Source organism: Opisthocomus hoazin, chromosome 1 (assembly GCF_030867145.1).
Source record: "Opisthocomus hoazin isolate bOpiHoa1 chromosome 1, bOpiHoa1.hap1, whole genome shotgun sequence".
NCBI classification, from domain to species: Eukaryota; Metazoa; Chordata; class Aves; order Opisthocomiformes; family Opisthocomidae; genus Opisthocomus; species Opisthocomus hoazin.
In genome coordinates, this window is record NC_134414.1 from 54,652,428 (window position 1) to 54,724,516 (window position 72,089).

Genomic DNA, 72,089 nt, shown 5'->3' on the forward strand with positions numbered 1-72,089 from the left:
ACTGGACAACACGTATACAGTACAGCCTCATGATATGACTTCTGGATGCACTTAGAAAAAAAAATAGATCTTTAGTAACTGTAGAACTCAGTATATAAATGTTAAAGATACAGATATATTTGTGGACACATTAAGCTAAGAAGAAAAAATGCTGAGGAAAGTTTTATACAAAGATAATAACAAGAAGAGATGACCTGTTTTTCCTCTTAATACATTGTGTTAAAATGTTCTGTTTATCATACCCTAATACCAAAATTCTTTATTTTTAGTTTCATAATAAAGAGCTGCTTTGTTGGATAGCCATTTGAAAGCCAGAATGAATATCCTTCTCCAGACAGATATACTAAGTTTCACTGTAAAAAGAGATTCATGGCTCCAAACAGGGTCTGAAGTTAAAAATTCTCTTGCAGCTCTCTGTACATCTTGGCTGTACTGAAAAAGAACTCGCCAAAATTAGAGGAAGTTGCATGGCTATGCAGCAGACACAAGAAAATGAAAAATGGTCTTGGTTCTTTCTTTCTAAGTGTTTACTTCCTGTTACACAAAGCTTCGTTATCTTTTTCAATTTGAAAGTTCTTTTACTAGAATGGGAAAAAGGCTAATATCTAGGCATGTACACTTACCCATCACTATTCCAATATTATTCAGTACTCAGTTAATACCATATTCATCAGCAATTTTTTGGACTATAAGGGTCTGACACTAGACAGTAAGGAGATCAAAATTTCTGCAGTCAGCCTATTTTACATGGTGTACCCTGCAGAATTTCATTTTTCCACTTTATTATTTCTCCTGGTTAGAAATGTATTTTTTTCAACCTTAATAACGATATAAAACAATCTGAAAACTACCAAGTACAGAGCCCAGGGCTGAGCCAATCAGTAACATTGGTAGTGTCTGTGGTGAAGACCTTGGTGACACAGGCTGGCCCCAGCAGTCCATGGAGGACCACACTGAAGCAGATATATCCATCTGCAGCCCATAGAAGACCCTATGCTGGAGCAGGTGAATATACTCTGAAAGAAGTTACAGCATGTGGAGAGCCCATGTAGGAGCAGGTTTTCTGGCAGGAACTGTGGCCTTTGGGGAACCCATGCTGGACCAGTCTGTTCCTAAAGGACTGTATCCTGTGGAAAGGACCCATGCTGGAGCAGATCTTGAAGAACTGTAGCCTATGGGAAAGATCCGCATTGCGTTTTGTGAAGGATTGTATCTTGTGGGAGGGACCTCACGCTGAGGCATTGCTAAGAAATAATAAAAATAAATGGAAAAAGCATATAACAAATGTATAAACAAGCATATGCTGAACAAGGTTTTGCAAAACATTTTTTGACAACCTGAACTGAAAATAGTAAGTTTATTATTTTCAACTGAATCTTACTGAGCAAGGTCAATAACCGTATTACCTCATTGATCAAACTACCAATTCCTACACGAAGAAGTTCATTATACTAGATGTACATTCATAAAACTGTAAGGTTAAGATAAAATAAAACCCTGTGATAATAGTGAGGAAAAGTTAAAGTTTAATAAAGTCATCTCAGCAGATTCACTTTGACACTTTCCTGTTATGTTTGTCTTTTTACCCAACATGAGTTGCTGGAGTAGAAGTAGTTGTTACTGTTTTCTTCAGCTGCACCTTTTCATCAGGTTTCCACTGGGGAATGTGTTCCTTATAGCAGCTTCTTTTTCATGTCCTAGGTCTCAGAGCCTCACTTTCATCAGACTCAGAGAAAATCACGATTCCATCTCCTACAGGTATTTGGAGATTTTTATTTCCTTTTACAATAAGTTTCACAATGCTGCAAGAGAGTGAGGTGAGGTGAATAGTTCCCAGTAAGTCTGTTCTAGAATGATTTTGTTATTTTGCCCAGTTTGCAAGATGTTTCTAGAGCTGGCTTTTTTGGTAGTATATTTTCAGCAAAAACTCTGAAGAGTCATCTGTTTCCTGGAGTTGGCTTAGCAAAGCTTTAAAAAAAAAAGAGCAGGGTACAAGGGCTTTATTTAATCAATTTCTAGTTTCACCGACCAAGAGTTCATCCTTCTCAGGAATAGCCGAATGAACAAAATTTGATTCAGCATTTCTGTGTTGGCTAGCTCCTGCAATTTGAGAAAACAGTTCAATAGACCTAATATTAAAATATTTCCCTAATTGTTTCCTTGCAGTCTAGAGACATTTCATATTTGCCATTCTTTACGCTGACATATCATTGTTTCTTTTACTAATTTTGCAAGATTTTAGCTATATTAAGAAGTATCTTGTCTGAAGGAGAGTTTTACTGCATGTATTGACTAATGTGATGATGAAGAATATGTCAAAACATGCTTTAACATGTTTAGAATTAAGATGAAATTTTTTTTCTAGCTGTTAAATTGCACCAAAAACAGACTACATAAATTGTAAAGACTAATATGAAAAATAACAAGTTTTCTAACATATTAATTCTGGTTTTTGATCTTTATCCTTTTAATAATAACTCTAACTTGAAAACTGCTGAAATGCACAAATTTATTTTAAAATATTTTCAATTCAAGTGTTGTCAATATTTTTTAAAGTGTAATAGTCGAATACTGTAATACTGAGAATAAACGCATTTAAATGGTTGAATAATATGATATATGGATTGAGCATAAGTAAAAAAGAAATGCAAGAAACCTTGATGTTACTGAACTCAAGTGAAGATTGCCATTTATTTCTGAAGGAAAAAGTTATCACCAAAGATGCCCACCATGGGCAGCTTTCAAAATAAGCAGTAGTATATCAACAACCACACGCAACGCTACAGGCTTGGGGAAGAGTGGCTGAAAAGCTGTCCAGTGGAAAAGGACCTGAAGGTATTTGTTGACAGTTGGCTGAACATGAGCCAGCAGTGTGCCCAGGCGGTCAAGAAGGCCAAAGGCATTGTGGCTTGTATCAGGAATAGTGTGGCCCACAGGAGTAGAGAGGTGATCCTGCCCCTGTACTCGGCACTGGTGAGGCTGCACCTGGAGTACTGTATTTATTTTTGGGCCTCTCACTACAAGAAAGATATTGAGGTACTTAAGCATGTCCAGAGAAGGGTAATGAGGCTGCTAAGGGGTCTAGAGAACAAGTCTTACGAGGAGCAGCTGAGGGAGCTGGGGCTGTTTATTCTGGAGAAGCGGAGGCTGAGGGGGGACCTTGCTGCTCTCTACAACTACCTAAAAGCAGACTGTAGTGAGGTGGATGTTGGTCTCTTCTCCCTACTAACTAACGGTGGAATGAGAGGCAATGGCCTGAAGTTTCATCGGGGGAGGTTTAGATTGAATATTAGGACAAATTTCTTTACTGATGGAGTGGTCAGACATTGGAATAGGTTGCCCAGTGAAGTGGTGGAGTCCCCATCCCTGGAGGTGTTTAAAAAACATGTAGATGTGGCACTTCAGGACATGGTTTAGTAGGCAAGGTAGTGTTAGGTTGATGGTTGGACTTGATGATCTTAGAGGTCTTTTCCAACCTATGTTTCTATGATTCTATGATAATAGTACACAATGAAACACTGATGTTTTGTACTTGCTAGTAGATAATTATTAGAGCAATGTTTCAAGGGCATTGGGAACTTATTTGAGGCAGTAAATTGCCTGAAAACCTCACTGGGAGGCTCAAAAACTGGAAAAAAGCCCACTTCAAAAGAGTAGCCCAGCAGACTAAGATAAAGATAAGTGCCTTAAACACTCAAGTAAGCAGTCCTGATGGTGTTCAGTGAAGCTGAAAGACATAATCTGTTTTGGATTCAGGCCATTAAGTGAAAGAAAAATGTATCTACGCTGATGATAGGAAGGGGGCAGTGATTTGGTGGTGCCTGCTGTATGGCTGGGAATGTTAATATTGTTAGCCAATATTAACAACGTCTGCAGGAAGAGCTGGATCCCTTCTCACCTCGTAAGTCGTTCCAGATCTGTTTATGTGCATACCAGTATCTCAGCCAGAAGTGCTCTCCCCTCTCATCTATTACAAAAATAGTGTAACAATCCAGCTACAGATAGCAATGAAATTGAAGGCTGAAGGCATTTTAACTAGAAAAAGGAATTTAAGTTCTCATGTTAAAACGGAAACAATGCATAAGGGAAGAAAAGTCATTGCTATGAGGAAATTAAGAAAGTATATAGATGACTATCTAGACCAGCTGTTACAGTGCAGAATAGAAACCTGTATTCTAGCCTTGTCTTACAAATTTGCTTATATATTTTATAATCAACATTCAATAGAAAAAATAGTACTTTTTAGTGGCCTAATGGATATTACTTACTTTAAATGATACATTTACTGATGGACTTGAAGAGACTGTTTTGCTGTTAATGCCTGTTTGGCTCTTCTCTGGAAGTAACCAGTAGTGGAAGAACTGCACATAATGGGCTGTGAGAGATGAACAGCAAGAAAGAAGTTCAGAACAGCTTGCAGTCATAAACTCATTCGTTCCACTTCCCACTTCTACTCCACAACCCTTACTGAAGTTTAGTCTTTGTTACTTGGTTTATTTACTTTATTTCTCTAGGTCTAGGAAGTCACAGAAAATTTCCTTCAAAGCTGATACCAGCATTGAGGAATCATCAACCTGTCACTGGTTTACTGAAAGAGCATATTTTTTTCCCTAAGAAGTGAAGAACTGTCTGCCAAAATTCAGTGACAGCTAAAGGATTTCTAGGCTTATGTATCTGGCCAGACTGATGCATTATGCTTTAAAAGCATGGACACCTGAGGTTATGCACAGCCTTCTTTTTTTCTTTGGAACAGAACATTAAGCAATTCAGTTCAAATACTGTGTCATTTTAATTGGTGCAGGAGAGTAATTAACTTTCAGTGGCAAAATGTCAAGTGCTTCCTTTGCCTCATCAAAGCAAATTTGTCAGGAAAAGACTATCATCACATATAAATAACAATCAGTGCAATTAATTTGTATGTTTCAATTAGTTCATGATCTAATTAACCCATGGTCTAAGGATAAAAGCTAAGGACTTCAAAGAGAAAGAAATATTTCTCTTATCTGCATTGGTGTTCTCGATATTGTTGACTCAGAATAAATCCTCTGTGATAGTTTGTTGAACTTTACAGCCTCATTTAACGCCAACTTTTGACTTAGTTATACTGCAAACATTAAACATCAGTGCTACTAAACTGCCAGAAAAATTCAAGCTACCTCAAGTGGTAGAACAAAGACAGATGTTCCATAAAGTGATGATTATATTTAAATTATTAATGCATTGAGACTAAATCCCAGAGACCTCCTAGCACATTAAGAGAAGTAAATAAAAACTGAAATGAGGCAGAGTGGAATAGAGCCAAGAGAAGACTTCTGTGTCTGCAACGTAGTTGCTGCTGTTTTGAGGTATGAGAATCCCAACTTTAGTATAACAGCATGTTATTTGGAACAGGAGGAGTTTCACATTTGTTTCAAGTTTGATGTGATTTCAGACTCTGCCTGGATGAGCTGTTTTGGTATTTTACCTATGGAGGGAATACTTTAACCGTTTCGGAGATGAGAACGGGATCTCTGGCTCCTTCACTTTTCAAACAGTTTCAAATAATTACTAGAACAATCCTACAGATCTCTTCTTCAAATTATTTTTACACAATAAAGCTGAAACACATTTCTCTCGCAGCCAATAACCTGATGGTGTTTTCAAAAGGTGTCTTGCTTTTAACCTTTCACTAATTCGTAAAATAAATCTTCAACAAAAATGGATGGCTACATTGTAATGAAGAACAGAATCTATTAATTTTGGTTTAAAAAGTGAAATGTGATCTTACAAGCAAAAGCATCTTTATTGCTAAAGACAGTATTAAATTCAGTATGCCAGGATTCTTAATAGAATTAGAATTAATATTAATCAAAACAAATATTATAATTTCATTATAAAATTAAAGTATGTCTTCAGCCTCATAAAGTTTTGTACCTTTTTTTCCTTTCTTTTTTATTCTTTTTTACCTCTTCTTTTTATACCTTAGGAAAAGAGCAAAGGTTTTTGGGACATGAGTAAAAGAAAAACTGTCAGAATTCTTCCCTGACAACTTTCTTAGTTAATTGGTAAAAGTGAGTCTTTCTTCCTCTGTGGCAAATGCTAGCCTTCCTCAAGATGAGAAGTAGGATAAGCCATCCTGGTTGGTATGGTACAGAAGTTTTCCTATTAAACATCTTTTTTTGTGAACTACTGTAACTGCTGTCTCTCCCAGAAGTGGGGCAGAATTTTGTGCGGGGTGTACATAGAGTTCATAGTTGTCTCTGTTTATCCCTAGGCTGACTCTCAGGGAAAGGAGTGAAAAAAAGAATAAAAGTACTTCTGTTTCGCATTTATGTCATGCTGTCTGTGTCTCTGAAAGTAGTGACGTTCAAATGCACATTTTTGATACTAAGGCTTTAGGCAGACTGACTTTACTAAAACATGAAAGTAGAGGAATTTCATCCAACAGCAGTAACTCATTATTTGGTTCTGATAATGATAGTTGTTAGATAAAATATAGAAATTCCACTCAAACATACACCAAGCATAGCACTCTCCCAAATTAACACTGTTTTTACTGGGTGAGATTGTTCACAATCCTTCTTGCATCTCCTCTGATATCCAGCTAATTGCTATTATTCAGTGTAATTTATTTTGTTAATGTAGACAGCATCAACAGGAAAAGAGATGCTATTGTTTATGGCAGAACAGCATATAGCTGTGGTTTCTTTCTTCAGAGTGTAGAATTAAAAATGCTTTGTGAAAAAACTGGAACAAGAATCTCTTACATATTGCACGTTAAAGCTTTTTTCCAAAAGAAGACGAAAGTCTTATGAAAGAAAGAAGTAAATATCCTTTGCTGCAATTTTACAAACTCCCTAAACGAGGAAAAGCCCATAGGCTGCAAATTCTGTGCTGAAATAACTTTCCCTGCAGCCCAGGTCTTTGCGTGTCTGTGCAGAGCTGATCTGGAGACACAGCTCTCTTTACAAAGTCTTCTACTGGCTGCTTCAGGCGATTGTAGGCCAATTGCTATAATTTCTGCCATTCTGAGTCATTTAATTCTTTGGTGCGTTAGACCAGGAGCTCAGGCACTCCATGCTAGCCAAATTTTGCTTTGGGACTCATACATGTAAAAGCTACATTGTGTGATGCTTAGGACAACAAAGCCTTAATTGTCTGTTGCATCTAGTCCCAAGTAATCAGTAGCCTTTGCTATTTTTTCTGATTACACGAATCACTTGGCCACTTCCTGATCGTCCAACCTGATCTTGAAAGTTTCCAAGGATAGCGCATCTACCACCTCTGTGGGCAAATTGTTCCAGTGTTTCACCACCCTCTTTGTAAGAAATGTCTTCCTTGTATCTAGTCTGAATCTAACTTCTTTTTTGTTTAAAACCATGAACCCTTTTCCTATTGCAACAGGCCCTGCTAAAAAGGTTCACCCCATCTTTCTTTAAGTACTGGAAGGCCACAATAAGGTGTCCCTGAAGTCTGCTCTTCTCCAAGTTCAACAATTTCAGCTCTTTCACTCTTTCCTCACAGGAGAGGTGCTCCAGCCCTTGGATCATTTTTATGACCCTCCTGTGCAACCCGCTCCAACAGGTCCATGTCTTTCCTGTGCTGAGGGCTCCAGAGCTTGATGCAGGACTCCAGGTGGGCTCTCACCAGAGTGAAGCAGAGGGACAGAATCACCTCCCTCAACCTGCTGGCCATGCTCCTTTTTAAGCAGCCTAGGATATGGTTGGCTTTCTGGGCTGTGAGCGCATATTGCCCAATAGTCTAAATGCCTTCTTTTTAAAAGTGGACAGAAATATCCCCCTCAGTCCTCCTTCTATTAGATTAGACTAACATTTCATTGTCTCTTCCTGAAAGACAGGAGTCCATTTTCTGTATACATTCTCTTTTTAGAATGTAGGTGACCTGAAATGTCCATAATAATTTAAGGACTATCCCACCACATGAGATATATTGAAGCAAAGGTAAACATTTATATTACTGTCTCTGCCAGAAATATCTCACCTCTTATATTCTAAAATTAAATTTTCTTTTTTCATGGCTGAATCGCATTAATGGGTTATGGTCATTCTGTGCTTGAGTACATCAGGATTGCTATATCTCTCTATTTCAAGCTGAAGAGGAATGCCCCTTTAATTTGGCCAATTTTTACTATGCTGAATTTTTATGTAGTTAGTCCATGATTCTGTTTTAATCATACTATTCTATTATCTACCAAACACATGAAGTCATCTCTATTTCAAGATAGGGTTGCAAGTGTATGTGAAATCAAAACAATATGTGGAATGTAACGGTACATGGTCACCTGTATGCTAAGGACCTCTGGTTTGTGAGAATAGTTAATGATTCAATATGACCATGGGCATTGGATGGGTTTAGAGCCTTTGTTAATATTTGAGGGATTCACGAATGTGGTGTGGTTGTGCGTTTACACAGTATGCATTTGTGTGTTTCTGTGTATGTTTTGGTTATGGCATGCCAATCCTGATCAACCAGGGAGGAGGAACATATCTGGGCAGTCCAAATTCATGTTTACATATGTGCTGTTGGTGTTTGCATGACAGCGTGTAAAGCTCTGCTTGTGCTGATGTGTGTGTTTTACTGTGTTCATGTGTATGTGTATCTGCATCCCTGGAACACCCGCTGGAGTGACAAGCAGTAGCAGCAGCAAGTGAACAGAAAGAAGAAATATCCTAGGTCTTAAGTTCACCTGACACAGCTTCTCTCAAAAATGATGTCATGCAATCCAAGAAGCAGATCATTCCCAAGACAGCCTCATTATGATTCCTAGGACACAAAGTATTTTTCTTAAATATTTACGTCTTCCTTCCCTTTGCTCTTTGCAAGCAGTAATTTCTTATGGAAAGACAATTTTTGTATAATTGTACTTAGTTACTTAATATGCTGTGATAAGCAGTCTGTGATGCCAACATGACGCTTCTCAAAGATCACCGCAATTCCCTTGTGATTTGCACAGAATTTATACGTATTAAAACTACTTTATATAAATGTTAGATATAGTACATGCAAATGCCCACTGGATGTAAACATACACTTTATGTTCACAATTTTAGCTTAAAACTGTCACAAATTGTGAAATACTCTTGTTTTTCTTAAAAAGTAGACACTAAAGTCTTTTCTTTGGAAATACACACCACAAGCCATTAAATGAGGATTTCCAGACATTCCGACTGACCAATGTTTTACTATTATTATATCATGAAACTAAATGAAAATACTCCCAGAACTGACAAACAAAAGAACAGCCACTGTTCTTCGTGTTACTAAGTACCAATGTGCCCAAATTTCACACAGTGAAAACTGAAGCAATACTGAATTAATTTTTGTCCTTAAGAGGAAGAAAAAATTGCAACTATTCAGCAAGCTGCATAATGAAGAGAAGAAATTCAACATCAATTGGATGTCAAATGCAGCCACCTTGTTTTCTGACGATGTGAGGGACAATTTTAAATCCAAATATCGAAGGCCAACACCTGGATACTTACAGAAAAATCAAAAGACATCACATTTTCTTTTGAGGTAAATGATTAATAAATTTGAGAAAATAATGAATACTGACTGGAAAGAAAATATAGGAAATACAGGTACTTCTGAACATCCGTGAGATAAATATTTTTATTTGTATAAAATATGCCTTAGGATTCAGAAACACATGCAAGAAACTAAACTGAATATATAAGACATGCCAAAGCTTTTCCGGTAATAGGAAATTGTGTCCAAGGCTAGATAATGTTAATGCTCAGCAATATCTAAACAATGAAATATCCGACTGATATTTCATCCATATTTCACACATAGTATGCATATCAGAGAAAATGAGGACTTCTCACAAAATTAAATTTCATCATATCAATGCCCTTTATGTGCAATAGACATTCATTTAAAGTTATTTTTAAAAAAACCTTCAGAAATTGAAATAATTTGTATCTAATTCTGGGGAGTTTTTTTAATTTATATTTGCAAATACAATTGTATTTTCTATCGTTAATTAATTTTTAATAAGCAAAATCTAGCTTAAGAAACAGGAAAGCTCTAAGCCTTCAGTGATGTCTGAAATTTGTTGCATTGAGAATGTAAAAAAAAAATCCAGTCAGCTATTTAACTCTTTGGTGCTCTTTGGTATATAAATCTCTGTGGCATATAATAACCTTTGCTTTTATGTCACTAAGGCATAATACCAAATGTCTCAGTGACATTTGGTTTTATGCCAGAAACATGGTACATGGCACTTTCAAAAGCATCGTTTTTTTCACCACTTATATCCACTGTGTCAGCTATGCTAAGGTTTCCCATTAATATCCACTTTAAATCCGTGGACCACTTCAACAAACATAGACTAGTCAGTGGTAAAACAGATTTACTCTGTCTGGATGTTGCCAGAATATTTAGAAGTGAAGTGTCTTAATAATAAGTGAGCTCATGAGATGGTGTCTCCCTTTTATTGAGTGTAGGAAACTCATTACTCACTGTAATTAAAATGCTTAAGGTTACACTGATGATGCAGAAAATCCAAGGAGTTTGCGATGCAAAATTAGATGGGGAAAACATCTCGGAACAACAGTATGAGACCAAATTACAACACAAATCTTCTCATATTTTTCTCCTATTAAGACAGAAAAAGTAAAACAGGAGTTTGTTTGCATTATGCAGCGCAAAGATTTTAATAAAAAATGTCTGTATAAAAATGGCTACTTCTTAGTTAGCAAAGCCAGCTTTTAGATTCTGTGGCATAGCCCTTTATTTCAGGTATACCAAGTATCCCTATTGCTTTATCACTTTAGCTCATCTCTGCTTATCACTGTATCTCTATCATCAACCACAGTGATAATGAAGGCAAGAGAGTATCTTTTTGCCTTTGTCCCTTTTTGGTTACAAGACAGTTATTATTCCATTTCAAGTTCTCCAGAACATTGTCTACAACTCTGTTCTTTTTTTGGCCAGTGAAGTTCAGACTTTCAAATTCTTTTTTCATTTTAAGGAAATATTCAACCACTGTTTATGCAAGTAGAAATTTACAATAAATATAGACAGCAAACATATATACACAAAATACAATTCCCATGCTTTTCATACCTCTGTCCCCTGCAATCAAAACATAAATGTGGGACATAAAACTGGGTTAATTTATGACTTGTAGCTCCACAGTGCAATGGAGATATGTCACGTTAAAGGGGGGGGTAAGGGGATTCTGATATTCAACTTGCCTGCCAGAGCCCTTCCAAGGACTTTTGTTGGCGTGGGTTACAGAAACGTTGTAACGATGTGACCCAAATATGAGTATGATCGTTCACCTTTATTAGTCAGCAAAAACAAGGTTTATATAGCAAAGCAATTACAGCATCTAATTAGTCAAACCCCCAATCCATATATAGGCAAAACTACGGCAACTCATTGTGATTGGTGCAGAGCTGCATCTCGATGTGAAAACAGTGCTGTGGCAGGAAACAACAGCGTGGCAGGAAGGAAGTGACAGTGTGGCAGGAAACGGCGACGTGACGGTCCCCCTGCTCCAGTGCCCCGAGCTCGTCGCTCTACCTTCCCAACAGGGTTCCGTGTCAGCCGCTCCCAAGGCTCACCTCCGGATCGGAACCTGGGTTGCTCAACGCACCAAGCTATGTCCCCTCTCGTCCAGCCAGGACTCCACAATTCCCCCTTCTTGTTTTTGAGCAAGCCAGGTATGCTTCGTCATCTTGGAGAGAGCCCTTTTAAGACAGCTAAAACAAATACATATTATAATTCCAACAGCAAGTAACACGATACATATACGCATAATTTCTATGATTAAACTGTTAAGCCAAGCGGGCAGATTACCAAAGAGCGAGGTGAGCAATCCATCAAAAAACCCCTGGTTTTGTTGTATTTGATTGGCATGCTGTTCGAGCCATTGTGGATGGACTTACTATGGTCGGACAAGTTCATACAACACATGCCTTCGAAATCCTCACAACCATGTCCCTGGGACAGCAGTAAAAAATCAATTGCGGCTCTATTTTGCAATACCGCATGTCGTAGACTACTCTGATCTTCTAGCAGGGATTGCAAGACTTTTGTGGTAACACTAGCTTCTTTCTCTGCCCAGCACGTCAATTTCCCTAGCTGATTTAACGCTGCGCCGCCGCCGGCACCGGGCACTAATAATGCCATAAATACTCGCTCGGTCGTATTTGGGAGAGTGATTCGATCATCGCAGTTTAGGAGGAAGACCCATAACACCTCGCTTGGGACGAGTTGTTACGTTCTTCCACCACTGTCGATCTGGCGCTAGCAATGTCAGCTGACCTAAGTAACACGGACCGCCATAGATGTTGTGAGGAATTCCTTGCCATGCCCTGTTGCCACAGATTAAAAACACATCAGGAGGCAAGGCTTTAGGCGTAGCATTATTCCACAAGGGAGAACCACCTTCCATCCCATAGGCGCCCAGATTTTGGGGGCTTCTTTTGTTCGTATCATTGGTACCACAGAAGGTGACAGCTCTAGAGTGGCCCTGATAGTCATAATAAGGAGCAATTGGAGTGACATTGGCCCACCCAGACTGGTTGAAGAAATGGCGATGGTTAGGCCTAGCAATAGCAGGCCCTGCAAATACAAAACAAGTTTGAGTCCAGTTTTTGGGCCTGTTACCAATCCTCATCGATCCTAGCAAGTTCAACTCTTGTGGATGCCAGGGCAATGTACGATTCAGACCTTGTATGAGCTTGGCACTGCAACTACTCACTTGAATCTCCTTTGTACATCTGCCTGCACTATAATTAGCAAAATGAGTAACATTGTAACTAGGCACCCCTATTAGACAGGTGCGAAAAGGTTCTGTTGCGGAAGCAAGAGACAAACAAAATGCTGATTGGCCCGTTTTGTTCGCTCAGGTAACCCATAGGTTTTGTCGGAGCTCAATGCGGTAAAGGGTTTCTTCACCTACTATAATCTGACAACATGTAAAGAGTGCGGCTAACAGGTTAACCGCTCATTTTCCTGCCATTCCCTTCAAAGCTGATGTAAGCATCGCACTCTCGTCTTTCCCACTCCGCTTTGGGGAAGGCCCAAACAGCAGGTATTAGCCTACTTTGGCTATACTAAAAAAAACTACTTACCCATACAGTTTTAGCTCTCCGGTTTGCTAACCTTACTCACTGCGAGCGACTACAGAGATAAGCATCGCTTCCTTCTGTCTTGAGCCTTGTAACAATTAACACGCGAGCTACGCTGAGCCCTGTTAAAGGCACTGATTACACCGATGCTTCGCGAGCGATATTCGATGCCGCCGCTATTGTTCGCAAGTGTAACAGCTACGTAAAACCCGAGGCTTACAGATCTTACAAAACATCACAGTTGGTATCGGTGGCAAGTACCTCCTGGTAACCACTCATATACTCTTCCCTCTATTCAGGTTATTTCTACTTGATTGCTCTGTTCGTGAGAGTCTGCTTGTTGCTCCTCGGCTAACTTGTCTTGCTGATTCAAAGCAGGCTTCACGGCTCGGCTAGGCACCCAGACTGGACCGCGATCTGTGGAAACACACATATAACCTCGACCGTTAAATATGACTGGTACGGGTTCAGCCCATTCTCCAGTAGTCGGGTCTCTATAGATCACTTTAAACCATGGTAAAGTCTTTGCACTATTGAATTTTAAGTTCTGGTGATGCACCACAACAGGCGGTGCCTCCTGATCACCCATAAGGCACAAATAGTTTAAAGTAAAAAGAACTCGATGCAACCTTGATTGCGCTTCTGTTTCAACCCCTCGCTGTTTATCTAAGTAGTCTTTCAGCACACAATGAGTGCGCTCTATGACGCCTTGCCCTGTAGGAGAATGCGCAATTCCCGTGGTGTGCTTAATTCCCCACGTCAACAAAAATGATCTCAGCTTTTGACTGACATAGGCAGGTCCATTATCCATCTTAATTTCTTCAGGGACCCCCAGTACTGCGAAACACAAAAGCAGATGTTTACAAACATGTTGCGCTTTCTCCCCAGGTAAAGCAGTGGCCCATATCATTTTTGAAAAGGTGTCTATTGTGACATGCACGTACTTCAATCGCCCAAATTCGGAGAAGTGCGTGATGTCTATCTGCCACAGCGCAAGTGCCTGCAGCCCTTTTGGATTTACCCCTTGGCCTATACCTGGTCCTTGGTTTCCACACTTAGGACAGGCCTGTACAATATAACGAGCCTTATTCTCTGTCAGTCCAAATTACCTTCACAGACCTCTTGCATTTTAGTGAAAATTCTCATGACTCTGTCTGGCCTGCTGAAACTTGTCTACTGGAGGCATGGGGCATGGGGGACTGACTAAATTGTTAGCAATCTGATTGCCGTGCCCTAGTCCCAGATCCCATAGGTGGCTATGTACATGAATGACACAACAAGGTACGGCCTGTTGAGACAGTACGGTCCGCAACTGGATAAGTAGCTTGCCTAATCTAGGATTGACTGCCTCCCTAAGCAAGGCATCCGGTATTCGAGGCACTATCCTGGCTACATAAAGGGAGTCAGTTACAACATTTAAAGGCTCATTTAACCAATTAGTTAAAGCCCAGACCACGGCAGTCAGCTCTAAAATTTGTAGCGAATCTCCATCCTGTCCTTGTATCATATGATGACCCCACTGGCCCCCTTCTTGCCAAACACAAACTGCCTTACGCAGCCTCCTGCCTGCATCTGTATACACTGTGATTCCTTCGGCCAGCGGCTTCTCCTGAACTCTGGACTTCTCAAGCCATAGATTACACTTCAAGAACTGCCACAATCTCCCTTTCGGCTGTCGGGAATGTATCCTCCCATCATAGCCTAACAGAGCTTCCTGTATGGGTAGAGCATGCCTCAACCACCATTCCAAATCTGCTGCTTTGACCGATATACTGATGTCCTGCGGCTCTTCCCCTGATATTTCCACTATCCTCGTCCTACCTTTTCTGATTAGCTCTCCCACAGCTTCTGATAGTGTCTGTGTACTAGTCTTTGGCTGCACACTTAAAAACACCCACTCTAGTATGTAAAATGGATCATCGCCCCTAATAGGCTTGTCAGTGGCAAAATCAGGACTATTCAACGATGCTGTACAGGAATGAGTCTCCCCCTTCTTGTTTTGCCACTGACAAACAAGGGCATATGGTGACTCTGTAGGGTTACAAATAAGCAAGGAAACAGGTAGGGTTAGCAATCGCCTAACAGTCCAAGCTGTTTGAAGCTTCTGTACGATGTGTTGCAAAGCTGCTTGCTGCGTCTGTGATAGGGTGACTGCTGTGCTGGGATGTGAGACACGTAGTAGTAATGTCAATGGTGCAACGTCAGCATTGGAAATACCAGCACAGTTGCACACCCACTGGATGTCCCCAAGCAAAGTCTGTACATTAGTCAATGTGCGCAAATTTGTCGCTAACTCCACCTTCTGTGGTTGGATCTTAGCATCAGAGATGCGCCGCCCCAAATACTTCCATGGTGCAGATCGCTGAACCTTTTCCGGGGCAACAACAAGGCCCTTGCTGGCTAAAACAGTACTCAGCTGCGTCAAGGAATCGTCATTGAACGCTTCCTGTTGACAGCAGAGGATGTCATCCATATAATGATAAATAATTGTATTTGGCCATTGCTCCCTGAGTGGAGCTAAGGCCCAAGCCACATAAAGTTGACACAGCGTGGGTGAGTTTCTCATGCCCTGCGGCAAGACAACCCACTCATATCGCTCTGAAGGTGCTGCTTTGTTGGTTACCGGTATCGAAAAGGCAAACCGTTGAGTGTCTCGGGGATGTCAAGGTATAGTGAAAAAGCAGTCTTTTAGGTCAACAATGATCACATGCCAACCCGACAGAAGCATAGCAGGTGATGGCATTCCAGGTTGTACAGCTCCCATGGGTTGCATTTGCTCATTAATCTTACGTAGGTCATGTAAGAGGCGCCATTTGCCGCTCTTTTTCGGAATGACGAAAATGGGGGTATTCCATGGGCTGACTGAAGGCTTGATGTGGCCTGCAGCGAGTTGTTCTGCTACCAATTGCCTTGTTATTTGCAGTCGCTCTTCTGCCATGGGCCACTGGTCAACCCACACGGGTTCGTTGGAAAGCCAGGTTAGCAGTGGGTTGGGTGACTGCTCGCCAGTGCCCATAGCTAAAAAGGGGTAGTAGTTAGTACAACTCCAATTTGACTCAAAACGTCGCTGCCAATTAGAGCTGCAAGAGTTTCAGGCAACTGCATGACATAGACCTTTAAACTGACCTCCTGCCCTTCAGGAAAGGTTATTCGCACAGGGTATTGGCTCATCATGGGAGCGGAGTGTCCCCCCACACCTGAGATAGCCGTTGTGGGAACACTTAGTGGCCACTCCTCCAGCCAAACACCCGTACTTACAATTGTGATGTCAGCTCCGGTGTCTAGCATGGCATAGATTTGTACTGATGCATTTTTCTGACTCAACACAACGCACGTATTAGGGCGATGGTCCATCTTTGTAGTGAAACAAACTGCAGGGTCTGTGGAATCAAGACTTCGGTTTTCACGGGAAGTCTTTGCTAAAGAATGGTCGATTGAGCTGCCTGTCACTAGAACCTGCACTATCTTACTGCCTTTTGGAACAAACAAAGGAGGACAAAGAGTATGGACCATAATATGAATCTGGTCCGCATAGTCCGCATCAATAACCTTAGGAACAATTAGTAGTACCTTAACGCCGGCAGAAGAACGTCCCACTAAAAGTCCTTTCATTCTGCCGTTTGAATTAATCCTTGGCCCGATCGCATTGCTAGGGATCTCATGTACGGTCGTGTCGTTAAGTACAACGTCTATTGTGGTTTCCAAGTCGATTCCCAAGCTGCCTCTGGTTGCGGCTTGAGGCTGTTGTGAAAAACTCTTGCTTTGCTCGGAGGATTCATTTGTTTCCACACGCGGCCTCTGTCCGCGTTCCTCCTCTCGTTTCCCGAACGTACTTTCATGGCGTGGGTATCCTTTTGACATTTCTCACACTAGACGGCGCCACGGCAGCAACGTCTGACATGCCCCTTTGACCCACATCGGTAGCAAATACGGTGGTCTGAGGATTGCACCTGCAGAGGACTGTTTTGTTGCACTGCAGCTGCAAGAGGTTGGACAACTTCTCTGACCGCACCTTGCACGGCAGCAGCCACTGTCGCCTGTTGCTTTTGTGCTCCAGCCCTCTCGACCCTGGACAGCATGTCTTCAACTCCCGCCCCTCTCGGCAGACCTGCCAGAAGCTGTTTTGTAGTCTTATTGACGTTGTCAAAGGCTAACACACAAAACATTTGCTGCTTGCTTTCTTCATTTAAATCTGTATGATTCATTAGCGCATCATACAGCCGGTCGATGAAGTTGTTGTAAGTTTCAGTGGCTCCTTGCTCTACAGTTCCGAAAGGTGAAGCGGATGAACCAGGCAGTGCAAAGAAAGCTTCCAGGGCAAGACGTGCTGACAATTGAAGCACATGGGCGGGGAAGGTCAATTGCCGTTCCAGGTTAACATAAACTCCTTGTCCGGTAAGTACATCCACTGTTACTCCATGATAAGGATCTTGCTGGTCCTGATGTCGCACCGCCTCATCCATAGCCCATTGTGCCCATGTTGCTCCCCACAACAGGAACTGAGTAGGGGTGAGTAACAATCACATTAAACTTTGACAGTCATGTGGACACATCAGGTCAGAGGAGTAAATCCGGGTAACACTTTGTCGAGTGGCCTCAGACTTCACCCCATATTGCGTTATGGTGCTACAGGCCTGTTGCAAAATCTTACAGTCATGTGGTTCCCATTTGCTTTGTCCATTAACCTGTACCACAGGACAGGTTAAGGCTTGTGTACCTCCCATACATGTGGCAACGTTCCACTGTCCATCTAGGATGGCATCTCTTATAACACCGCTCCAGCAGGCAGGTGTGATCGGTGCTGGAGGCCCAGCTAAACATTTCGAAGAGGAAGCCTCTTTGTCCCGGTGGGGGGGTTTGGCAATGATTCACATATGCTGGAACTGCAAGCTCATGCCTTGAAGACACTGCAAAACTGACTGCAAAAGATCGCACGCTGTTTTTCCTGGCCGCCATCAGAGGGCGTCGGGAGTGGAGACGCCTCGCTGGAGGGTGGCAAAGGTGGATAGAGAGGAGGGGCCGATGTTACAGGCTGCTCCCCAGGAGAGGCTGATGTCGTAAGCAGCGCCCCTTCTCCCTCCCCCTCTGGGGGTGGTACACTCCTCCCCTCTTCCGGAAGACAGTCGCCCTTCCGCGCCCGACTCCTCCCCTCTCCCTGGGGGCAGTCGTACTACCGCGTCCGGCTCGCATTTCGAGTTGATCTCTCTAGCGGCAACTTCCAGTGGGCCACCCCCCTCTGTGCCCAGACCGGAATCACGCTCCGCACTTGCCTGAATCTCGGCAATTGTGTTACAGGTGATCCCAGTCATCCCTCTAACGGCAGGTAGCCCGAAAACCCGTGCTAATGTCCCAGGCTTAGGCGTGTGATCTTTCCCAGGCTTCAGAGCTAGCATCTGAGCTGCAGCACATGCCACCTTTCAGTCAGCTTTCATGGCTTTTAAGGTGTGTAATACTGTTCGCCAGACCTCGCGGTCGGCTTTTATCTCCTTTTCTTCCTTTTCCTCCCCGGTTATTGTCCTTTCCCACATTGTCTCTCCTAACTCTTGCCATTCCGAGACGGAAAACAGTAGCGGGGTATCCGCAAAGTGACCCCATCGCTGCCCCAGTTTAATCAACTTCATGAGTTGCTTTGCCGTTGCGTCTATTCCTCTCTTAGAGAGAATACCGACTAGCAACATTGCCGCAGCGTCCATCTCCATGCCTGCGAACACGGCCTCCACGTTCAATTTTAGCTGCGTCAGGCAGCCCCAGTGTGGCTCGATAATTCCTGGGAGGCGGCCGTCCATGTCTGCCCTGCGCCTCTACGCACAGGCAGGACCCTCCCAACAGTAGTTCCCACCCCCCCTCTCTAGTTGCTCACCGCAGTCTTAGGGACTCCTTCAGGGGAAACCATCCATCCTCTGCTACCAAATGTAGGCGTGGGTTACTGAAACATTGTAACGATGTGACCCCAATATGAGTATGATCGTTCATCTTTATTAGTCAGCAAAAACAAGGTTTATATAGCAAAGCAATTACAGCATCTAATTAGTCAAACCCCCAATCCATATATAGGCAAAACTACGGCAACTCATTGTGATTGGTGCAGAGCTGCATCTCGATGTGAAAACAGTGCTGTGGCAGGAAACAACAGCGTGGCAGGAAGGAAGTGACAGTGTGGCAGGAAACGACGACGTGACGGTCCCCCTGCTCCAGTGTCCCGAGCTTGTCGCTCTACCTTCCCAACAGGGTTCCGTGTCAGCCGCTCCCAAGGCTCACCTCTGGATCAGAACCTGGGTTGCTCAACGCACCAAGCTATGTCCCCTCTCGTCCAGCCAGGACTCCACAGACTTTCACTGAAACAGTTTCGCAAAGTTGAAACAATAGGTAATTTATTCAAACGACAGGCATCACAAATTCAGAATTGCCGTTGATAAATTCACTGTCTACAAAAGTTGAGCTCATAGTAATAGTTTAGCACTTTAGTTGACAATGTGTTCCTGGGGATACACATTGTTAAATAAATCCTGGGCTGGAGCACCTCTGCTATGAGGACAGGCTGAGAGAGTTGGGCTTGTTCAGCCTGGATAAGAGAAGGCTGTGAGGAGACCTGATTGCAGCATTTCAGAACTTAAAGGGAGCCTATAGGAAAGACGGGAACAATCTTTTTGGTAGAGACAGCAGTGACAGGACGAGGGGTAATGGTTTTAAACTAAAACAGGGTAGGTTTAGGCTGGATATAAGGAAGAAATTCTTTACAATGAGGGTGGTAAAACACTGGAACGGGTTGCCCAGAGAGGTAGTGGAGGCCCCATCCCTGGAAACATTCAAGACCAGGTTGGACAGGGCTCTGAGCAACCTGATCTAGTTAGTGGTGTCCTTGCTCACTGCGGGGGGGTTAGACTAGATGACCTCTAGGGGTCCCTTCCAACCCAAAACTGTCTATGATTCTATGATTCTATGATACGTCTGACAACAGCAGAGGCGCAACTCTTACCAAAAAGGCGTCCCTTCTTCTGGGGGGAAGAGAGGTTCAGACCCGTCCATCAGGTGAAGTTCTCGCTTGGCTCCTCCTCCCAAAGAGAGTTTTCAAGTACCAATTTTTATGTGTTTGGAAATCTTTCTGCGAGGTGAGACTAAGTCAATTATTGTGTATCGATTGGCTCTTGGCATGGAATGTCGTGTCGTCAGAAGGGGGACTCAGCAGTGTGACACGCCTTCGGAGCAGGCATCTTGGTATGTGTATTCGGGGGCCATCTGTTCTTTATCCAAAGCAATCTCTGAAGCAATCTCTGGCTGCGCAGCCTCCACGGCACTCCACAGATCACTGAGTTTACAGTGATGGGCTATCCCCCCTTACTTTTGTCTGATAAGATAAGCACTAGTTATTTACTTCCTTTGTTAGCTCTTCGGCTCTTGATGCCTCAGTCCGTTTGTCTTGCATTTGGGCCATGGATTACAAGACAACAAACACATCTAATCAGAACGTTTTCAAAAAAAACAACCTTCTTTGAGAAATGTCTTAGCCAAGTAGCAATTTGGTTTTACTGAAACCTAAATTCTATTCAATTAGATAACTAGCTTTAGCACTTTAAGATCCACTACCTTTTCTCCCATATCTTTTCTCAGCTTTCATTAGTGTCTCTCTGCTAGAAGCTTCTACCTTTATGACAGAATGGGAGAAAAGGAGGTGAGCTACTTCAGAGAAAATTTTAGGGTTCTTTTTTAAAAATAGCTGGCAATGATGGGTTGTAGTATAAGCTGATGGACTTTGCACTGAATCAACTGCGATGAAGACACATTTGCCAGGACAGAGTGAGGGATGGAGATCACCAGCAGTTAGCTAGAAAAACAGAAGGGCAAAGTAACATGCTCATTTGTAAACAGATGGATTTGTAAAAATGTCTCTGTCGAAGCCTTAACGAAAACGAGAATAATAGCCAACAAGTTCAAAATTAGAAGGCTGTCTTGTTGAATGAAGGGTCAGAGTTATCTCATCCAGCTAAAGTTATTTAAGATAATTAAATATGAACTAGTAACCCTAGATTCCTTTTACAGCTAACGAAGAGGATTAGATGTGCATATTTTATGCTGAGGAGATTTTCCTTTGGGGATTTTCCTGTTTATTAAATTGTTTGATGGAATACCTTAAGGTTAAAAGCTTAGATTTAAATAGTTACTTTTTAGGCCCTGAATTGGAGCAAAATATCACCTAAAATGGTCTATATTTGAAAGAAAGCAAAATTTCTCTTCGAAAGATTTAGCTTTACAAGTTCATTATGAATGAAGCTTGGAATTCTAAGCAAAAAAGTCTTTCTGTGTCTTGAGGTTCTTCTACTAAAGTAGGAATCTTGCAGTCACTCCAATACACTGAAATAAACTAAGTAATTTAGTGTGGCGTGAATCTGTAATTTATAGTGAGAATTTTCTCCTGCTGAAGTCTGTTGGAAGAAAAGTATAAGAAATATGTATCAATGGGAACTATACCTCTAAATATATTAGAATTGTTAAAAAAACAAACAACCCCCCAAAAAACACTAAGCCCCCCAAAATCCCAGACATATCTTTATTCCCTTCTTATGAAGTGTAATGTTCGCAAAAAGGAACTCCAGTCCTGACCTGAGTGAAAACTGTGGGCTTCACAATCTTGTGTCCACTGTTTCTCTGTTAAGAAGTAAATAGAGGTAGTGTGTGGGGGGAATCTTTGCTCACATTTTTATTTTAAAGAGTCTTAGAATCACAGAATCATTTAGGTTGGAAACGATCCTGAAGATCATCGAGTTGTTAGACTGTATTTGTTTTTGTCCTTTTACCACCTGTAGTTTTCAAGCCTATGAAGTCAGTCCCTCTTTTAAAAAAGCAGTCTCAAAAGTCTCCATTAGCATGCAACAGCTTCTACAACCAGTAAGAACTCAAGGCACCATGGGAAAATCTGATAAAAACCTGAGAAATTTCAACAGTTTCTGCTATTTCTGTGGTGTTAAATAACAGTTTCCTTGGTAATGAGGGGTTTTCTCATGGTTTAAGTTTTGCATCTGCAATTATTGTGCCCTGAGATGAGTGTAGATAATACAAGTATCTGAATCATATCTGAGTTATTTGACCATTCCACTATTAATGAAAAGGTGATAGATATAGATGTCATCCCTAAGGAAACTGACAAAGGCGTAAGTCACTTATATTTGGGAAAAAAACTGCTTCACCAAATATTTAAAATTCTGCTGAGATTTATGTAAAAGATTGGGTTCTACATGTAAGATAGGATTGCACAATCTTTATTACAGGATACTCTCACCTATAGACCCTAAAAGGTTGCAGAAACACAGCAGTGCTCACCAGTTAGTCTGTTTCCCAATGAAGAGCCAAGCTCTTTTCAGTGGTGCCCAGTGACCGGACAAGGGGCAATGGGCACAAACTGAGGCACAGGAAGTTTCGTCTGAACATGAGGAAGAACTTCTTCCCTCTGAGGGTGACGGAGCACTGGAACAGGCTGCCCAGGGAGGTTGTGGAGTCTCCTTCTCTCAGAATATTCAAGACCCGCCTGGACAAGGTTCTGTGTGTAGGTTCCCCTGCTTCGGCACGGGGGTTGGACTAGATGACCCACAGAGGTCCCTTCCAACCCCTACCATTCTGTGATTCTGTGATAGCAGCAAAATTAGACTGACAGGCCAAGTACTGTCAATAGTTTATAGTATTAGTCTGATTTTTTGTGATAGAATTATTATCACTAATGAATGAAGCCCTTCAGGGTACTGAGTCACAAAAAGATTTCAAAAACATCCCAGAGGTTTAAGTCAGTATTGCCATCACTTTACAGTGCCTTTTGGTTCTACAGTGTATTCATTGTATTCGTAGACCTCGCATGCAGTATGCTCTCTGCAGACAAAATTTGCCAATAAAGCTGTCCTGTTCAACAGAATCGTAGGAATGGACTTCAAATAAGGAGATATTTGTTCTGTTTGCTGTAGTTTATATTTAAAGTCAACAGTAAGAACTACAGTATGAACAACTTCATCCCAGGTTAAATGTTGTCATTTGGTTCTGTTTGACTTATAAGACTATCCTGTTCAACCCAAACAAAATCTGGAGAAACGCAGACAAATATACTTACTCAGGCCTTGGAAAGCAAGACTAACAGCTTTCATACTTTCTAACTAGTAATAACTCTGATCTGCTTTTAACAACTTATTTGAAAGTTTACGCCTGAAGGTACATCATCTTGCTATCTGTAAAAAAAAAAGAAATGCAGGAAAATACATGTCACTGGACAGATGCTGGGAAGGTCTATGGCTGTGTCATAATAAATAAAATAAATAAATAAAACAAAATTATTCAAATGTTCTTTTTCACATTAGGTTTAGAAAGTGCTTCACGCACTTACGCCAAAAACATAGTCAAGGTACACTACAATGTAGTTGTGTTTTATATTAATTCAGGGCTCTTATTTGCCTTCCTCCAAGGAGCCAAACTCCTACGTTGCCTTTTCAAGCCCAGGCTGACAGCCTGGGAATGGCCTCTCTGGTATTTTGTGTACACCTGTAAGAAAGCTGAGAAAGAAGAGTCAGGCTGATGCCACTTAAGCTCCATAGCAAGTTGAGGACGTGACCAAACATCCCAATGGAAGTACAGACAGATGAGTCTACTGTCGTACATGCTTACTAAAATGAGTAAGTTATTCAGTCAGAAACTGGAGCCCATGAGAGACACTGAATGTGCATAATTCGAACTGGTGGTCTGTTGTATAGTCTTGAGCATAAACAGGAGAGAGATATTTTGTTTCTGCTGGCATTAAATTCTTTGGGAGCAGCACAGAGAGGCTCTGGTTTTCAGAAAGGAGTATATTTTTTATTACCGTTGCAGCTTCTTTTTTTTTATGCCTAAGTGGCTTTAATAGTTGCAGGGGTTTTAAACGGGTGTCTTTCCCCTGTACTTGCTACCATTAAGATCAGAATCAGATTATTTTATTCTGCAGAGTTTTAGTTACTTGGAATTGTAATTTTCAACTTCAACCCAGTTAAATTTTCATTAAAATAGATAGCAAATTTTCCTTTTATTTTTGTTTTTAGTGGGAGTAAAACTGTGTCTTTTTTATTTAATGACTTTCTTTCTCTTGACCCTTTTTTCCCCAGTGCCTTATGCTCAAAATGTTCATATTCCCTTTTGTTTGCCCAGTTTTGTGAGCAGCTAGCTGAATTTGGACAAATAGTGTTAACTCATACTTAATTCACCTTCTGGTTGGATTAGAAGTTGGTTGAATTTTAAAGAGATGTATTTTAAAAACAGTGACTTCATCATTTCCCTTGACACAATTGCTAACAGTGTCATAGTTTCAATATTGATTTTAACTAATCTTTGTAACTCCCTGCTGTTTACTTTTTAAATGTTGCTTTTTAAAATAGGTAGCTCTTGAAGCATGATTAAAATATTACAAACGAACTTATTGAAAGTTTTTGTAAAAAGCAATTTTATTATTTTAAGACATATTAGCTTGGATGGTTATAAAAGCTTTTTCATAGAAAAGACACTTAAAATAGAGTTTCTGAAATGAAATAACTACTAAACAATTCGTTCTTCTGAATTTCATTCTACTGTTATACAGCTGAATTCATTTTCATACCAAATGAATGACAAAGAGAGTCATAATTTTGTATATTATGACCTGAACTACGTTAATATTAAGTTCATTGAATGCTATGCAAAACACACCTTGAAGTAGTAATACTCGCAAAATGCGGCTTAATCCATTAAAGACACCTTTCTATAGGGACAGAAAGAATATATATATCTGAATTGAATAAAGAGGGAGAAAAGCTATAAGTCACTAGATAAGCAACTTCCAAAGCCCAATATTTCTATAATGCTATAAAGTTTATGTGCACAAGTAGTCTCAAGAGTTAAAAAAAAATAGTAAGAACTAGACATTTTCTTCAGGTCCATTATTATTTCTGGGCTAAAAAAACAAATGTTTGTTCAATAGCTTGTTGCTGCCGTCCAAGCATAACATCTTGTTTTGCTTTGTTTATTATCTGAAAGATAATTACTGAAAAAAGCATTTAGATCACGGCTTATAGTAATTTATAAGCTCCCAAGAGTTACACTGAACTGCAGTATTTTGTACCTGTAGAACACCTGTCATGCGCAGATATGCTTAAATGGTTTTCATTCTTCTTAAATGAAGGTTTGCTTCAGAAGAGGATGTAACAAGACAGAGCACTTGGATGGGGGCATCTACAACTACGTGTTTTATGAACAAGTGTCTTTCCAACGTTTTGATGTTAAGGCAAACCTATAGATCATTTTTGTTCAAGGAGGATCAATAGGAAATTTCTGGCACAGATAATATGAGATTTTTCATTAATACCTTGCAATGTCAAAAAAACCCAAAAAAGCTTTACCTAATTCTTACTTTTTCGAATATTGACAAACTCAGTCAAGAACTATCATAACACCTACAAGGTTTTGTGTGTATTTTATTGTGTGTAGTTTATTTTGATCAATTATTTGTATTATTAGCATGAACCACTTTTGAATTACAAAGTTTCTGACATGAGATACAGTTACAGGAATCATTTGCTTACTGAATTCAGTATTAAAATAATACTTGCATTTTTGTGATAATTCAGATGACCCTCTGGAAATAAGGAAGCAATTTGGCTGCAAAGCAGAACTTCATGTGTTATTACAATGGTAATCTAACATTTACACAAAGCCCTAAAGCTGGAATGTTATCAAATGTCTATCAGGACATCGTGATGATGGATGAAACATGGAAGTGTAATCTGACATACAAACGTTACAGTTTTTATCTCTGATGCTGAAGGCAGCCTACTGAATCTAATTGCGACATTAACTATTCCTAGTATCTGTTTTGAACTCTATGTTGGAACCTAAAAGGAAAAAAATGTCAGTAGTTTTGGACAGCAGGCTGTGTAACTCACAGAAAGGGGAATGACTCAGTGAGAGCTTTTATATATGTACTTTCCTATATCTGGTTTTCACAGTGGTTGTAACACCTGAGAAATCTCTAGGACACAAAGTGTGTCTTGGTCAGCTAACACGTGGTCAGTGAAGAGAAAAATGGACTAGAATATGGTTCAACAAAATATCTGCTGCTGTCCACAGAGAAATCTTCTAACATCCTCCGTATTTTATACATAGCAGATAACATGGAAATTGAAAAATGTTTGTGTCACACACTCTAAACATTCTCTGGTTATATCAAAGCTCATGCTTGACACACAGAAGGCAGAGCGTATCTTTTAGATCTGATACCTTTCACACATATAACAGTTCAGAAAATATTTTATGGTCTATTCTGCCCCCTTTGTGATATTTGCACTTCACAAGGGTTAGAAACATACGCACCAGCTCCTTTCTCAGTAGTGTGAATTAGCTGATGGAACAGAAAAAACACCAACTCTCCAACCTTGTAATGCTACGGCAGTATCCATGGGACTTCCATGGTGAAACAGGAAAGTAGTAGGAACAATTTCAACACCATTTTATCCATGACGTATTAACCCTTTGAGTGTCCTAGTGAGACTGGCTACAGATCACAAATCAAGCCACATCTTCTTTACAGAGAGGTAGAAAGACACAAGTGCTGCACTAAGAAATGAGCAGCTGGTGCTGTGGAAGAAGACCGTTAAGAGGTGGAGGCTGAGTAAAATTTTCTTGATGCAATGTATGAGATTTGGCATGTCCACCTTAAGTTGAGTCTTTTTCATTTTGTAGGAAAACACCTCTTCCAGGACAAACTCTTCTGAACAAAATTTGCACAGCCAATCTGAATCCCTGTTCTCTTTCTCTGGGGCTTCTAGTAGGGATATGATATAGAAGATTTGTGTTCCTCTCCTGAAATGCAGCAGTGTGTGAGGGAATTACAGCTAAACATCTGGAGCAGTAAAGGCAACATTTTTTGATCATCTTCTCTGTAGTGCAAGTAGCACAGCATAGCATATTTCTTGCCCTCTTCAAAACATAGTGGTGCTGTCCACGTTGTTTATCAGGAACAAATCTTGGTTTGTGTTATTCTTGGACTACGACTGGGAGTTTTCTGCGAGGCTGTTGGATATCATTGGTCAAAACTAAACCGAACAGAATGTTTACAAATCAACAGTACTGTGGCACAGTGCTTAAGCCCATGTTCTGTTTATTAGACTAACAGAGATATAACAGGAGGAACTACTCCTAACTGACATAGGGACTAATTGAATCCAAAGTGGTCATCCTATAAGTTTTCAGAATTTAGGTTACATAAGACCACATATAAGAACAGCAAAAACTGGTTCAGACCAAGCTGCTCGCTGGCCTAGTGTTGTATCTTCAATAGTAGTTGTAAGCAGACACGTAGGAAAACTTGAAAAAGGCAGACATATGCAATACTTCTTCCCTCCTTGGTTCCACAGTCCTCTCCCAACTCTCTACTGTCTTCCTCTCAAGAGGTGTCCTGAGCCTGATACAGTTCGTTTACTCAGTAACTTCCAGTTAATCTCTCTTCCAGGTATGTTCCAGTCTTCCGCTTGAGCCCATGTGAACTAATTTTGGTGGTGATGTCTTTTAGACAGTAGTCCCACATATCTGTTATTTGTGGGCTTTTTTGCTTCTTTGTTTGAACTTGACACTTATTAGTTTCATTTGATGGTCTCTGGATCCTGTACTGGGAGGATTTGTACACTTGAATATCTGCATTAAAATGCATTGACATTCATAATTTGAATTTCTGCATTACTCAGAACTTCAGCCAATGCAACATTTTTCATTTGTTACTAAGATTTTACATTTGCATGTGTGTACCAATGTGGACATTAAAATAAGCCTGAGAGGTCTTTCCTTAAAAGTACCATTTTTTTTCTTTAACTAACAAAGGGAATTTCAAAAGTTTACCTCAGCTGCAAATATCTTCATTACAGATCTATATACATTAGATGTGTGCAGTGTGGAACCACCATTATTGACAAAATTAACATTCCCTTGAAGTACTTATTAGCTTCACTATCACCATTCCCTGAAGACATTTACATGATGGAGTACCAGCAGTGAAATTGTCAGTTACAACTGATATTTTCTAGATTATGAATATGTTGTGTCTTTTTAATCACATTTTATTGCGAAGTGGGTGATCAGGAATAAGCGTATAGTTAGATCTTTCAGATACACCTTTGTAGCTTGTTGTTTACTAAGGCCCCAGGTTTTCCTGAGTATAATAAGTGTTCTTGGGTTTCAGGATATACTTGTCTTCTAATAAACTTGACCATCTAATTTTGATCCTCTTTATGCTTTTCACCTTCACAATCTCACATAAAGCCAGGTTTCATTGTAAAATAATGCACTTTGGTTGCTTGTGCTGATAATTTACACCTGCTTTGACATTTCTTCTGTGTCCCTAATTTCATGCATTATAGCATTAAAGGATATTCCATGCCTATCCTCTGTTCAGTTTGTGATTTTATAAACCTCTTTCAGGTGACAAAACATGCACTGTGTGCTATATCTGAGAGTTATCAACAGTAAGCAGCAGTCAGTATTTTTAGGGCATTCTGCAATCGTTCACAGCCAGCTCCTGAAACTGAACGCCTGTGTGTGTATCAGGAAACTACAGAGAGCTGTGATTGGAGTGCTTAGAAGTCTGAAAAATCAGATCAGTCTCAAACTGATAAACCAACACTTTACTAGAGTGACATTAATTAACATCATACATTGACAATAATTAGTTATTACATATTGCTAATCATTATCACTGCATTCAGAAAGCAATCCTGCCTTAACAATTGTATCCTACACCAGCTGTGAATAGGCAACACCACAGAGCTAATGGCGTGTAGTCAGCACTCATAGTTGCGGTCTGTGATGCTCTTATTCACTGAGTTCAGAGTGTGCACCTCCTGAGGTCCTCTCCCTGATTACATCTCCCTATCCCTTAGTTAAGGGTTTTGTCCTTTTACAAGAAGGGTGAGTCTTTAAGCAGTCTGCATCTCTTGGCCTCCACCCTGGGGCTACAGGTGCATGATGCCTGGACGGGTGTCACTTTCCCATGCTACAACAAGTGCATCATACTCTTGTGTGTCTTTCCCCATCCCTCTTCCCCATTGCCTCTCGCACTCCTCTTTGCTTAGCTGCTTCTAATTTTCTTAAAACAAAACTAGTCTTTATGCAACTCTTGAGTATGCACACAAAACCTAAGGAGGTCTTTAGTCCAACCTCCTTCTCAAAGAAGGGCCAGCTCTGAGTTCACATCAGATTGCTCGGAGCTGTGTTCAGGCACGTCTTGAAAACCCCTGAGGACTGATGCAGCACAACCTCCTTGGGTAATCTTCAGCACAGCTCAATGGAGAGGAAAAACTCTTGACCAACACAGAGATGTTTGGGTTCCCAGTGACTCTGCTTTCAGCCTCTGCTCATATCTTCATGATCATGCATAAACTGCACATCGTAACAAGAGCTGTCAGTTATCAAGCTTACACAGCCAGTTCCCATAACAAATTGGTAACAAAAGCCATGGCTGGGGCCTTCCACAGTCAGCATAAGGCACAGCTAGTATAAGGCCTGTGGCCTGTTGCTAGCAATGGCAGTAGCATTTTTTGGGCCACTGGATACAGAGAAGCTTCTCCAGTTATGTGATGTCAGTGTGCTAATATTTAGGTTTAAAAAAAAACTGAACATAGTTAAAATCTGCTTAGTCTGCTTCACCTTTCATGGGTAAACTAGGCCTCCATCTTTGGCTACATAATTTTCTTTATTATTATCCTGAACAATTTTGCATCGTTAATAAATTTTGTCAGCTATGTACTTCATTTTCAAAGTAATTTGAAAATATGTGGCACAGTAAAAGCTTCAGTACAAAACCTTATGGGATGAAGTCACTGGTGCAACCCTATTGCAAGTAATGTTACGATCCTTACTTACTTACAGCCTCGTATTATATTAGTTTCTTCAGACTTCAGAAAAAGTTTTTCCTATAGGTCTAAGCATATTGTAAGAACCTGATGGCAGTTATCTGTATGCTTTTCAACTACTTCAAAGAATTTAAATTTGTTATGCTTCAGTTATCTTTTTGAAACTGCCGTTTTTTCTTGTTACATATTTCTCCACATGTATAATGATTTTACTCCTTTACCAATTATGTTTTCCACTGATTTTTCACCTAGTATGGGAGGACTTTCTTTCCGAATAATTTCATTTGTTTCTTGCTTGTCCATGTTAGCTCTTATGGTCATTTTTAAAGACTTTTTTGATAGTATGTATTAGTTTTGAGACTCCAGTACAGTTTTCTTAAACAAACTCATATCCACATGCAACAATTTGCCTTGGCCCTTAATCATTTTCAATGAGCTTTCTTATTTTTAAGTACTTCCCTTATTTGGAAATTGAATGTTACTGTGTACAATGAATTACACTTGCTTCTTTTTTTCCTTTGATGGTCACATTTCTCACGTATTTAGGTTAAATGATTATACATTGTGTCTAGGTGTGCTCACAGCATTATGAAACATTTATATACCTGTATACCGTTGATACAACAAGGGAAATTCTGATTACATATTAGGAAAACTCTATTCAACCTGGGGATACTTAAGCACTGGCACAAGCTCCCCAAAGAGATTGTGTAGTCTCTGCCGTAAGAAATATTCAAAACTGACTGGAGGCAGCCCTGAGAAACCTGCTCTAACCACACGTGTTTTTTGCACCGCCTTGGAATTAGCTGACCCTTATGAGTCCCTTCCAATCTAAATAATTTAGCAGTTCTATGGTGAACAGCTGCCTGAGAAACTTGTATTTACCTCACTGCTTTCCTTTACCTTTGCCATAAATTTCCTTGACTATCTCTTTACCATAATCTTTCCCTCCTCTACAGTGGTAACCACTGCTGCGCTGTCAGAAATAGAATCACGGAAACATAGAATCATAGAATCACAGAATCATAGAATGGTTTGGGTCAGAAGGGACCTTTAAAAGTCACCTGGTCCAACCCCCCTGCAGCGAGCGGGGATATCTTCAACTAGACCAGGTTGCTCAGAGCCCCATCCAACTTGGCCTTGAATTTTTCCAGGATGGGCCCTCCACCACCTCTCTCGACAACCTGTTCTAGTGTTTCATCACCCTTATGGTAAAAAATTCCTTCCTTATATCTAGTCTAAATCTACTCTCCCTTAGTTTAAAGCATTACTCTTTGTCCTATTGCAACAAGCCCTGCTGAAAATATTTTCCCCATCTTTCCTATAGTTCCCCTTCAGGTACTGGAAGGCTGCCATAAGGTCTCCCTGCAGCCTTCTCTTCTCCAGGCTGAACAGCCCCATAGAAAAGCATCTGCAATGTGTCAGCTGCCCAGGAAAGTAACACAGAAAGTTAATAATTCATTTTTTAGTTAGTGTTTACTGTTATTTTCAGATTGCAGTTTTCCAGAAACATCCTCTTTTTCTGCTCTCTAAAAGGAGTAATTTCTCATTGCATGGCATAGTTCGTCATGATTTCAAAAACATAGTACTGTATCCAAAAAAAACTTTGCTCTATTGCCATGTACTATTATAAATTTCAGTGGGAGTTTTGGCTGCATGTGAAATGTAGAATCAGACCTTTTGTGTCGCATTTTATGATATTGTTAATATGCACCTCTGTAACTTAATGGTGTGCACTCACATTGTAACAGCAAACAAAAAGCCACTAAATGTTATTTTGAGAGAAAATTGGTTTCTTTACAGCATGAAAGGATTAAGTGGTTGAGCTTATATTGCACAGATGCAAACTGTAGTTTGTTGAAGTAAAATACTTTTTCTTTCTTCCACTGGTACTTATATTTGTTTGTCAAACAATATTGTAAGTTGATTTAGCAGACCAGAAAAGATACAAAATATAAGACAAATATAACAAAAGTAGTATTGTTAAAGCATTTTCTGTTATGAAGGTACATGTGTATGCAACACATCTGTTCTCATTGTAAATCCTTGATTCAAGACATCACCAAGTATGCTATTCTAAGATTGTTAAACAATGTGCTCTAGTTTAACTGAATAAAAATCAACACAAGATTGTCAATATCACAGCAGAGTATTTCAAGCTTTACACTCTGTGTTAATAGTATACAAACTAAGGAATTTGATGGTGAAGAAACAGCACTAGTCATCCCAAACCATGCAATTATGAGAAACAAGTCTTTTATTGGTTAGATCTGTTATTTAGCTTCAGCTATTTTTACCTAGCTTTTTCCAACATATTTATTTGCACTTTTCACCATCATGAAATTAAATTATAAGGGAAAGACTGAATCATATTAATTGGGCTAAAAGAGATTTTCCAGCTACACATCTGTTTAAGATTGATGTTTTCCTCCACAGTACTCATTGCATTTCTTTGAAAAACATTAAGGGAATTTTTTCTCATTAAAAATGTTTTGTACTAACTTGGGGTTTGAGAGTTTGATTTTTTTTTCTGAGACAGCTGATTCTGGGTTTTTAGGAATCTCTGTGTTTTCTAATTTAGCTCTACTTAAAATCTTGGATAGAATACTTTCTGAAGTTTCTGTCCTTTGTCTATACCTGAAGATTTTTCCCTAGCAAGGATTGACACCCCTGCTAATTTCTGTTAGCTCAGAAACAGATCACACCGATGAGAGAGCAGGAGAGAAAAGCTGTGCAATCAAACACTGCAATCTGGGAGCAGAGACTGTTCTGTGCTACAGTAGTTGCATGGGGCAGAATTAATCTCACTTAGTTTTGTAAGGCGATATTGAATCATGAACAGTCTATGGAAAAAAAAGAAAATATTTAGAATGCAAATTTCCTTAACAATCAAACCCCTACTTACAGATCAGCTGAAATGAGCCCAGAAGTGAATGTAAAGGAAATCTATATTTATTAGCTCAAGTACTTGTTCTATCAAGTATAGATATGAACATTGTAGACATCTACATTCAGATTCATTTCCTCATGTTAAGAATTATTTTCCTAAATACTCATGATAGATTGACCTTGGTCAGCTGCCCACTCAGCTGCCCTCTCATTATCCCTCCTCAACAGGAGGAGAGGAGAAAATGAAATGAAAGAGACCTTTCAAGATGAAAACTGACTCTTCTATCTCATCTATAGGCTGGTTTTTAGTTACTATTTTCAATGCTGTGTTTGTCCTGAATATTCACTCCCCTCCCCTAAGTATCTCACTGTACATCTGCATAGTTCTTTTTCTGATTGATTACATTTTTTTTCTCAGGGTTTTTTTTTATGATCAGCTTTGGAAAAAGATAAAAAATAAAGCTGCTAACTGCCCCAGACACTTCTGCTTGTATGTGTCTATCAATAACAGAAACTGAGATCTTGAGTTTCTTTCATCTTTTAATGTGGTGCTTGTTACTAATTACACTGAAATATAACACAAGAATTCAAGTGAGGTTTTTTTTAGGAAAAAGGAGAGTCAGTCACATTTAATTTTCCTGTGATACTGGGACTTTAATTGTCTTTGATCTGTGAGTCTATATTGCTACTATTTGAATATTGTGATTCAGAAAACACAGAGGTTAATGTCAGTAATGAAGTTCCGGGTAATCTAAGGAATCTCTCCCTCTCTCACAACTACCTGTTTTTTTTTTTTTCAAGACGAGATATTGTTCTGAATATTCAGACTTTTTCATACTGTTCAGATTTATTCCTTAGGGAGCAACAGCATATGTGACAAAGCATCAATATGAATTTAATGTTTCTGGGTACAGAGTAACACATCCAAAACAGCATTTCAGTGGCAGATCAGCTAAAATTCTATCTCTTTAGGAAATGTCTTCCTTTTGTTGAGAAACAAATCAACATTTCCACCACATCCAATTATCCTTTTGTTTCCTGAATTAGACAATGTTCTGCGGATTAAGATTTTTAAAAGAAATTCAGGGATGAAAGTATTACATAAACTGTAATCAGAACGAGTTATTGTGTATTTTTCCAAGTCAGTATACCGTGGTTTATATCACTTGCAGGCTAACTTTAATGGATTTACTGAATGATTGTCTTAAATTCAGGTTGCATTGAGAAGTACAAGTTGTCTTACCATTGTGTTCCATTTTGAAAATCTAAATGAGTACGGTATACTAGTGTTAACATAGCATTTTGGTGTAGTGATAATTATCACCTACTAATCTGATGTGCTACATTTTCTAGCTGCTCACTTAGTAAAAAAGAAAAAGACTCTTTTCTCCCTGAATAACAGCTCTTTCTTAACAGCTACCTTTTTTCAGTTATAAATCCATTAATCCATTTTCCCATTCTTTCTTTAAAAATAAATGGCAGAAAATAGCAATGCAAATAATACAGAGAACTACATAAATGTGGAGTAGAGTATACAACAGGATATTTACTTTTTCTACATAGTAATAAGGCAATAGAAGAGAAAGAAAGAAATTTCATAAAACAAACTTTAAACTCAGAACACTGTTTTATTTTTGCTGGGAATTCTACCAGTTTCTCTACTCTTTGTGTGCAGTATAGCAGGAGTCAACTTTATCTGAACTTACTGAAAGACATGGTCAAATTAGCTGATATTTTACCTAACATACAGAAAGCATTGAGTTCAATATTAAGATGTTATTCACACAGCAAGCAAAGATCTGGTCTCTAAGTGTATCTCTGAGAACAGTAAAAATTTCATCTTTTATCTCCAAGCAGTGCAGAAACAGGAGGAAAACTGTTGTTCGAATTTGTCATCTACTGAGGAGTTACTCGAGACAAGAGATCAAATTATTACTCACAAAACCTGTCTTTGTACCTCAACATGTGAGTCTTAGATGCAAAGTTCAAAATCAAGCCTGAAAATGGGGACCAAAAAGTTGTGCCATGCTCTTTCACTTTCACCGGAGAGCTGCATTCTTTATCCATATTAGTGTAGCTTCACCAGAAGGTGCGAGTGCACAGCTAAATCTGTAGTAATCATTGTAGCAGTATGCTGAGAGGAGGGCTCAGTGGATCAAAGTCCACAGAAAATATAGGTAACCTTGTCAAGGTGAATGTGCACTGTTTTTATTTTTGGCATTGGGTCCTGCGTGAGATGGTCCTCAATAACCAAAGGAAAACTGCAGGCATCTGCCTGAAAATGTTGTTTCAGTCTGTGAATACTGATCTTACATGGGTACCTGTACAGAGGACACTCACAGAGTTGTGTACGAACTACCATTATTTGGCATTTCCTGTTGGATGTCTGAAGTACTGAATTAATTGGCAATGGTTATCATAAATAATGCTTAAAAAAACTAGTTCTCCATACCCAGTATCTAAAGAATTTCAGCTTATAACCTAAGTTTGGAAATTTCATTCCCCAAGTACATTGTAAAAGTTAGGCGTCACTATTATCCTTCACACATATAAATCTTCATTTCACTAGTTTGCTTTCTTCTGCAGCAAAAATTCCATTCCTGCAATGTATGTCCTTGTTATTTCTTTGATCACTTGTACTCTCAGCTCTGACTTTGCTAACAAACTGTAGGTCTTGCAGCTTTTACTGCACTGTGGTACTGTTGCACTGGAAAAAATCATGTGCAAAGCTGTACATTTACCTTTGTTTAGTATTGGTTGTACACTACTTTTTGTTGTCCACTTCTTTTTTTGTAGTTGTGTGAAAGCATAACGGGAAATTCAAATGTGTCATCTTGCATGCAGCTGTTCAGAAGGTAAGATTTGGGTCTTCATATGAAATCCTCATGGAAATTACTGAAAGGCAAGCTGGAAAATACGATCTGAGAATATTTAACGTGAAAGAATGATGTCAGAAATGAAAATCCTGACGAAAATCCTGAACCAAAACAAAGAAATAAACAAGATTTCTTTGTCTAAAATAGACAGATAGTTGAAGAATATCCAGCTCTTCAGTTTCATATAAGAATACAGTGTCATGAATCCAGAATTGAGGAGCAAGAAGCATTATACTTGGTGTCAGTGACAAGGTTTTTAAAGTAAACTGAAAAAAATAAAATGAAAACCAAATGTGTTACTTTTGTACAGGTGAGAACCAAGAATCAGAGCACTATTTTATTTATAATACCTATATTTACATCCATTCTGATTTAGTTCTGTTCAAGAACATCTGTCTCAGATCCATTTCAATAAAATAAAAGAATGCTTCTTGTTTGTGTTCAGGTTCGGTTTCTGTTAAGAACTACACAGCAGGTTTGTTTTTATATAGTTCTTAACATAGCCCAAAGAGATTGCTACTGAAACAAAAGATAAGTTAACTCAGATGAATACAAAGAGACAGTGAAGCAATAAGGAAGTTCATAATGAAAATAACTCTTAAATATTTTGATATGTTAAGTCTGAGAGTGACCAAAATCAGATACCACAGCAGACTGGAAAGAAGTCTTGCATTAAGCACAGTGAGTTCAGCTATACACATTAATAATAGATGACCAGGATCAATCCTTATTCGTGAAACCAAGCATTGTGGGCTGGCTTGCATGCAGGCTGCTTAGTACCAGTCGCATCAGGATGAAAACAGTACATCCATGTTTTGTTGCATTTGGGTCACCTGCGATGCTTATGCAAGTCTGTTACATATCCTTTTATTCACAATAATGGTGATACAATGAGAGGTCTGTGCTACACACTACCAAAGTGCATGTTTTTACTTGATTTTGGGAGGCAGAGATTCAGTCTGGCGTTGTAGCAAGAGGGGCAGAGGGAGCAAATCTTCAAGCAGTCTCATGGTTTTACTGTCCTTTATGAGTGGCTCTTGGAGATAACTGTCTCTAGAATGAAAATAAAATATTGTCTTTGAAGGATCTAAACTCACTGGGAGCAGACTAACTGTTGACCTGGGTGGACAATGGAGAGTCCAAACACTTAGCTAGTTTCCTAGACCTTTTTTTCTAGCAGCATAGATGTACTCATGGTGTTTATTTACTTGCATCCTTATGAATTGTGGTGAGTTTACTTGGACCAGCTGCCAGACCCCCACCCAGCTACTCTCTCACTTCCTCTTCTCAACAGGGCAGGGGAGAAAATAAGACGAAAAAGCTCATAGAGAGTTGAGATAAAGACAGGGGGATCACTTAGCAATTGCAGACACTGGAAAAACAGACTTGACTTGGGGAAAATTAATTTAATTTACAGCCAGTTAGAATAAAGTTGGCTGATGAGAAACAAAGGTAAAAATTAAACTGCTTCCCTCCACCTCTCTTCTTCCCAACTTCATTCTTTCATTCCCAACCCCTCTACCTCCTTCCCCTCTCCCTGAACCATGCAAGGAGATGGGGAAAGAGGGTTGCGGTCAGTCCATAAGAGCTCCTCTCTGCCACTGCTTCCTCCTCACACTTTTTTTCACCTTCATCAATTTCAAGGTCCTATAAAAGTACATTTTTTTAAATTGCAGGAAATTAAAAAAAAAAAAAACCACCACAAAAAGCTAACTCTTTTCTTTCAACATAATGTATTAAGTAAATAGAAAACCACAAACAGCAATCAGGATGCAGTTTTCTGTATTTATAATTTAATTCCAGAAAGTCATCTGTCCAGAACATATTATGCACTTGCTAGTTTGGGGGAAGAGGGGGGTCAATAAAAGCTTTAGTTTTCTTTGGTTTTACATTTGGTTTTCGTTCTTGGTGTGATTTAGTGGATGTGTGTGTTTGTACTTAAAAGAACATTTAAAAGAAACTTTCATTCTCAGAAGAGTGAAGCTACATAGGTGTTAGCTAATAGTTTTTTATAGCTTTACAATATTATGTGATTCTTTTTCTAAAATAACTTTTTGTTGTTTTGACACTTTTAAGTACTTTTTAATAGTGTCACATCACGTTTACAGTTACCTTAGGTCACGATCCTCTCTCTGAAATTCCGTTCTAGTTTATCTTTTCAGTAGCAATCCAAGTTGAGGAGTAGGAGCATTTTAAAACATGCTAAGCATGACTGTCTGGTTCAGAACTGCACTGAGACTTTTTTAAGACAAAGTGTCAATTTGATATCTATCTATCTCCCTCTACCTGTTTTCTGCTCTGCTGCAAAATGAACTCAGAGGAGAGTCTTACACTCAACTGGGGCTTGTTCTAAGCACACCAGGTAAGATATGATGAGCTTATTCAGAGTCTGTGTCAGAGTCCAATACTCTCTGACGAGGTTCTTTGAGATATTCCACATGTGGAGGTTATAAAGTATAATGTCAGATTTACTTATTTGAAGATAACTGAAGTTACACGGGGTTTCTGATTTAGTCAGTGATATAAAACATACTGAAAACACACTAGAAATGTAAGCGACATTCATCAAAATACAGCAAGTGCAATGCAGAGTTCAGACACAATACCAATGTGATTCCTGTTACAAGTCTGTGTAATATACTCACTGTCATGACACTGGGCATCCCTAGCCTCCAGGCAGGAATAGGTGAGTTGAAGCCAGCCAAGGGCCATTAGTGTCTTTGAAATTCTTTCGCTAGTTGTCTAATTTTTACACTCTATGCTGGACTGAGCCATGTATTCACTCCCCCTGTGTTGGTCTGGATGACTCAGGGAAACATTTACATCACCAGTTGATCCACTCAACTGTTGATAGCTGTTTATAACAGAAGCCACGCTCTGGTCCCCTTTGTGTTGAGACAAAGTCAGCTTCTTCGCATTACTCTCTGGGCTTCACAGGCACATCGCCCTTGCCCATCTCCACTGAGCCTTCTTCCATTATAGGGTCTTCTTCAGTGTCAGACATTGCTGATTGAGAAAGGTGGCCAATGCTCTAATTTTACACTGACTCATGGATGGTGGCAATTGCCCTGTGGCAGTGGTTACAGCAATGGAAGAAGAGCAACTGGCAGCGCAGAGGCAAACCTAACTGGGCTGCCTCATTGTGGCAAGATATTGCTGCCCGGCTAGAGCAGTTGGCTGTAAAAGTAAGTCATGTGGATGCCCATGTACCCAAGAGTTGGGCCACAGAGGAACATCAAAACAACCACCAGGTGGGTCAGGCTGCCAAGATTGAAGTGGCGCAGGTGGATCTGGACTGGCAACATAAGGGTGAACTCTTTATAGCTCGGTGGGCCCATGACACCTCAGACCACCAAGGAAGAGATGCGACATACAGATGGGCTCATGACCGAGGGGTGGACTTGACCATGGACACTATTGCACAGGTTATCCATGAATGTGAAACTTGTGCTGCAATCAAGCAAGCCAAGCGGGTAAAGCCTCAGTGGTATGGAGGACGATGGCTAAAATATAAATATGGGGAGGCTTGGCAGATTGACTACATCACACTGCCACAAACCCGCCAAGGTGGAGGCCACCACTGGATGGCTGGAAATCTACCTTGTGGCCCATGCCACTGCCCAGAATACCATCCTGGGCCTTGAAAAGCAACTCCTATGGTGACATGGCACCCCCGAAAAAATTGAGTCGGACAACGGGACTCACTTTCGCAACAGCCTCATAGACACCTGGGCCAAAGAAGAGAGTGTTGAGCAGGTGTATCACTTCCCCTACCATGTACCAGCCTCTGGAAAAACTAAATGGTACAATGGACTGCTAAAAACCAATCTGAGAGCAACGGGGGGTGGAACTGTCAAAAACTGAGATACTCATTTAGCAAAGGCCACCTGGTTGGTTAACACCAGAGGATCCACCAACGGGGCTGGTCCTGCACAGTCAAAACCTCAACTCCCTGTAGAAGGGAATAAAGACCCGTAGTGCACATGTGGAATATGTTAGGGAAGACAGTCTGGGTTAGTCCTGCCTCAGGCAAAGATAAACTGGTCCACGGGATTGCTTTTGTTCAAGGACCTGGATGAACTTCGTGGGTGATATGAAAGGATGGGGAAGTCGGACGTGTACCTCACGGGGATTTTATTTTGGGTGAGAACAGTCAATAAATAAATTATATAAACTTAATTGCTAAATAACACTGCCACTGTCTGTTATCACTACTATAGTTGTTATATGTTATACCAGTAGTATCACAGTAAGAGTCACCCATACTAATGAAGGATGGCCTTTGATGAAACCTAGCAGAGCACAATGAAGATGGGACTGGACCTGGTTTCAACAACTCACACCCAGAAACTTCATCAAGATCAACATCTTCAATCCGCAGACCATAGGCATGGGCTGTATCAGATACATCAGCTGTGAGTTTTGGATGCAGCAAGCAACCACCCATCACCACACATCACCTCTCCTGCCGTGGAAGACTGTTATGACAGATGGACCCCGAAGTCATGCATTAAATTAACTCAACGAACACTTTAGAGGGATGGTCTGTAAAGTAAGGAAATTATATTTGTGTGTGTATATATATAAACATATAAAATCAGAAGTGATAGTAAAGTGTGGACCCTGGGCATGACATAGATGGTACAGAATAAGGGGTGGATAATGTCCTGGGTTCAGCTGGGACAGAGTTTTTTCACAGCAAGCTGGCTGGGCTGACCCGAACAGCCAATCAAATGGGATATTCTATACCATGCGATGTCATGCTCAGTATTTAAGTGGGGAGCTGGCTGAAGGCGGAATTTTGCTACTCAGGAGCAAGCTGAGCATCAGGTGGTGAGACCATTGCATGTTGTATATGCTTTTTATCAGTATTATTGATTGCTGTTTTCTTCTCCCTTTTCCATTTAGTTAAACTGTTCTCATCCCAACCCACGAGTTTTTGCCTTTTTTCTTTCTGATTCTCCTCCCCATCCCACCGGGGAGGGGGAAGGAGTGGGAGAGTAACTGCGTGGTTCTTTGTTGCAAAATCGAGGCACAACCACAACATTCAGTGAGTCACATTCCACCCCCAGGGGTTTAGTCAGTCACAATCTACTACTGGTGCTGATATTTCCCCTGCCTTTTTCTTCTTCCCTCTTCCTCCTTGCCCCATCCCAGGGCTCTTCTTTCTCCATTCTTGCTAGTTTTCTGCTCTTGTATTTGGTGATATAGATATTTTGTATTAGAGTAACATATTTTTTATAAGTATATAAAGATTTAACATCTTATTTATATAACAGAGAGTTCAAAAAAGTGCCTCAGTTTGTTTTTTCTAGGCCAATCATTTTGGAAAAAAACATATTAATATTTTCTTGAGTCACATCATGTTTGAAGATAATATTCAACTGTCCTGACTACAAACCATTATGGAATTTATGAATATTTTAATGTTGAACAAGTAATAATGTATAACGGTATAATCATGTGTACACAAAGTATGATTATTATTTGTCACTTTGTAACACAAACTTCATTCTAATCTTAATTACCATAATTGCTCAATTTCTGTATTTGACTAACAACCTAATATTATGATCAATTATTCATTTTTAAATTCAATAGTAATTTTAATTTTAGTATCATTTGCCTAACTTTAAATAAAAAGATACAGGTTGAATTCTGGTGCCTTATTTTCTGTCTGTTTTATCTAAATTATGAAAGTGATCCAGTGCCCTGATGCTCATATTCATATTTGTGACCCAGACATGATACCACTTTTTAGTATCTAATACTTTCAAGTTTATTCCTATGCTCAGTAGCACTAAACGAGATTTGATGAGTTTACAGATAAGCTAGAAAAGTTCAATAGCCTTAAAACACTGCCATTCCTCTTTCTTCATTTCAGCTGTTTTTTATTTCCTTTTCTTTTTTTACAAAACTACTGTAGCCAGTGCAGCAGCCTTTGACACATAAATTATAAATGTACTATTCAGAAGGCAATTGTCTTGAAACTGAATATAAGTGTACTAAAATAGTGTAACTAGGAATAGTATATATACACTTTGTAACATAGACGGCACAGCCAGATGCACTTTTACATAAACATGTTAGCAATACGTCTGTGAGAGACTGCAAGTAGATGGGATGTCTCCTAAACACACAAGAAGAGAGATTGACAAGACAAAAGAAAACAAGCAGTATGAGAAGCAGAGGAGAGCCCCACTTTTGGGGAGGTGGGCAATGGCATAAAACCTTCTGGCATAAAAAATGAAAACTGGAGAGAAGAAACAAGAGAAGTCCATTTCTAATTATAACTTCTCTCGCTGAAGACCTTTCAAGCCTGGTCTCCTTGACCTCTACAAGAGAGAACTGTCAAAGGCTGCAACCATCAGCGATAGCTGTATGGCATCACCTCCATGGTAGTGCCTACCCACACCTAATGTTGTGATTTAGATTGTCAGTTTTGTACATGTAGTAATGATGATGAATCCTGTGTAAGAACTGATGACTATGAATAAGTGTGTTGCCAATGACCAAATTTAGTGAAGTTTAGTTTCACATTCTAACATTAGCCTGATTTGTCAGTTTTCTAAACTCTTCTATCAGAGTGTTTTCTAACTCCCTACTTGATAAATAGACAGAAAGACATGTGGATAGATGCACAGATAGATACATGGAAAAATTAAATTACCACTTACACTGTATACTAATTTGGATGAACTAATTAATAACTTCATCTGTAGCTGATGTAGATGAATGACAAGCCATCATGTGGGACTGGAGGAACAAGTGGATATTTGCCTTCTGGAAAAGTTTCCTTTTGCTTTTAAGCAAGGGTATGATGGCTCCACACAGTATTCTGTTAAGGATGATTTACTGTTTTGCATCGCAATATGTCTTAAATGTCCTTATGAGCTCCTGAAAGAAATAAAAGGCTTAATTAGAGATAAAATGTTACATTATACTCCTTAACGTAATAGTAGTATCAAGATTTAAAAACAAAATAAAAATTAATAAATGAAATAACTCAAGAAAGAACAGCTATTATTTTATTAGTAACAAAAAAATCTCAGAAAGACAGAGAAATTTTAAGTTCAGTGGAAAACAACATGTCAAGCTTTTGCATGTGAAAACTTCCTATAGATTTTTGTTTAGATTTTATAATCTGAGGTGATTCCGACTTGCCTTTTTTATACAGGATGAAAACTAGTTTTCCAATGCTTCTTAATTACTCATGTTTCTTTCTTTCTTCATTTTTCAGTTCATTCCCTTGTGGGTTTTTTGGAACTTTTCACTGAAGTTCCTGGAGATTAACTTGCATGAGAGTTAACAATTCAGTATCTGAGCTATTTGAAAAATAATATAATATTGAAAATACCATTCAAGGATAGTTCATGATTATTCCATTTATTTGGAATTACACTGTATGGGAGGCATACACAATTCACATCACTAGACTATGAAAGCACATTCTATGCTATGTAAAGCAGTAAAACTCACATCTCTTAGACAGGATTCATTCTTTCACTCAGTTCTGCTGGCATTAATTTATATAATGATTGGGGGGTTGTTTGTTTGCTTTTCTGAAGCATTACAATTGAGCTCATGACTGGTGGTAATGATCATTTCTCCCCTGGAAAGTCAAAGAAAAAGAGAAATAAGATCAGCCTTATGTACTTTTAGGACTGAATTTTTCTTCTCTTCATTCTGCTGAAACACCATCTAAACTTAAATATTTGTAGTGGTTAAAAGGTGAAATCCCTCTTTTGTCTACACAATATACCTCTTACATATATGTTACTGTCCCTGCTCTTCCAGTGAAAGTCAAGTTGCTATATGAAACTTTCCTCAGTCTCATTTTCTTACCAGTCTATGTTTAATCAGTTTATGTGATTATTTATTCATAGGGTCCCAAGGTAAAGAGTCATCATCTAATAAATTCTTCAGCTCTTCTTTTTGCATAGCAATTAAAGCAGAGGAGCTTTTTCATTTAAAATATATGGAATCTGTAATGTTCAGTGACACAAATCAACTAAAACTCTCACTGAGATTTTTTGAAAACCTTGCTTATTGAATTCCTCTTATTTAGTGGTTATGTTTCATATATTCTCTTCACATAGATTTCAGTTGATGTAAAGACAAGTTTTATCTAGATAGACTGAAGTATTTATTCATTTGAAAGCATCTGCATTTTGTATATCTCAGCTCCTGTATTCTTCTAACTTAGAAGTTTATTTCAAATGTCCTACTTTATATTACGATTTCAGCATAAAGTACATTTGGGGACAGTTCTCATGTATGAAAGGGTATTAAGAATAAAAATCACTTAATTTTTCACTCTTACTATTTCTTCTCGGTTTATATATGAAAATTAGTCTTGTGCGGTTAATGGAGACATTTTGATCTAAAAACATAATTTACTGTCACGGGTTAAAAGCAGGGCATCAATAAACTGAGTGACAGACACTCTCTATTAAACTCCACCTTCCCAACACAGGAAGGAAAAAGGAGGAAAAGGGAGAGAGACTTGCAAACTGAAGATAAAATGTTTTACTAAGAACAGTAATAATGCTAATAATAATAAGAGAAATAATGCAAAATATACAAACCCAATACTGAGTTTCCCGGAGTTGTGTGCCAGGGTGCTGGCGTCCCACCAGCAGCTGCCAGGCAGCACCAGGATGTCCCGGACTGGCCTCAGCAGTAGACAGGAACTGGACTCAGGAATGCACGGATCGGAAACTGGATCAGGATCGAAGGCAGAACAACTAGCAGAGTCCTCTTCAGAAGCCGGCCATGAAAGAAAAGAGCAAAACCCTCGTGATCCCCCAGCTTTAAACTGAGTATGACATGCACGGCATGGAATACCTAGCAGGTCAATATTGGATCACCTGTTCTGTCCGCCCCTCTGTGCAAGTACGACCCCTTGCAACCCCTCACTTGAGGGACTTAAGAGATCTGTTGGTGACCTTGACTGCTATAGTAATAAACAGAGGCTTTTTTCTGCATTCCTTTCCTACCATTAGCTCAGTAAGACTATAAACATTAGGTGTTATCAGCTTTGGAGAGGACACCATCTGTAAAATATGCAGCCAGCTTCAGAAAAATGCAGTTTCTTAGAAGAACTTAGCTGTAAGGAAGATTCAGTAAAAGAAAATCAGTTCTGTTTTAACCAAAACCAGGACAGTTACATGCTTTCCTTAATTGGTTTCTAAAAATGATTGGCACTTTTCAACCCTTTAAGCCCCAGTTCAAATGGGGACAATTTCAACTGTGCTGCGGAAAAAAAGAAATGCATGAGAATAGCTACATTGTCCTGTCATGTAACAAGAAGGTTTGTAATGCCGAGGGAATGCTGACCTGAAGGGTCTTTTTAGACCCATGCTTATTCTGTTTGCTATATTAATCCGTTACAGGCCTTTCCAAGATTTTAAATAAGAAAGGGAATGAAGGAAAGGAAGAGAAAAGAAAATAAGGGAAAGGAAGGGAAAGGAAAAGCAATTATTAATTAAAGTGTTGTTATTAACTTTTGAAATTATTTTCTTCCTCATATAAAACCTTACTAACTTCCCCTGGCTGAAAATATTTTTTTTAATTCCACATCACTATATGCAATGCTTTGGATTAAAACTTTATCATATAAAAAACTCTTCCTGTTGTTTCCTTTTTCTCTTCTTGCCTTTCTCCTTCTCTTATACTCCAGCAACTGCTTGTGGAATATGCAGTGAACCAAGTTTTGACATGAGTATAAAATAAGAATTATTTTATTATGTTTGTTTATTTTTCAGCTAGACCTACATCTTTCTTTGGTTCAGAATGTAGATTTACAAGCACCGACACAGGTCAGTGTAGGCAGCAGAAGGACAAAAGCAAGAGGTAGAATTGAGGAGAGGACTGGGAACTGTTTTTTTATTTCCGGTTTACATTCATGATAAACTCCAGTCTGGAGTATTGAGAACAGTATAACTGTATTCCCACAGCATTTCAGTAGTCTTTTTCAGATGAAAAGTATATTAATAGTGATTAGCCTGTGTTAACTGGCATGATATAGAAATACTCTTTGTAGTGTTGTCTTGAGCAGAGAAATGGAGCATGTAGATCTAGAGTACTTGGTAAACATCTTGTGCAACGCTTTCTGTTGTCTTATTACACTCTAATTTGAAACCTGCTAGGTTTCTTCTATTTTCTCCTTCTAGAAATTCTACTTTGGGGTTTAGCAACTTTTTTTCAACACCCTATGGAAATGTATTCATGGTGAAATCATATTCACTTGTTCTTGTGTCAGTATTTAGTAGCTTAAAGTACTCTTTCTGTGACATTCCCTTTGTGATGCATTTGCAGAGCAATTCAGCCTCAACCTTAGCTTTTTTTTTCTTTTTTTTCCTTTTTTCTTATTTTAAGTAGAACAGACTAAACACTCTTTAAAGTATCCCGAAGTAAAACAGGTACTCAACATGATACTCAAGATTCTCTGTATCAATATGAATTCATCTTCCTTGAATAGGGATCACCAAAGTGGTACACAGAACTTCAGTTTGAACAGGGTCTCACGCAATGGCAGTCTAATCTATTTCTACTGGATATATCCTTCATGATGCTTTCTGACAATGTATCTCCAAGTTTTGTGCCATCTATAAAAATCATCAGCTGATTCTTGCTTTTTACGCCAAAGTTTAAAAAAAAAAAAAATAGTCTCACAATCAATCATAGAATCATAGAACCATTAAGGTTGGAAAAGACCTCCAAGACCACCAAGTCTGACCGGCAACCCAACACCACCATGCCTGCTAAATCACGTCCTGAAGTGCTATATGTACATGTATTTTGAACACCTCCAGATAAGGTGACTCAAACACTTCCCTGACTGACCACTCCATCAGTAAAGAAATTATTCCTACTATCCAATCTAATCCTCCCCTGATGCAACTTGAGGCCATTGCCTCTAGTCCTATCGCTAGTTACCTGGGAGAAGAGACCAACACCTGCCTCACTAAACCTCCTTTCAGGTAGTTGTAGAAAACTATGAGGGCTCCCCTCATCCTCCTCTTCTCTAAACTAAACAGCCCCAGTTCCCTCAGCTTCTCATAAGGCTTGATCTCTAGACCTCTCACCAGCCTCGTTGCCCTTCTCTGGACATGTTAAAGCAATTCATTGTCGTTCTTGTAGTGAGGTGCCAAAAATAAACACAGTATTCGAGGTGCAGCCCCACCAGTGCCGAGTACAGGGACACGATAACTTCCCGACAACTGCTGGCCACAATATTTCTGATACAAGCCAGGATGCCATTGGCCTTCTTGGCCTCCTGGACACACTGCTGACTCATGTTCAGCTGGCTGTCAACCATCACCCCCAGGTCCTTTTCTGCTGGGCATCTTTCCAGCCACTCTTCCCCAAGCCTGTAGCACTGATGGGGCTGTTGTGACCGAAGTGCAGGACCCGGCACTTGGCCTTGTTGAATCTCACACAATTGGCTTGAGACCATCAATCCAGCCTGTTCAGATCCCTCTGCAGAGTCTTCCTGTTGTCCCAAAAGTGGGATCGCTTACCCAATGTGCAATACGCCAATATACACACAGAGCAGAGTCTTTATTGCATATTTGCACAGATATAGGTGCTAGGTGACACTTCCATAAAGCTAGCAGCACCGCCTAGCACAGTCACAAGGACTATATACTCTTACAAAAACAAAGAAATTACTTGTTACATTCTGACTGGTTCATTTCATTACACGTTTATATTAAAAGTATACTCCTTCCTTACTTAACTACACATGCTTGCAAGCTGGGGGTGTGCAGTCTTTTTGGTTCCGCAATGAGTCAGTGGTCATGATCTCCCGCTACCACCTTTACCTGTTTCCTAGTTACCCTAGATCTTCATTAACTTCATGCTTCTTTGGCATTTGTCCATCTTTCGACACCTTCAGGGCTGGATGTTCCCCTTTTATCAGTTTGTTAGCTCTTCTTCAAGGGCATGATTGTTAGTAAGTTTGTTTATACAAAGTAGTCAGGCCTAATTTAAACTACGACTCAGGCATTTCTGCCTTGTGTCACTACAACCTAAGCATCACTATGCTCTGAATATTTCTGTTCGATGTCATTCCTACCCTGGAGCAGATCGACACTGCCACACAACTTGGTGTCATCTACAAACTTAGTGAGGAAATACTTGATCCTCTCATCCAGATCATTGATAAAGGTATTAAATGAGACTGGCCCCAAAATTGAGTCCTGGGAAACATCACTTGTGACTGGCCACCAGCTGGATTTCACTCTATTCAGCATCAATCTGCACTCAGCCATTCAGCCAGTATTTTACCGAGCAAAGTGTACACCCATCCAAAACATGAGCAGCCAGTTTCTCCAGAAGGATACTGTGGGGAACAATGTCAAAAGCCTTCCTAAAGTCCAGGTAGACAACACCCACAGCCTTTCCCTCATCCACTAGGTGGGTCACCTGGTCATAGAAGGAGATCAGGTTGGTCAAGCAGGACCTGCCTTTCATGAACTGATGCTGGGTGGGCCTGATCCCCTGATTGTTCTTCACATGCCCGGTGAACGCATTCAGGATGAATCACTCCATAATATTCCCCTGTACCGAGGTCAGGCTGACAAGCCTGCAGTTCTCAGGATCCTCCTTCCAGCCCTCACAGAATCACAGAATCACAGAATCACAGAATAGTAGTAGGGGTTGGAAGGGACCTCTGTGGGTCATCTAGTCCAACCCCCCTGCCGAAGCAGGGTCACCTACAGCAGGCTGCACAGGACCTTGTCCAGGCGGGTCTTGAATATCTCCAGAGAAGGAGACTCCACAACCTCCCTGGGCAGCCTGTTCCAGTGCTCCGTCACCCTCAGAGAGAAGAAGTTCCTCCTCATGTTCAGACGGAACTTCCTGTGCCTCAGTTTGTGCCCATTGCCCCTTGTCCTGTCACTGGGCACCACTGAAAAGAGCTTGGCCCCATCCTCCTGACACCCACCCTTCAGATATTTGTAGGCATTTATAAGGTCCCCTCGCAGCCTTCTCTTCTTCAGGCTGAACAAGCCCAGTTCCCTCAACCTCTCCTCGTAGGGGAGATGCTCCAGTCCCCTCACCATCCTTGTAGCCCTCCGCTGGACTCTCTCCAGTAGCTCTTCATCCTTCTTGAACTGGGGAGCCCAGAACTGGACACAGTACTCCAGATGAGGCCTCACCAGGGCAGTGTAGAGGGGAAGGAGAACCTCCCTCGTCCTGCTGGCCACACTCTTCTTGATGCACCCCAGGATCCCATTGGCCTTCTTGGCAGCCAGGGCACACTGCTGGCTCATAGTTAACCTGTCGTCCACCAGGACACCCAGGTCCCTCTCCGCAGAGCTGCTCTCCAGCAGGTCCGCCCCAAGCCTGTACTGGTGCATGAGGTTGTTCCCCCCCAGGTGCAGGACCCTGCACTTGCCCTTGTTGAACCTCATCAGGTTCCTCTCTGCCCAGCTCTCCAGCCTATCCAGGTCACGCTGAATGGCAGCACAGCCTTCTGCTGTATCTACCACACCTCCCAGTTTGGTGTCGTCAGCAAACTTGCTGAGGGTACATTCTAACTCTTCATCCAGGTCGTTGATGAAGAAGTTAAACAAGACTGGGCCCAGTACTGACCCCTGAGGGACACCACTTGTCACCAGCCTCCAACTAGACTCAGCGCCGCTGATGACAACCCTCTGAGTTCTGCCATTCAGCCAGTTCTCTATCCACTTCACTGACCACTCATCCAGCCCACACTTCCTCAGCTTCCCCAGGAGGATATCATGGGAGACTGTGTCAAAAGCCTTGCTGAAGTCAAGGTAGATAACATCCACAGCTCTCCCTTCGTCTACCCAGCCAGTCATGTCATCGTAGAAAGCTATCAGATTGGTCAGGCATGATTTCCCCTTGGTGAATCCATGCTGACTACTCCTGATAACCTTCTTTTCTTCCACTTGCTTGATGATGGCCTCCAGGATAAGCTGCTCCATCACCTTTCCCGGGATGGAGGTGAGGCTGACCGGCCTGTAGTTCCCTGGGTCCTCCTTCTTGCCCTTTTTGAAGATTGGAGTGACATTGGCCTTTCTCCAGTCCTCGGGCACCTCTCCTGTCTTCCAGGACCTCTCAAAGATGATGGAGAGTGGCTCAGCAATGACATCCGCCAGCTCCCTCAGCACTCGTGGGTGCATTCCATCGGGGCCCATGGATTTGTGGACATCCAGATCGCTTAAGCGATCCCTCACACAGTCCTCCTCGACCAAGGGAAAGTCGTCCTCTCTGTAGGCTTCTTCTCTTACCTCCGGGGCCTGGGATTCCTGAGGGCCAGTCTTAGCACTGAAGACTGAAGCAAAGAAGGCATTCATTAGCTCTGCCTTCTCCGCATCCTCCGTCACCAGGACACCCACCTCATTCAGCAGCGGCCCCACATTGTCCCTAGCCTTCCTTTTGCTGCTGATGTAGTTGAAGAAGCCCTTCTTGTTGTTTTTGACATCCCTTGCCAGCTTCAATTCCAGGTGAGCCTTGGCCTTCCTCGTCGCATCCCTGCATGCTCTCACTACGTTTCTGTACTCTTCCCAAGTGGCCTGTCCCTCTTTCCACATGCCATGCACCTTTCTCTTCTGCCTGATCTCCGCTAGAAGCTCCTTGTTTAACCATGCAGGTCTCCTTCCTCCTTTGCTAAATTTCTTTCTCAGGGGGATGCATTGCTCCTGTGCATGGAAGAAGTGTTGTTTAAAAAGCGACCAGCACTCATGGACCCCCCTGCCTTCGAGAGCCCTGGCCCACGGGATTCCTCCCAGTAGCTCCTTGAAGAGGCCAAAGTCAGCCCTCCTGAGGTCCAGGGTTTTGATCCTGCTTATCGCCCTGCTTCCTCCACGCAGGATCCTGAACTCGACCATTTCATGGTCACTGCAGCCAAGTCTACCTCCAACCTTCACGTCCTCCACCAGTCCCTCCTTGTTTGTTAACACAAGGTAACCCTCCTTGTAGATGGGTGTTACACTGGAGATTGTCCAGTCATCTGGGACCTCCCCTGTTACCCAGGACTGCTGATAGATGGTGGAGAGTGTCTTGGCAAGCTCCTCCCCCAGATCCCTCAGTAGTCTTGGGTGGATCCCATCTGGCCCCATTGTCTTGTAAGTGTTCAGGTGGCATATCAGGTTGCTAACTCCTTCCTCCTGCATTACCAGAGAAGAAAGCAGGGCAATAAGTAGGATCAAAACCTTGGATTTCAGGATAGGTAAATTTTTCCTCTTCAAGGACCTACTTGGAGGAATCCCGTGGGTCAGGGCTCTAGAAGGTAGGGGGGTCCAAGAGTGCTGATCACTGTTTAAACATCGCTTCCTCCATGCTCAGGATCAGTGCATCCCACTGAGAAAGAAATCTGGCAAAGGAGGCAGGAGACCTGCATGGATGAGCAAGGAGCTTCTAGAGGAATTCAGACAGAAAAGAAAGGTCTGTGGAATCTGGAAAGAGGGACAGGCCACTTGGGAGGAGTACAGGAATGTGGTCAGAGGACGCAGAGATGCAACAAGGAAGGCCAAGGCCCTCCTGGAATTAAATCTGGCAAGGGATGTCAGAAACAACAAGAAGGGCTTCTTCAAGTACATCAGCAGCAAAAGGAAGACCAGGGATAATGTGAGGCCACTGCTGAGTGAGGCGGGTGTCCTGGTGACAGAGGGTGTAGAGAAGGCAGAGTTACTGAATGCCTTCTTTGCTTCAGTCTTCAGTGCCAAGGCAGGGCCTCAGGAATCCCAGGCCCCGGAGGTAAGAGAGGAGCTTGGCAAAGGGATGACCTTCCCTTAGTTTGAGGAGGATTGTGTGAGAGATCACTTAAGCAATCTGGAAACCCACAAATCCATGGGCCCTGATGGAATGCATCCACGAGTGCTGAGGGACCTGGCAGATGTCATTGCTAAGCCATTCTCCAACATCTTTGAAAGGTCCTGGAGGTCAGGAGAGGTGCTGGAGGACTGAAGAAAAGCCAATGCCACTCCAATCTTCAAAAAGGGCAAGAAGGAGAACCCAGGGAACTACAGGCGGGTCAGCCTTAATTCCGTCCCGGGAAAGATGATGGAGCAATGCATTCCAGAGGCCATCATCAAGCAAGTGGAGGAAAAAGAGGTTATCAGGAGTAGTCAACATGGATTCACCAAGGGGAAGTCATGCTTGACCAGTCTGATAGCTGTCTACGATGGCATGACCGGCTGGGTAGACGAGGAGACAGCAGTGGATGCTGTCTACCTCGACTTCAACAAGGCTTTTGACACGGTCTCCCATAACATCCTCCTAGGGAAGCTCAGGAAGTGTGGGCTGGATGAGTGGTCAGTGAGGTGGACTGAGAACTGGCTGAATGGCAGAACTCAGAGTGTTGTCACCAGTGGCACTGAGTCTAGTTGGAGGCCTGTAACTAGTGGTGTTCCCCAGGGGTCACTATTCGGTGCAGTCTTGTTCAACTCATTCATCAATGACCTGGGTGAAGAGTTAGTGTGTACCCTCAGCAAGTTTGCTCATGATAAAAACCTGGGAGGAGTGGTAGACACACTGGAAGGCTGTGCTGCCATTCAGAGAGACCTGGACAGGCTGGACAGTTGGGCAGAGAGGAACCTGATGAAGTTCAACAAGGGCAATTGCAGGGTCCTGCACCTGGGGAGGAACAGCCCAATGCACCAGCACAGGCTCGGGACAGACCTGCTGGAGAGCACCTTTGAGGAGAGGGACCTGGGTGTCCTGGTGGACGATAAGTTAACCATAACCATGAGCCAGCAGTGTGCCCTCGTTGCCAAGAAGGCCAATGGTATCCTGGGGTACATTAAGAAGAGTGTAGCCAGCAGGTTGAGGGAGGTTCTCCTTCCCGTCTACTCTGCCCTAGTGAGCCCCCATCTGGAGTACTCTGTCCAGTTCTGGGCTCCCCAGCTCAAGAAATATGAGGAGCTACTGGAGAGAGTCCAGCAGAGGGCTACGAGTATGATTAGGAGACCAGAGCATCTCTCCTACGAAGAAAGTCTGAGGAGCTGGGCTTGTTCAGCCTGAAGAAGAGAAGGCTGTGAGGGGACCTTATAAATGCCTATAAATATCTTAAGGGTGGGTGTCAAACAGATGGTGCCAGACTGTTTTCAGTGGTGCCCAGCAACAGGGTGAGGAGAAATAGGCAGAAACTGAAGCACAGAAAGTTCTATTTGAACATGAGAAAGAACTTCCTTACTCTGAGGTTGACAGAGCACTGGAACAGGTTTTCCAGAGAGGTTGTGGATTCTCCTTCTCTGGAGATGCTCAGAACCTGCCTGAACATGGTCCTGTGCAACCTCTTCTGGGTGACCCTGCTTTGGCAGGGAGGGTTAGACCAGACGATCCCCAGAAGTCCCTTCCAACACCTATCGTTCTATGATTCCGTGATTATTCTGCTCTCCATCTCTGTCTTCCAGCAGTGGAAGGATTTTCAGTACTTAGAAAGGATTGAAAGGTTTCCTAATGATTTTCAGTCCTTAGAAAATTTCTCAATATTCCTTTCTCCTCTCTTTGGAGATATTTATTCTTTCCTCTTCTCTAGCCTGGTCCTGGACATCACAACTTTTACGACTTTACAACAGTTATCTCTTAATCTATAACAGCTTAAAGAAAAAAAAGAAAAAAAACCAAAAAACATAACCACCAAGGCGTCACTTTAGACTAGTAAATTTATCTGTATATGTGGAGGACATAAATACTGAAATTAATATACTCATGTTTCTTGAAAGGCAAATTTCACTTAGAAGATGTAATTTTACTCATGTTAATACCAGTGCCAAGCTTAATCTGATATAGCAAAAGTACAGCTGTCTGTGTTATCCTTGTGTGTTTATGTTTAAAACAAGTTATTGCCAACATTCTGATCACATTTGCAGGATGTGAACTTGTTTAGTCTTTAGCAGGCAGAACATAATGACTGCTTGTGTTAAGCATGCCGAATGCCTTGTTCTTCCTAAATTGAATGACATATGTATCACACAAAATTGTTCAGAGTCAAGGGGGAGTTGCAGCTGGGAAAGGCTCTGACACAAACAAGGAGGATTACAGTTATTTTACACTAACAGCAGAAACTGCATACCTTAGTGTGTAGAAAGTCTTCCTTCAATTCGCAAACAAAATAAGTGAGCCTAATATGAAGTTGACTGTTTCAACCGTGAAATAGATCCAGTAAGGAGTACGTTTTTTCTTGCGGGATCCCAGGTAATTCACAACGGTATGGATTATTACTTCACAGAAAATTTTGAATAACAAATTTTATATATGTTTTACCAACTAGACAATAGCTCTACAAGACACTGTAACTGAGACATAATTACCTTCCAGTTTCTGAAAGGACACAAAGATGAAGCAATATCTTACTAAAATATTGTGCCATCATCCTGCTTACTTTCTCCCATAATGTAATTTTAATGTTCTGATAACTGATTAACTTCTTTCTAAAATTATCTCTCTCAAAGTTTCCCTGTTTCCCCAGCTCTGCCCATTTTTCTTCCTCACCTAAAGTGGCCATGTTGTGCCATAAACTCAGAAAGGGAATTGTGTGACCTGCTCACATTCAGGAGAAAGAGAAGAACCTATGATATGAGAGAAAATCATATTCTCAGACTGAGATTCCACATAAGTGATGACTAACTCTTTGGGGATTTGTTACAGAATACTGAGATAAGGCAGATCAGAGGAATCTTGAACAGGGGAACAGTCATGAAGATATGAGGGCAGACATCCTTGCAAATCCACAACCAGGGAGCAGTCTTTGAGATCAGGGGGCAAACATCCTTGGGCATCAGCAAAAAACCTCAATTTACACAATAATTGTGTCCTTTAGATGTGAGACTTTAAAGGACCAGTGGGGAATGAGGGTGACTAAAAGTACTGGGAAGTATTGCTCAAAATGTGTAAATGTTTACTCACATTAGCCAAAGTGTGATAGCTTTGTGGAATTACCCCCTAGCACCTATCTGCATAGACACGAAATAAACAAACCTTGTGTCTTGGTGTGTGAGATGATTGGCTTATTGCACATTGGGTGAATGAACCCTTTTGAGGGACAACATAAGTATCCAAGAGAGACAAAAATTATTATTCCTGATACCCAGGGGACCCAGTTTATGTGCCCTGGCTGCCAAGAAAGCCAATGGGATCCTGGGGTGCATCAAGAAGAGTGTGGCCAGCAGGACGAGGGAGGTTCTCCTTCCCCTCTACACTGCCCTGGTGAGGCCTCATCTGGAGTACTGTGTCCAGTTCTGGGCTCCCCAGTTCAAGAAAGATGAAGAGCTACTTGAGAGAGTCCAGCGGAGGGCTACGAGGATGGTGAGGGGACTGGAGCATCTCCCCTACGAGGAGAGGTTGAGGGAACTGGGCTTGTTCAGCCTGAAGAAGAGAAGGCTGCGAGGGGACCTTATAAATGCCTACAAATATCTGAAGGGTGGGTGTCAGGAGGATGGGGCCAAGCTCTTTTCAGTGGTGCCCAGTGACAGGACAAGGGGCAATGGGCACAAACTGAAGCACAGCAAGTTCCGTCTGAACATGAGGAAGAACTTCTTCCCTCTGAGGGTGACGGAGCACTGGAACAGGCTGCCCAGGGAGGTTGTGGAGTCTCCTTCTCTGGAGATATTCAAGACCCGCCTGGACGGGGTCCTGTGCGGCCTGCTGTAGGTGACCCTGCTTGGGCAGGGGGGTTGGACTAGATGACCCACAGAGGTCCCTTCCAACCCCTACTATTCTGTGATTCTGTGATTCTTTATAGCTGAGCTCATCCTTCAAATGCGAGTGCACCAACAGGCCTTATCGGCCTTGGTGAGCCTCCCCTCAAGTCCACCTGGCCTCTGGGACTCCCCAGAGGTGGCTTAGGCCCTATCTCTCCTCAAGTCCACACAGCTCCTAGAGCTCCTGGTGTCCGCTCTAGATGGAGCCGTCAGCTGTTATGGCAACCTAGCAGTGGAACAGCTGTTCATAAACATAGTGCTGCTCAGTCCACCTCTTCCAGGGTAGACAAAGTAAGCTGTCTGTCATGCTGCACAACTGACTATTATGTCTATGCCTTAAAAAAAGTTTCAAAAGAAGAGACAATGAGTGTGTAATTTAAAGAAAACAATGAGAACACTCAGAGATATGGAAATCATGATTAGGCAGAAAAAAATTAAGAACTAGATTGCCAACTCTAAGAAAGAGAAGAACAAGGAAAAACATGATTAAAGTTTTTGGTTTATTTTTAAGCAGAATTTATTGAATGAAGAGGTAACATGATCACTCTGTACCTTGCCTGTGTTTTGAAATAAAACATAGTCCTGACATTTTTAGCATAAAATGCTCAGCAGTCTATAATCAGGAAAAAATTCTAGTTTGTAAGTCTTGGAGCATGCCGTAGTTTAATCCGGCAGTTGGTAACTAAGCACTGGACAGTGCTCACTCACCCCTCTCCTTTGCCCCCAGTGGGATGGGGAGGGGAAATGGACAAAAAGGGAAACTCGTGGGTTGAGATAAAGACAGTTTAATAAGGCAACAAAAGAAATACTAATATTACTATTAATTATAATAAAGTTATAATAATGATAATAATGACTATGCAAAAAAACCCCACATAAATTACAATTTTTCTCACCACCTGACAATTGATCTGCAACCAGTCCCTGAGCAGCATGGAATATCAAACTTGCAAATTTTCAAGATCTTCTCAAAACTCTCACCGAAAAAATGAAGTCCTGGAAAAGTTCGAACTACCAGACAAGAGAAGAGTTGAAAGCTTCCTGTCCCCCGGCCAACCCCGATTCATAAACAGAGCATGACATCTGTGGTATGGAATATTTCCACTGGCCAGCTCAGGCTAGCTGTCTGGCTATGCTCCCTCCCAGCTCCTGCACACCTGCTCAATAACTGAATATGAGAAACTGAAAAAAGTCCATGATTTCAAAACAACAACTCGAGACATTAGTGTTATTGACATTCATTTCTAGTAAATCCAAAACACAGCAACTACTGGAAGCAAAATGAGCTCTATCCCAGCCGAAACCAGGACAGAGCAGCATCAATCTGAGGCAATATTTCAAATGTCTGCATGAGGTAGAATTTCCATCATCTCAGTGTCCCCAGTCATGTTACCGGGTACCTCTTCAGTTTCCTGAGCCACCCTACATAATGAACAGGTTATTAGGACCTTTAACACTCTATTGTCTGGTTCCTACAAAATTATGTTGCTGAGTTCTAAGTCTGTGTCTTCTGAAATAAAACCGAGCCACAGAGTCTGTGTGGAAATGGTGGTGTACTTCATTAAATGTCTCTCAGGCACCTAGGGAAAAGTGGCACTATGTTGTTCTCTAAAGGTCCTTCTTGGTGCAATACCTTATCTTACTCTCAGTTCATTTCTCCTAGTTTCACCGGGACATGGGGCAGGAAGGAGGGATGGTGAAGGATCTACGTGTGGTATCAATATCTTTATCATGTATGAGTTATGATGTCTAACATCATTATAAAAGATTGATAATATATTCCTGTGAAGCAGTTTAAGATGAAAGACAAAACTCAGGTCTCTCACAGACAGATTGTTTCTCCCTCCTTTGCAAGTTTCTTCTAGCTTCACCCTCCAGCAAAGATGAACATGAAGTGACAGACATATTTGTAGGGAATATATGGAAGACATTTAAATATTATCTGAATTGTACACTTATACATGTGTAAATATGTAAATGTACACATATATACATACACATATGCACATATGCAGATTCACAGAGATGCATGCACCTTCCTATGTCTCATCCACAAAGACAAGAAAAAATCATACATATGTGTGACTCCATATTGTTTATGGTTACACATACACATTAGACAGCATTTACACCTACCGAGTCTCATTTCTGTCTGTACACAAAAAAAAATTATTTTTCCTGTCATTTCAGTTGTAGGTAAAAATGTGAACACGTCTCTGAAATATAAAACTGAATATTTTCCAGTTTCAAAGTAACTCCAGAAAGTTGCTACACACTAAGGACCAGATTATGAATTCCTGTCTAAAAAGGGCAACCAGGTATTCACAAATTTCATTTATGCTATCTGTGATTAATTATTCATAATGGTCCTACAACATAGCAATGAAATATCTAGTGAGTCAGTTCTTTAATTTCTTACATATTAATAAATATTTGGTAAGCAGTCTCATTGACACTAGTATGAGTGCTCATGTAAGTATCTTGGCTGGGCTAAACTTCTCATATCAAGAAATATTACTAACACTCTTGTTAAATCAGTGCCTGAAATATTTACATTTCTAACACATAACTAAAATGCCATCTTTCTATGTAACAACTGTATTTGATGTCCATATTCATTAATTAAAATGAGTACCTAGCTTGTATAACTATCGTAATAAATTTTCCTTCCTACAACACAAAATATGCACATCTCTTGCAAGTAAAAATAAAAAATGATAAAAAGTTAAAATAACACTAAAATAGCTTTCAAAAAGGATTGGGGGGAGCAAACACCCATTACATTTATGAAACTTAGTAAGAATGCATTTTTTTGTCCAAAATTAATTTCCAAATTCAGGAAGGCATGCGCTCTGTAAATGAGAACACAGTGCCCAGCACTGAATGTGAGCCAAAATGCTGCCCTCAAACAAGCAACAGACATTTCAGAAGTAGCTGTGAAAGGTGCTCTAAGGCACTTTCTACTGCAATGTGAATGTAACATTGTGATGACTGCAAGAAAAAAAGAGATGTGTGACATATACTTTATCTAATTTACAGAGCTATTAGATAAAAATTAATAACTAGTAAAACCAAAAAGGCAGTATGACCCTGTAATGTCTGTGGTGCTAATAGGGATCTAAGTCCAGGCTGAAGTAGCAGTACAGTCATTTAGAGACAGAGATTTTTAAATCTGGTCAATTTACCCCTTGACATATCATAAATCTAAGCTTTTAGTACATTTATGCATTATCTTCAAAATACTTTGCCACTGAACAGTGCTTTGACATCTTTTTCGATTTAGGTGGGCCTGTCTGTTCTGTACTTACTATTATTTAAATATGACACCATATACTCTTTATATATTTTTGCTTCTAATAAACCTATTTGTGAAACACCATTTGATTCAGATGTTCTTTTCTCACACATATAGGATCAGATTCAAAGCTTTTTAAAGTCTGTTGAATTATTTCACCTGACCTAGAATCCTAGAATCATAGAATGGTTTGTGTTGGAAGAGACCTTAAAGATCACCTAGGTCCAACATGCCTGCCACGGGCAAGGACACTTTCCACTAGACCAGGTTGCTCACAGCCCCATCCAGCCTGGTCTTAAACACTTCCAGGGAGAGGACATCCACAACTCATCTGCGCAATTTATTCCAGTGCCTCACCACCCTCATAGTAAGGAATTTCTTTCTTATGTCTAAACTAAATCTACGTTCCTTCAGTTTAAAGCCATTACCCACAGAATCACAGAATGGTGGGGGCTGAAAGAGACCTCTGGGGATAATCTAGTCCAACACCACTGCCAAAGCAGAGTCACCTAGAGCACCCTGCACAGGACCTTGTCCAGACGGATCTTGAATATCCTGAGAGAAGGAGAATCCACAACCTCCCTGGGCAACCTGTTCCAGTGCTCCGTCACCCTCAGAGGGAAGAAGTTCTTCCTCATATTCAGACAGAACATCCTATGCTTCAGTTTGTCCCCGTTTATCCCCATTTCTCCTCATCCTGTCACTGGGCACCACTGGAAAAAGTTTGGCCCCATCCTCCTGACACCCACCCTTCAGATATTTGTAAGTATATATTAGGTCCCCTCGCAGCCTTCTCTTCTTCAGGCTGAACAAGCCCAGCTCCCTCAGCCTTTCCTCATAGGAGAGATGCTCCAGTCCCCTCATCATCCTTGTAGCCCTCCACTGGACTCTCTCCAGTAGCTCCTCATCTTTCTTGAACTGGGGAGCCCACAACTGGACACAGTACTCCAGATGGGGCCTCACTAGGGCAGAGTAGAGCGAGAGGAGAACCTCACTCGATCTGCTGGCCACACTCCTCCTAAAGCACTCCAGGAAACCTTTAGCCTTCTTGACAGCCAGGGCACACTGCTGGCTCATGGTTAACTTGTCATCCACCAGGACCCCCCAGGTCACTTTCCACAGAGATTGCTGTCTAGGTTTCGGCTGCCGCCAGCAACAAAAGCGCCAAGCGGCTGCCCCTCCCCCTGCCGGCGTGTGGAGGAGAATGAAAAGAAGCAGGCAGAAACTGGTGGGTCGGGATAAGGGCAGTTTAACAGAACAGCAAACAGAGGGAAACAGGAACAACAACGATACAGACAAGGAGAAAACACGACAAAAACAGACCTGCTCTCTCGGACCGCACCGGCACCGCACGCTCCCGAGCCACGAGTGAGAGTTCCCGCTGCACCGCCCCCCCCACCGGAACCCAGCGTGACGGCACACGGTATGGAATACCGGGCTCTGTTTGTCCAGGTGGGGTCAGCCCCCACCCCCCGGCTGTGCCCCTTCCTGGAGTCCAGTGAAAATTAACCGTGTCCTGGCCAAACCCAGGACATTATCCACCCCTTATTCCATACCATCTACATCATGCCCAGGTCCCCCATTGTCCAGTTGATCACCACCACTTCTCCTGTTTCCAGATATCATTCCCTTAGTCTATGGATCATCACTCTAAAGTGTCCGTTGAGTTCATTTAATCCATGACTTCAGGCTCCATCTGTCATAATGGTCTTCCGTGGCAGGAGAGGTGATGTGTGGTGGTGGGCGGTCACTTGCTGCATCCGGAGCTCACGGCTGATGTATCTGGTGCGGCCCGTGCCCACAGTCTGCAAGAGATGTTGATCTTGATGAAGTTGCTGGATGCCAGTTGTTGAAAACCAGGTCCAGTTCCACCATCGCTGTGCTCTGCTAGGTTTTCATCAAAAAAAGTACATCCTTCTTTAATCTGGACAATTCTTACTATGCTACTACTGGTACAAAATGTAAAAATCATAACAGTGATAACAGTGATAACAGACAGTGACAGGGTTATTTAACAGTTAACTTTGTGCAATTTATTTACGGATATTCTCGCCCAAAATTAAATCCCCGTGAGGTACACATCGGACTTCCCCATCCTTCTGCATTACCCACCAGGTACACCCAGGTCCTTGAGCAAAAGCAATCCCCCAGACGGGCTTGCCTTTGCCCGAGGCAGGACTAACCCAAACCGTCTTCCCTAACATGTTCCGCATGTGCACTACAGGGACTTTATCCCCTTCTACTGGGCGCTGAGGTTTTGACTGTGCAGGACCAGCCCCGTTGGTGGACCCTCTGGTGTTAACCAACCAGGTGGCCTTTGCTAAATGAGTATCCCAGTTTTTGAAAGTCCCACCCCCCATTGCCCTCAAAGTGGTTTTTAGCAGCCCATTGTAACGTTCGATCTTTCCAGAGGATGGTGCATGCTAGGGGATGTGATATACCCACTCAATACCGTGTTCTTTGGCCCAGGTGTCTATGAGGCTGTTGCGAAAGTGAGTCCCGTTGTCCGACTCGATTCTTTCGGGAGTGCCATGTCGCCACAGGACTTGCTTTCCAGGCCCAGGATGGTATTCCGGGCGGTGGCATGAGGCACAGGGTAGGTTTCCAGCCATCCGGTGGTGGCCTCCACCATTGTGAGTACATAGCGCTTGCCTTGGCGGGTTTGTGGCAGTGTGATGTAGTCAATCTGCCAAGCCTCCCCATATTTATATTTTAGCCATCGTCCTCCATACCACTGAGGATTTACCCGCTTGGCTTGCTTGATTGCAGCGCATGTTTCACATGCATGGATAACCTGTGCGATGGTATCCATGGTCAAGTCCACCCCTCGGTCATGAGCCCATCTGTATGTCGTGTCTCTTCCTTGGTGGCCCGAGGTCTCATGGGCCCACCGAGCTATAAAGAGTTCACCCTTATGTTGCCAGTCCAGATCCACCTAAGCCACTTCAATCTTGGCAGCCTGACCCACCTGGTGGTTGTTTTGATGTTCTTCAGTGGCCCGACTCTTAGGGACGTGGGCGTCCACGTGACGGACTTTTACAGCCAACTGCTCTAGCCGGGCAGCAATATCTTGCCACAATGAGGCAGCCCAGTTAGGTTTGCCTCTGCGCTGCCAGTTGCTCTTCTTCCATTGCTGCAGCCACCCCCACAAGGCATTGGCCACCTTCCAAGAGTCGGTGTAAAGATAGAGCACTGGCCACTTCTCTCGACTGGCAATGTCTAAAGCCAGCTGGATGGCTTTCACCTCTGCAAACTGGCTCGACTCACCTTCTCCCTCGGCAGTTTCCGCGATTTGTCGTGTAGGGCTCCATACAGCAGCCTTCCACCTCCGCTGCTTCCCCACAATGCGACAGGACCCATCCGTGAACAGGGTATACTGTTTCTTATCTTCTGGCAGTTGGTTATACAGTGGGGCCTCTTCAGCACGTGTTAACCCCTCCTCTGGCGCTGCTCCAAAATCTTTGCCTTCTGGCCAGTCCATGATGACCTCCAGAATTCCTGGGCGACTGGGGTTTCCCATTCGGGCACGCTGGGTGATCAGAGCGACCCACTTACTCCACGTAGCATCGGTGGCATGATGCGTAGAGGGGACCCTCTCTTTGAACATCCAGCCCAGGACCGGCAATCGTGGTGCTAGGAGGAACTGTGCTTCAGCGCCGACCACTTCTGAAGCAGCTTGAACACCTTCATATGCTGCCAGAATCTCTTTTTCAGTGGGAGTATAGCGGGCCTCGGATCCTTTGTATCCCCGGCTCCAAAAGCCCACTGGTCGACCTCTAGTCTCCCCTTGTGCTTTCTGCCAGAGACTCCAGGTTGGGCCATTCTCCCCGGCTGCGGTGTAGAGCACGTTTTTAACATCTTGCCCTGACCGGACTGGACCAAGGGCTACGGCATGAACTATCTCCCGTTTAATTTGTTCAAATGCCTGTCGTTGCTCAGGGCCCCATTCAAAATCATTCTTTTTCCAGGTCACGTGGTACAGAGGACTTACAATCTGGCTGTAATTTGGGATTTGCATCCTCCAAAAACCCACAACACCCAGGAAGGCCTGTGCTTCCTTTTTGCTGTTTGGTGGAGACATAGCTGCTATTTTGTTGATGACATCCATTGGGATTTGACGGCGCCCATCCTGCCATTTTATTCCCAAAAACTGGATCTCTTGCTCAGGTCCCTTGACTTTACTTCGCTTAATGGCGAAACCGGCTTTCAGAAGGATCTGAACTATTTTCTCCCCTTTCTCAAAAACTTCCTCCACTGTGTCACCCCATACTATGATGTCATCGATGTACTGCAGATGTTCTGGAGCTTCACCCTTTTCCAGTGCAGTCTGGACTAGTCCATGGCAAATGGTGGGACTGTGTTTCCACCCCTGAGGCAGTCGATTCCAGGTGTACTGGATGCCCCTCCAGGTGAAAGCAAACTGTGGCCTGCACTCTGCTGCCAAAGGGATGGAGAAGAATGCATTAGCGATGTCAATTGTAGCGTACCACTTGGCTGCCTTTGACTCCAGCTGATATTGAAGTTCTAGCATGTCTGGCACAGCAGCACTCAGTGGTGGTGTGACTTCATTCAGGCCACGGTAGTCTATTGTCAGTCTCCACTCTCCAGGTGATTTTCTCACTGGCCATATGGGACTATTAAAGGGTGAGCGAGTTTTGCTGATCACTCCTTGACTCTCCAGTTGACAGATCAGCTGATGAATGGGGAGAAGGGAGTCTCGGTTGGTGCGATATTGTCGCCGGTGCACCGTTGTGGTCGCGATTGGCACCTGTTGTTCTTCAACCCTCAGCAACCCCACAATGGAAGGATCCTCCGAGAGACCAGGCAAAATGGACAGCTGTTTAATTTCTTCCGTCTCCACAACAGCTATGCCAAAAGCCCACCGATACCCCTTTGGGTCCTTGAAATAGCCTCTCCTAAGATAGTCTATGCCAAGGATGCATGGAGCCTCGGAGCCAGTTACAATGGGGTGCTTCTGCCAGTCCTGCCCAGTGAAGGGTCACTTCAGCCTCCAGTACACTCAGCTCTTGGGACCCCCCTGTCACTCCCGAAATGCAAATGGACTCTGACCCTTTGAACTCTGATGGCATTAAAGTACACTGTGCACCGGTGTCCACTAGAGCTTTATACTCTTGTGGATCTGACGTGCCAGGCCACCGAATCCACACCGTCCAATAAACACGGTTGTCCCTTTCCTCCACCTGGCTGGAGGCAGAGCCCCTCTAATCCTGGTCAGAGAATTTGCTGCTCACCTGCTGTAAAAATGACTTGGAGGCCTTTTCCAGAGGATCAGAATCAAGGTCAAACTGTCTACCTGGTCTGGAGAGCTGCCCGCTGGAAACTGGAGCGGCATTTTTCCTAACAGAACCCCCTTTTGTGATTTTTTTACCTCGCAACTCATGTACTCGTGCCTCTAGACTTGAGGTGGGTTTTCCATCCCACTTCCTCATGTCCTCTCCGTGGTCACGCAGGTAAAACCACAGGGTGCCCCGGGGTGTATAACCTCTGTATTCCCTCTCCTGAGCAGGGAAACGCTTGCCCCTAATAGCTGAGACACTGGCCCATACAGGTGAGGAGTAGGACATGTTCTCTTTGATTTGCCGCACCTCCCGGGCCAGTTTCTCCACAGCTGAGACAAGGGAGGAAGAGAGACTTTCCTCATATTGTCGGAGTCTGACAGCCACCTCATCCACTGTTGGTGCCTCCTTACCCTTCCAGTTTACAACTGCCAGTGAGTTGGCATATGAGGAGGGTGCGCTCCGCACAAACTTCCTCCACATAGATGCTGTGCACTGGACTTCATCTGGGTTTGTGGGTAACTGGTCATCATCTGGTTCATTATAAACCAGCTCCCGCACAGCTAATTCCCTCAAGTACTGAATACCCTTTTCCATATTGGTCTACTTGCCAGGATAACATACAAAATCGTCACTGAAGGGGTACCTCTCCCTCACCCCTGAGAGAAGTCTCCTCCAGAGGCTGAGGACTTGTTCCTTCTTCCCAATGGCCTTGTCAATGCCCCCTTCCCTGGCCAGGGATCCCAGCTCCTTGGCTTCCTTGGCCTCTAATTCCAAGCTGCTGGCCCCATTATCCCAGCACCACAGCAGCCAGGTGGCAATGTGCTCGTCAGGGTGGCGGCTGAAATCTTTCCGCATGTCTCGCAGCTCACCCAGGGACAGGGACCGGGTGATGATCTCTGTCTCTATCTCCCACGATGACCCTGGCTCATCGTCATCGCTCCCGGAGCGATCTGCTCTCTTTGTGTCTTTCTTTAGTTTTACGGGGGCGACTGCTACTGGCACAGGTTGGTCATTGGGCTCAGCCGTGATGCCTGCAGCTGGAACTGGGGCTGCAGCAGCTGCTGTGCCTGCCAGGGAAACCGAGGCAGACCCTGCAGCTGCGGCAGCGGCGGTGCCGGTCGGGGGGGCTGTGACTGCCTGCTGGGCTGGAGGGGCTGCAGGGCCGGCTGGGGGGGCAGCTCCACTTGCACTGTCTGCCGCTTCGCTTCCCCCCCTTTCCCCTTTAAGGCACTGAACAGTGTTGAAAAGGGCTCGGTAGGCATGGGCCAGACCCCAGCACGTTGTTGTGATTTGTGTCTCTCTGGAGTTCCCAGGGTGGCAACACACTTTTTTCAGATATTTTACCAGATTTTCCGGATTCTGTATTTGTTCAGGGGTGAGTTTAAAACACATCGGGGGTGCCCACTGCTCTAGGCACCTGCCCATGCTGTCCCACACACCCAGCCACTCACAGCTATCCGGCCCCGGGGCAGGCCTCTGCACGATGTTCTTAACGACTTGCTTAACCCTAAACAAAAGGTGAAACCCATTCAGGAGGCATAACAAAAGGAGAGTGCTGCCCTGAGCATCCCACCGGTACTCGAAATTCTCAAAAGCCATTAGGACCAGCCTGAGGGAGAGAGGGGGGCAAAAGAGTGGGGGAAGGTATCCCCTCCGGTTTTCCCCCCAGGCTGGGTTCGATTATTAACAAATTCCAAGACATAGGGTCGGAGGTATGGAAATGATTGCAGTGCCGCATGCAAATACAAGCCTAATTTCATGCACATTGATGTTATCATGTCATAAGTCGATATCGTACAGTACAGTAAAATCATAATCCTGATCCTTTTCCCCGCGATGATGAACAGCACCACAGGGAACAAGTACAGCAAGTACGGATTCAAAAACCACAACCATCTGATGAAAGACAGAAACATTTTTACCGGCGACTATTTTAACACAGAAAAATGCGTATAACAAAATTTAACAAAATGTAAGAAAGCAGTTTTAACACCCGCTGCTCGGCCCTGCCGTTATCCCCGCCCCACACCTGGGCGCCAATTTAATGTCTAGGTTTCGGCTGCCACTGGCAACAAAAGCGCCACGCGGCTGCCCCTCCCCCTGCCGGCGTGTGGAGGAGAATGAAAAGAAGCAGGCAGAAACTGGTGGGTCGGGATAAGGGCAGTTTAACAGAACAGCAAACAGAGGGAAACAGGAACAACAACGATACAGACAAGGAGAAAACACGACAAAAACAGACCTGCTCTCTCGGACCGCACTGGCGCCGCACGCTTCTGAGCCGCGAGTGAGAGTTCCTGCCGCGCCGCCCCCCCCACCGGAACCCAGCGTGACGGCACATGGTATGGAATACCGGGCTCTGTTTGGCCAGGTGGGGTCAGCCCCCACCCCCCGGCTGTGCCCCTTCCTGGAGTCCAGTGAAAATTAACCGTGTCCTGGCCAAACCCAGAACACTTGCTCTACAAGCCTGTACTGGTGCATGGGGTTGTTCCTCCCCAGATGCAGGAGCCTGCACTTGCCCTTGTTGAGCTTCATCATGTTTCTCTGCGCTCAACTCTCCAGCCTGTCCAGGCCTCTCTGAATAGCGGCACAGCCTTCTGGTATATCCACCACTCCCAATTTTTTGTCATCAGCAAACTTGCTGAGGGTACACTCATCAAGTGGTACACTTGCTGTGGTACAAGTGGTGCAAGTTGGGTACACCCCAACTCTTTCGCTCTTTCCTCACAGGAGAGGTGTTTCATCCCTCTGATCATATTTGTGGCCCTCCTCTGGACCCACTCCAACAGTTCCATGTTTTTCCTGTGCTGTGGGCTCCAGGTCCGGTCTCACCAGCGTGCAGTAGAGGAGCAGAATCACCTCTCTCGATCTGTTAGCCACATTCATGATCGGATTATATCTGTCAGAATGAACTGACTCACTGAAGTATTTAACAGTAAAACTGAAAGGAAGTGATTCTCTCCTTTCCCCAAAACTTACATGGTTACTTTACTTATACAATCTACAATGTGTTTAGCTGATATCTGCTATCTGATCAGGGACAACACCCCTAAAAACCCCACACTTTATTTTGCCTCCCCATCTGACACTTGCTGTACCAATGGAAACAAAAATTAACATTCTTGTGTATTATACACCATTGATACTTGATTGAAATTTCCAATAGAAAGTTTTTTCATTTTTTCATAAACAGGAGTCTTAATTTGTGACTCTTAAATACTGCTGCATATTGCAGTGCTCCAGAATATTACCCACTAACTTTTATCAGCATTATCATACACCTTTAAATTTCTCAGTTACAGGGAGTGTACCTAATACAATTCCTAAGTCTTTATGCAACTGCTTCCTTTTAGTGTTTGTATTTGTCCTGGGTTTGGCCAGGACAGGGTTAATTTTCACCAGAATCCTGGAAGGGACACTGCCGCGATTGAGAGACGGGACACCGCTTGATGCAAGCAGGATGATCGTTTTATTGTTCTTACACAGATACATTTATACAGATCAGAAGGTAGCGTGTTTTAAACTGATTGGTTAAGTTTCAAACTAGGCACCTATTGATTGGTTAACACAGTTGCTAATACAGACACATTCTTTTCCTAAGCTCATCTAAACTAAGGCCATGCAGACACATCCTTTTCTTATCTTATCCAAGGCCTTGCCTCCTCCCTCAGGATGGCTCGGCACTATCTCTCTTCTTCTCAGGGTCAGGATGGCTGGGCACTAACTCCCTTCTTCCCAGGGTTTATGGCCCACAAGTTCCAACACATCCTCCCTCATCAATTGCACCGCGCTGGGGGCCCTGCTGAGGCCCACATCTCCCCCTTCCTGTTGTACAATAAGAATTCCTTTTACTGAGAGTGTTATTAGTTTTTGCAAACACTGCAACAGGCATGAAAGGAGTAATAACAGAAAAATAAAAACAGCCGAAGCATACACTGCTGTCTTTATAGCATTTACACAAAACCCATGGTTCACAAGTGTTACAGAAAAGACATGAAACTTTTGTGACTGGTGTTTCTATATGCTGGTTCATACAGTCCTTCTATTTTTATGATTCAACCGTCCTGATTGTCCCGGTCCTCTGGAGGAGGTTCACCAACTTGCTGCTCTGAAGGTTGGTCCCGGGTGCGATCTGATTCGTCCTCAGATGGTTGTGGCAACGATTCACCGAAAGGCCGCACGCTTTTTGCTGGAATCCATCGGGGGCCTCTTTCTGTCGAAACACAAGCATAACCTCTGCCCCACATGATAAGGGGGTAGGGTCCCATGATCTTACCTGTTTCAGGATCTCGAATCAATACTGGGGCCTTGATTGTTGCTTCAAATGAAGCGTTTGTATTAAAATGACGAACTATCGGAGGGTTGCTGTCTAACAGAGAACAATTTAAAAAATTAAAAACATATAAGGCTTTCTGTAGACGCTCCTCAGGGGTAGCAGTCCCTACTCCCCCTTTTTGTTGTTGTAATAAACGTTTCAGAGATTGATGAGAGCGTTCAATTAAGGATTGGCCTGTAGGGGAGTGAGGAATGCCAGTAACGTGAGTAATACCCCAGGAGTTAAAAAAGTTTTCGTTGCGGCGGACACGTAGGCAGGGCCGTTGTCCGTCTTGATTTGAGAGGGTATACCTAAAGTGGCAAAGGCACGCATTAAATGTCTTTGAACATCACGTGTCTTTTCTCCTGTGTGGCAGGAGGCAAATAGGGCACCAGAAAAGGTATCAATGGAAGAGTGAATACATTTTAGATGACCAAATTCTGAAAAGTGGGTTACATCAGTTTGCCACAGTTGTAAGCTCTGCAGTCCCCTAGGATTAACTCTTCCCGCTACCGACGGAAAGGAGTGTTTTTGACAGTCAGGACACACGGCGATAATGTTAGTTGCTTGCTGGGTAGTGAGGTCAAATTGGCGTTTAAGACCTCCAGCATTCTGGTGAAAAAAAGAATGGCTGAGTTTAGCCTGTGCTACGCGATCCGGTAATACTTGCACTGGTAACGTAAGCATATCAGCTCGTCGATTCCCTTCTGCAATAAAACCATGTAAAACAGTATGTGCCCTGACGTGCATGACAAAATAGGGATGAGGGCACGAGTCCAGGAGGAAAATAAGTTCCTGCAATAAAGCAAACAATTCAGAATGTGAGACATCACGTAACACAGATGCTTCAGCCCGTTCAACAATTCCTGCAACATAAGCTGAGTCAGTAATTATGTTAAGCGGTGTGGACCACTTTTGGAAAACTCGAACAACCGCGTTCAGTTCTACTATCTGAGGAGAACCAGGTACAGTCTCTATATCCGAGTCCCATTGTCCACTCTGGTCATCCCACCATAAGATGACCAATTTATGCGACTTTCCAGAGCCGTCCGTAAACACGGTGAGGGCCTGCAAGGGTTGGTCGCTTCTTTTTGGCCTGGACAGAAGACGAAAGTCAGCATTGAGTAGCTTATGAGATGGCGGGTGAGAAGTAAGTTGTCCTGTGTAGCCAGCTATTGCTACACTGAAGGCATCGGATTGTTGGTGGAGCCACTGTAAATAAGTACTTGCCACAGGCAAACAGATGCAGGCAAAGTCCATTCCTGATAGTGTCAGTAAACGTTGCTGGGCTCTAATGATTAAAGATGCAAACATCTCGTGCTGTGTTGAAATAGTCTTTGCAGATTGATTGGGTAAGAAAACCCATTCAATAATCAGCAGTGGGTCTGATTTCTGAGAATCCCACTGAAATATTAGCACATGAGGTTGTCAAGCGGGGTTTAAAATAATCAGAAAAAAGGGTAGTTCGGGAGCCCATCGATGTGCTTGTCAAAGACTAATTGCTGTAGCAACCTTTTGCAGGGAAGTAGTGGCTTCAGGGTCAAGACTGTGGGGGGAGTGTAAGTCAGTGTCCCCTTTTAGCAGTCTAAATAAAGGACTTAGGTCCGCATTAGAAATCCCCAACAGTGGTTGAACCCAATTGATTGTTCCCAACAATTTTTGTGCATCATGTAAATTTTGTATGTCTGTCTGTATCTGCAGAGGTTGGGGAGTTATAGTTTGGGCCCTGATGCGCCAACCTAAGTATTTCCATGGAGATATCTTTTGAACCTTTTTCGGCGCAATACAGAAACCTGCCGAGTTAACGGCAGCCATGACAAGAGCTACGGCTTCCTCCATGACCTCATGGAGTTGTGCAGCCACCAGGATGTCATCCATATAGTGATACAACAAGACACTAGGCATTGTAGTTCTAACAGGGGTAAGTACTTTAGCTACATACCACTGACAAATCGTAGGACTATTCTTCATTCCCTGTGGCAGCACAGCCCACTGATATCTTTGCAACGGGGCTTGCATGTTGACGCTTGGAACTGAAAAGGCAAATTTAGGAGCATCGTCTGGATGCAGTGGGATATTAAAAAAGCAGTCTTTGAGGTCAATAACAGTCAAGTGCCAGTCTCGAGGGATCATGGTAGGGGACGGGAGTCCTGGTTGAAGGGCTTCCATATCTTCCATAGCATCATTAATTTTTCTAAGGTCATGGAGTAAGCGCCACTTGCCAGTTTGTTTCTTGATGACAAAGACAGGTGAATTCCAAGGGCTAGTGGAGGGCACAATGTGCCCTTTTGTTAACTGCTCCGTGACTAATTCCTGGAGGGCGCGAAGCTTTTCCAGAGGGAGGGGCCATTGATCTACCCAAATAGGGTCATCGGTTTTTCAAGTTAATTTCAGGGTGTCGCGCACTTCAATGGCCCCATCTAAAAATGGGTCCGAATGGACATTCCCCACTGAGACAGTACGTCGTGCCCCCACAGAACCATAGGAACAGGTAACACAAAAGGCTTAACAGAAGCTGTATGCCCTTCCGGACCTTGGATTTGGATTAATTCTACGCTTTGGTGGCTTTTACCAGTTCCCCCAATTCCAGCCAATGTCTGGGAAACGTTAGCCAGAGGCCATTGTGGAGGCCACTTGGCCTGGGATATTACTGTGACATCAGCTCCAGTATCAATAATTCCATTTAATATTACTTGCTGCCCCCCACGAATAAGGGTACATTGGTACACAGGTCGTTTTTGGGAAATAGACTGTATTCATAAAATTTTTGGGTCCCCCGTAGATTTAAACCCTCTCTGCCTTTGTTGAGGCTGGTTAGGAACTGGGGAGTCCGTCACTGTGGGAATCAATATCAATTGTGCTATACGGCTGCCTTCTGGTACCGTGCAAGGAGGAAACGGGGTCCATGCCATGATTTTAATTTCATCATTACTGTCAGAATCAATAACCTCTGGTAGTACAAAAAGTCCTGACAAGGTGGTAGATGATCTTCCTAACAAAAGCGCTTGAGTTTTTGGGGGTAGGGGCCCCGAAACATTTGTTAACAATAAGTGAACCGAGGAATCGAGCAACGTTACTGTGTGAGAGGTTGCCAGGTCCAATCCGGCGCTACCAGCTGCTGTTGGGTGGAGACTTGAGACACTGCTGGTTCCCTCCGTAGGGGTTGAAAGGTCGGCTGCGGTACTTGTGTCTGCGTGCGTCGCTGCCCCGCGCTCCGCGATCGGTTTCCCTGTATTGGTTGACCCTGGAAATCATACTTAGACCGACATTGATTAGCATAATGACGCCCTTTTCGGCATCTAGGGCAGACCGCAAGGGCCTGGGGCCTGGCACCAGCATTGGTAGCCAAACAGTTCCTTTTCAAATGACCTGGTTTGCCGCAACCATAACAATTCCCGGGCCCCCCAGAGCCGCGCATGGCCGCGAAAGCAGCAGCCATGGCTTCAAATTTATGATCCATAGTGCCAATTCTATTACAAGCCTCTACCATTTCCACCAGTGTGGGGTTTGGATTTGGGAGAGATTTCAGTAACTTTTTACAATCCATATTAGCATTTTCTACAGCCAATTTTAACAACAAAATCTCCCGCGCTTCCATATTGTCTATCTGACGCTCCAGAGCTTACTTCAGCCTGTCAATAAACTGCGTATAAGGTTCCCGGGGGTCCTGGGTAATCGTAGTGAAGGTTTTTTGCGGTTTTTGTGAGTCAGGGACTTTAAAAAGGGTCTTTTTTAGCTTTTTCACGAATCGCTTCAAGAGCTTCCCGTGGGACATCCCG